Here is a 63449-nt window from a genome sequence, read left to right on the forward strand (position 1 = left end):
AACAGATAATCCACACTCATAAATCCTAAAACAGTAATGCGAGGAGCGGCGGCCTGTTTAGAGATAAACCCCTGTCAGAAAAATTCATCCAGGCTGTGCAATCCACACTGAACTGGCTGAATATTTCAGTATTGAAACCAAATGACTGTTCATGTTTAAACTACAATCTTAAAGCCAATTAAAGGTTCCTCCTTAGATTGCACGATTGTGTGGGTAACCCTTCTCCTTCCCCCTCCAACACAAATACAGACTTTAGTGAGGCTTTTGAAGCAGAAGTTTAACAGCTCTCACTGAACCGTTCATAGCTGACAGTTTAGTTTCTTTAGAAGCTTTCACAGGATGAGACGCAAACGTCAATGATGTTGTAGGGCAGAGTTTCAGAAGAAATTAGATTTGGGGAACTATTCTTTCTGGCATCTTCCCTGTGCGGATTTTACAGGTGATCAACACAGATGCATGTGAAATACACCTTGGAGACAGACAATGTGGCCCAATCTAATTGGAATGAGGCAGACTTTGGGCTAATCTCAGTTTGGAAAAGTCTCCCTTAACTCAGAAGTTTTCTTAATATAGCTGTTGTTACCAACCATATTCAGGATGGATGTGTGACCGCCAAAGGTATCAAAAAGGAAAGAAAAGCCCAGTTTTGAGGTTTCCATAGCTTGGCCTCAGACTTTAACAGCCGGCATCCTCAAAAGGAAAAGGGATCTCTGCACTCCTCAAAATAACTGGTTGCAAAACTTTTTAACAGAAAATTTACCCACTGCATCATGCATCCATCACCATTCTTAAAAACAAATGTGGACGTTTCATGACAGATGTCACCTCTTGTTTGCAAATAAATAAAACCTGAACTTAGCATAATACATCTGTCAAAACAATAAATATGCCTTTTGGGGCCTTGCAGTGAAAATGAGCACGTGAGACAGGGTGGGGGAGAGCAAGCGACGGAGGGAGTGGGGAATGGAGTGAGTGCGGGGGGGGCCTCAGGAAGGGGTGGGGCAGGGGCAAGGCCTCAGGAAAGAGGCAGGGCAGTGGGCGGGGCAAGGGTGTTCGGTTTTCTGGTATTAGAAAGTTGGCAACCCTAAATTTGGAGTGTGCTGTTGTTCATCATTTCAGACTGGAGATTTAAAAACACTGCAGTTTCCTTGGTAGCATGCCCAATAACTTGGAGTATTCTCTCCTGTTGACTGAACTGCACTTGAACTTTCTCGATGGCCTCGTGGATGCGCCAGGAAAGAAGCAAAAATAAACTAAGAAATAAAATCTCTACGTCCCCTGTAGATCTGAACTACATTTTGTCAAACAAAGTTACGTGACCAAATGGCCTTCAGGAAAGAGAGAAAACCGCATCTCAAAGAGGTAAACGACACTTTCAGTTTCATAGAAAGTCACATTCCAGAGCAGGTTAAATGGGATGACTCTGAATAAGGACAAGATTCTCCCACTGCGGTCACCTCTGACCTATTCAAACCTGTTTCACTCAGCACTGTCTCATTATTATGGAGTTGTGTTATTTACGAAAATTTTATCATCATCATAATGGGAAAAAACCAGCCAGCCTTTTCTTCGGCAAATAATCCCAACTCAGCAGGAAAATGACCAGAAGTGGCTTTGGAAATAGATCCGAACTGGGATTTAAATTTCTAATGCTCATGTCATGTTTGGGATTGAATTCCCCTTTCCGGTTGGTGACTCTTTCATCTGCAGCCCAAATGAATCTGATTTCAGATCACAGAAATTAATGTATGATTCCCAAGCACAGATAGCTGAGGACACTTTATCCATAGGCGCCGGCTTGCAATTGTCCCGGGGGGTGCACAACCCCCACTCAACCCCAGACGCCGCCCTCCACTCCACCCCTTCCCCAAATGCCTCACCCCCACCCCGCCTCTTCCCCACCTCTTTCCGCTTCCTCCCCTGAGCGTGCCCCGTCCCCACTCCTCCCCCCCCTCCCAGTGCCTCCTGAATGCTGCAGAACAGCTGATCCATGGTGGGCGAGAGGCGCTGGGAGGGAGGGGGAGGCGTTGATTGGTGGTGCCGTTGGCAGGCGAGACGCGCTGGGAGGGAGGGGGAGGCGTTGATTGGTGGTGCCGTTGGCAGGCGAGACGCGCTGGGAGGGAGGTGGAGGAGTTGATTGGTGGTGCCGTCGGCAGGCGAGAGGCGCTGGGAGGGAGGGGGAGGAGTTGATTGGTGGTGCTGTTGGCAGGCGAGAGGCGCTGGGAGAAGGTGGGGAGCTGGCTGCTGGTGTGTCCTAAGCACCCGTTACTTTTTTTCCATGGGTACTCCAGCCCTGGCGCACCCACGGAGTCGGCACCTATGACTGTATCATACGACGGTTGGGAGGTGGAGGGTAGGATGTGAAGAAAATAAACTCCATATGGCTTCAACAGAAGGTAACACTGCTGTGGTGATGGGGAAGGTGGGGATCTCCTTCAGGTGTCACAGAGACTGAAACTACACTTTTCTTCCTGCCCCTGTTCCTGCTCTTTGTTATATTTAAAAATATTTTAAATGATAAAAAGGGTATACGAAAGAATGGCTGTTCAGCTCCAGGCAGTGCAAGTGGGAATGAGACAACCCTGTCCCAAGAGGGGAACTTGGTGACTCTAAAGCAATGGGAGGAACAGTAGAAATGAGATACGATGGGTTTCTTTAGACTAGGAAAATGATGGAGGTTAGGTCAGGTCATGAGGAAACATGCTAAGTAACCCCAGCCACTATAAATGGGCCATGCCTTTATTGCAGGAAGTTTTGGGTTTTTACAACGGGATATTTAACTCAAACCAACTACAGCCGTGGAAAATCCTTGTGGAGACCCATGTAGTTAGTTGAGGTCATCCTTATCTCTCCCACCTGTGGCTGATGGACATTCCTGGTAGGACTCATAGGACAAAGGAGTTGATAGAAAGGACCATGGGATTCACCCCAAAGAAGGGCAAGCTGCAAAAGGCAACAAGGATCAGGGATAGCCGTGTTAGTCTGAATCCACAAAAACAACAAGGAGTCCGGTGGCACTTTAAAGACTTATTTGGGCATAAGCTTTCATGGGCTACAGCCCACTTCATCGGATGCATAGAATGGAACATATAGTAAGGAGATATATATACACATACAGAGAACATGAAAAGGTGGGAGTTGCTCTACAAACTCTAAGAGGCTAATTAATTAAGACGAGCAATGATCAGCAGGAGAAAAAAAAAACGTTTGTAGTGATAATGACAAGAAGGTGTGAAAACAACAAGGAGTCCGGAGGCACCTTAAAGACTAACAAACACCTACAAGATCTTTATCAAGCATTCTTAAAACTACAATACCCACCTGGGGAAGTGAGGAAACAGATTGACAGAGTGAGACAGGTATCAGAAATCACCTACTACAGGACAGGCCCAACAAGGAAAATAATAGAACACCACTGCGCATCACGTACAGCCCCCAGCTAAAACCTCTTCAGCGCATTATCAATGATCTACAACCTATCCTGGAAAATGATCCCTCACTCTCACAGACTTGGGAGGCAGGCCAGTCCTCGCTTACAGACAACCCTCCAACCTGAAGCAAATACTCATCAGCAACTACACATCACACCACAGAAACATTAACCCAGGAACCAATCCCTGTAGCAAACCTCGTTGCCTACTCTGTCCCCATATCTACTCTAGTGACACCATCAGAGGATCCAACCACATCAGCCATACCATCAAGGGCTCATTCACCTGCATGTTTACTAATGTTATATATGCCATCATGTGCCAGCAATGCCCCTTTGCCATGTACATTGGCCAAACTGGACCATCCCTACGTAAAAGAATAAATGGACACAAATCGGACATCAGGAATGGTAACATACAAAAGCCAGTAGGTGAACACTTCAATCTCCCTGGACATTCTATAACAGATTTGAAAGTCACTATTCTTGAACAAAAAAAACTTCAGAAACAGACTTCAAAGAGAAACAGCAGAACTAAAATTCATTTGCAAATTTAACACCATTAATCTGGGCTTGAACAGGGACTGGGAGTGGCTGGCTCATTACAGAAGCAGCTTTGCCTCTCCTGGAATTGACACCTCCTCATCTATTATTGGGAGTGGACTACATCCACCCTGATTGAATTGGCCCTGTCAACACTGGTTCTCCACTTGTGAGGTAACTCCCTGCTCTCCATGTGTCAGTATATAATGCCTGCATCTGTAACTTTCACTCCATGCATCTGAAGAAGTGAGGTTTTTTACCCCCAAAAGTTTATGCCCAAATAAATTTGTTTGTCTTTAAGGTGCCACCAGACTCCTTGTTGTTTTTACATCTTCTTGTCATTATCACTATAAAAGTTTTTTTTCTCCTGCTGATAATTGCTCATCTTAATTAATTAGCCTCTTAGAGATGGTAGGGCAACTCCCACCTTTTCATGTTCTCTGTATGTGTATATATATCTCCTTACTATATGTTCCATTCTATGCATCCGATGGAGTGGGCTGTAGCCCATGAAAGCTTATGCCCAAATAAATCTGTTAGTCTTTAAGGTGCCAAAAGGCAACAGTGGGAAACTTATCTGGGGGACCCGCGAGTGACACAAATGGTGCAAACAGCCTTAAAGGTCACTATGTGGCACTTAAGAAAAACAATCTTTTGTCAGCTCTAGACAAGGTTTTGGGGGGTTTCTCTTCCTGGTGGATTCTCTGCTGACAAAGGGCTGAGCTCTCATGGAAGCTTTTCCCCACACTAGAAGCACCTACATGTTCTCCGTCCTGTGTGGCTCTTCTGATATGCGATAAAGAGTAAGCGCAGAGGGAAGGTTTCACTGCACTCCCAGCATTCATAGGGGCTCTATTCCTTGTGGATTTTCTGATGTGTACAAAGGTTTGCACTCGGACTGAAGGTTGTACTACACTCCCAGCATTCATAGGGGCTCTCTCCTGTGTGGAGTCTCTCCTGTTTAATAAGGCCACTGTGGCGACCGAAGTTTTTCCCACACTCAAGGCATGTGTTGTTTGTCTGTCCTCTGGGGATTCTCTGCTGGGCTCTGCTTTCCTTGAGGTCCTTTTGAGTTCCCTGACAATTACTGGATTTATCCACTTTCTCCCTTGCTTGGTTTCCCAGCTGTCTTCCTGGCCTGTGCTGACTTTCCCAGGTTTTTCCCTGCTCGTGACTCCTGGACACATTCCCTTTCGATCTTTGTGATAATGTTCTGTGCAGTTCCGCTTGCTCAGCATCTTCCTGCTCAGAATTCTGTTCTGCATCCTCACTCACCATCCCATCGCCTGCGGGGAAACAGAGAGAGAGAAAAGCCTCAGCAGCAGGGATGGAAAAGGGGAGAACAAACCAAAATAAGAGCTCGAGAGCTGAGGAAATAAATCAGGAACTGATCTGAGAGCAGGAGGAAGACCCAGGAAAAAAACAATAACAGGAAATGTGGACATGGCGGAAGTGCTAAATGCCTTTTTTGTTTCAGTTTTCACGAAAAAGTGTAGTAGCGATCGAATGTCTAACACAGTGAGCACCAGTGAAAATGAGGTCGGATCTGAGGCTACAATAAGGAAAGAACAAGTTAAAAATTACGTAGACAAGTTAGGTGTCTTCAAGTCACCAGGGCTGGATGAAATCCATCCTAGAATACTCAAGGAGCTGACTGAAGAGATATCTGAGCCATTAGCAATTGTGTTTGAAACCTCATGGAAGACAGGAGAGATTCCAGAGGACTGGAAGAGGGCAAATATACGGCAGGTCCATAATTAAAATGCTGCACTGGCACAGCTGTGCCGCTGTAGCGCTTTAATGAAGATGCTCTAAGTCAACAGGAGAGACCTTTCCCAGTAGTTAATCCCCTTCCCCAAGAGGCACTAGCTATGTCAACTGGAGGAGTCCTGTTGACATAACACTGTCTACATGAAGAGTTAGGTTGGTATAACTGTGTCACTCAAGGGTGTGGTATTTCACACTCCTGAGCAATGTAGTTATACTGATAACTGTAGTGTAGACCAGACCAGAGTGCCAATCTATAGAAACAAGAATAAGGACAATCCGGGGAATTACAGCCCAATCAGTTTAACTTCAGTACCTGGAAAGATAATGGAGCAAATAATCAAGCAATCAATTTGCGAACACCTAGACGATAATAAGATGATAAGTAACAGTCAACACAGATTTGGCAAGAACAAATCATGTCAAACCAACTTAATAGCTTTCCTTGACAGGGTAACAGGCCTTGTGGATGCGGGGAAAGCGGTAGCTGTGGTATATCTTGACTTTAATAAGACTTCTGATATTGTTTTGCATGACCGTCTCATAAAAAAACTAGGCAAATATAGCCTAGATGGAACTACTATGAGGTGGGTGCATAACTGGTTGGAAAACTTTTCCCAGAGAGCAATTATCAGGGGTTCACAGTCAAGCCAGAAGGGCATATCTAGTGGGGTCCTGCAGGGATCGGTCCTGGGTCTGGTTCACTATCTTCTTTAATGATTTAGATAATGGCATAGAGAGGACACTTATAAAGTTTGTGGGCAATACCAAGCTGGGAGGGGTTGCATGTGCTTTGGAGGAGAGGATTAAAATTAAAAATGATCTGGACAAACTGGAGAAATGGTCTGAAGTAAATAGGATGAAATTCAATAAGGACAAATGCAAAGTGCTCCATTTAGGAAGGAACAATCAGTTGCACACACACAAAATGGGAAATGACTGCCTAGGAAGGAGTACTGTGGAAAGGGATCTGGGGGTCATAGTGGACCACAAGCTAAATATGAGTCAACAGTGTGATGCTACTGCAAAAAAAAGTATTAGCAGGAGTGTTGTAAGCAAGACACGAGAAGTAATTCTTCTGCCTACTCCATGCTGATTAGTCCTCAGCTGGAGTATTATGCCCAGTTCTGGGTGCCACATTTCAGAAAAGATATGGACAAATTGGAGAGTCCAGAGAAGAGCGACAAAAATTATTAAAGGTCTAGAAAACATAACTTATGAGGGAAGGTTGAAAAAAATTGGGTTTGTTTAGTCTGGAGAAGAGAAGACTGAGGGGGACATGATATCAGTTTTCAAGAACATAAAAAGTTGTTACAAGGAGGAGGGTGAAAAAATGTTCTCCTGAATCTCTGAGGCTAGGACAAGAAGCAACGGGCTTAAATTGCAGCAAGGTGGTGTGACACTACGCCCCATATTCTTCATAGAGATATTGTTGTGATATGAATATGGCATTACTAAGTTGTATTTCATGCAAGATGGGGCATGTGCTGTATCATTGAAACGGTTATGATTTACTGAATGTGATTATCCTATTTGTATGCATTTATCATTTCTGTATCTGAAGTTAGGAATATTGACTATGTAACAATTACAAGTGGTTTTTCATCTGGGGAATGCCCACCAGACAAAATGCAATCAGTCTGACTGGTTAGACAATGGACCATTAGGAAGAACAATAGGACTTTGAAGATGCTAATCTCCCACTTTTGTGAGGTGCTTCCTGGGATGCTGCTTTGACACGGCAGGGTCATGTGATCATGTCACCTGGTACTGGACCCCATCTTGGACTGCTAGTATTTTTGCATTAGTGGGGGGCGGGGGGGGGGATCAAACTGGGAAACAAAGGATTCCTGCCATATGTAAATCCTATTTAAGGATGGGCAGTGAGTTAATCAGAGTCAGTTCTTCACTGAATCCCCACCCAAGATGACTGCTGAAAACACCTAAGACTGATCTGGAGAAGAAAGGACTGGACCCAGGCTAGAAGGTGTCTGGCCTGTGAAAGGAATATCTGGAGTTTTAAGCTGCAAGCAAGATCAGTTTGTCTACACGAAACTCTGCAACCTGCTTAAAACAACATTTAAGGTGAGACATTACTACTTGTAGCCAGTTTCTTTAGTGTGTTAAGCTTAGTTTGCGTGTTTGCTCAGTAATCTACTTTGATCCGTTATAATCACTTAAACTCTATCCTTTGTAGTTAATAAATGTGGTTTTGTTTTTATAAACCAGTTTGTGGACTTCATAACGGGGGGTGGGGGAGGGGAGGGAAGCTGTGCAGGTCTTTCTCCACATTGTGGGAGGGAGCGAATTTAATGAGCTTACGTTGTACAGTTTTCTGTGCAGTAGAAGACAATATAATTTTAGGTTTACACTCCAGAGGGGGTGTGCACTTGAGGTGTGCTGGGAAATTCCTGAGCTGAGTCTTCCCATGCAGAGCTGATCTCAGTGTCTGTGGGTTGCTGCAGCTGGGGTGTCCCTACCTGTGTGTGTGCTTGAGGAGGCTTGAGGGCCTGGCGCAGCTGGGCAGCGTAAGGGAATCCAGGCTGGTGGAACCAGCGGGCTCAGGGGTACCCCAGTACATCAGGTGGCACCCTGGGGTGGGGGGAACAACCTGTCATAGGGGGGTTTAGGTTGGACATTAGGAAAATCTTCCTAACTCTCAGGGCAGTTAAGCACTGGAACAAATTACCTAGGCAGGTTGTGGAATCCCTGTCATTGGAGGTGTTTAAGAGCAGGCCAGACAAACACCTGTCAGGGTTGGTCCAGATAATACTTAGTCCTGCCATGAGTGCAGGGGACTGGACGAGATGACTGATCGAGGGCCCTTCCAGTCCTACACTTCTATGATTCCCTCAAAGTCTTCCAACTAAGGGAGAGAGGAGGGGAGCAATTTTCCCTCCACATCCCATGCAAACACTCCCATGAAGGGAGGTGAGGGAGGGAGCTACTGACATAAGTCAGTCGGGGTGGGTAGGAACCCATGAGCCATCTCTGCCCGGAAGATATGACACCTGCTGGGGACATGCTTAAACTCAGACTGCTCACAAGGTCTTTGTAGGGAATCCCAGCTGTTTCCGTCAGGTACTGACAGTTTCTGAGTTGGTTGAATGATTCCTCTCCTGTGCGGCTGCCTCTCAGGATCTCTCTTTCTCCTGAGCCCTGGAGATCTGGGACCCATGGCTCCTCCTCCCATTCCAGCTGGGAGATCACATCAGGTTTGGAAACTGGAAACCCTGCCCAGGGGAAAGAAAACAAGGGAGCTCAAGTGAACTCTTGAGACATTTGTCACAAAAATGTTCCATTGTTTTAACCCCAGTCCATTGTAAAGCCATAAAATCCCAGGGACAGATGCCCAGGTGCTCAAAGGTGCAAAGCTCTCTGCTTATGAGGGATTTAACTATCCTCATCTGTGCTGGGAACACACACAGCCAGACACTCACTCTGAAAGAGGCTCCTAAGACACAGAGAAGATAACTCTATGTGCCAGATGGTGAGGACTCTAGGAAGAGGGACATCGCCCTGGAACTGCTTCGGACTGAGATGGAAAAAGGCCAAGAGACAACGGGTGAGGCATAGGTAAGGGTACGGCTCTGTCACGGAGGTTACAGAATCCATGACTTTCACGGGACCTCTGTGACATCTTCCGTGGAGGCAGGGCTGGAGCGGCTGGCAGCCCCAGAGCAGCGGCCCCAGGGCTGAAGCAGCAGCTGGGATTGGGTCAGCCCTGCTGGAGCTGGTGCAGTGGTGGGGCTGGAGCAGCTGCTAGCAGTCAGCCCCAGGGCCACCGCAGCAGAGACCCTTCAGCCTCTGGAGCAGCTGGCCAGCAGTTAGCCCCGGGGCCACCCGAGAGGCTGGCTGGTGGGCTGACCGCTGGAGCAGCAGCCACAGGGTTGAAGCAGCAGCCGGAGTTGGCTCAGCCCCTGCTGCAGGAGCAGCGGCAGGGTTGGAGCAGCTGCCGGAGGTCAGCCCTCAGCAGTGCTCCAACTGTTAGTCCCCGCCCCCAGGGTATTTTTAGTAAAAGTCAGGGACAGGTCACGGGCTTCCGTGAATGTTAGTTTATTACCCACGACTTGTCCCTGACTTTTACTAAAACTACCCAGGACAGAATTTGAACCTTAGTCCCATGGAAGCACATGAAAAGATGGGAGTTGCCTTACCAAAGGGGGGGGGGGTCAGTGCTAACGAGGCCAATTCAATTAGGGTGGATGTGGCAACTGTTGGGGATGGGCTACATCCACCCTAATTGAATTGGCCTCATTAGCACTCACCTCCCACTTGGGAGTTGCCTTACCATCTTTTCATGTGCTGTATATTTATACCTGCCTACTTTTTTTCACTCCATGCATCTGATGAAGTGGGTTATGAAGTGGGTTATAGCCCACGAAAGCTTATGCCCAAATACATTTGTTAGTCTCTAAGGTGCCACAAGGACTCCTCGTTGTTTTAACCGTGGTATGTAACCTATCACTTAAACTAGCCTTTGTATCAGATGACTGGAAGATAGCTAAATAATGCTGATTTTTCAAAAAGGCTCCAGAGGCGATCCTGGCAATTACCAGCTGCTAAGTCTAACTTCAGCACCAGGCAAATTGGTTGAAACTATAGTAAAGAACAGAAATATCAGACACATAGAAGAACATGATATATTGGGGAAGAGTCAACACAGCTCTTGTAAAGGGAAATCATACCTCACCAATCTATTAGGATTATCTGAGGTTGTCAGCAAGCATGTGGACAAGGCTGATATAATGTACCTGGACTTTCACAAAGCCTTTGACAAGCTCCCACTCCAAGCTAGCCGGACTATTGGTCTGACCCAACATGGCCATTCTTATGTTCTTATGAAGAAAACTGTCACAGTACATCACTGATCCCAGACTCCCAAAGGTGTCTGCACTCAGCAAAGTGAATAGTCATGGAATAAGACGGAATGTCCACTCTTGGCTCAGAAACTGGATCGGAAACAAAGGGTAGGAATAAATCGTCAGTTTTTAGAGTGGAGAGAGGTAAACTCTGGGTTCCCCCAAGGATCTGTACTAGGACCTTCTGTTCAACATATTCATTAATGATCTCAAAAAAGGGGGTGAACAGTGAGATGGCAAAATTTGCAGATAATACAAAATTACTCAAGATAGTTAAGTCCAAAGCGGGCTGTGAAGAGTTACAAAGGGACCTCACAAAACTGGGGGACTGGGTGACAAATTGGCAGATGAAATTCAATATTGATAAGTGCAAAATAATGCAGACTGGAAAAAATAATCCCAGTGATTCAACAAGATGAAGTGGATCTAAATTAATTGTTACCTGTCCAAGAAAGAGATCTTGGCGTCATTGTGGATAGTTCTCTGAAAACATCTGCTCAATGTGCAGCGGCAGTCAAAAAAGCGAACAGAATGTTAGGAACAATCAGAAAAGGGAAGATAAAATAGAAATATCATAAAGGCACCATATGAATCCATGGTACACCCACACTCTGAATACTGCATACAGTTCTAGTCATCCCATTTCAAAAAAGATATATTGGAATCAGAAAAGGTACGCAGAAGGGGAATGAAAATGATTAGGGATATAGAACAGCTTCTGTAGGAGGAAAAATTAAAAAGACTGGGACTGTTCAGCTTAGAAAAGACATGACCATGGGAGGGATCTGACAGAGGTCTTTACAATCATGAATGGTGTGGAAACGTGACTAGGGAAGTGTTATTTACCTTCACATAACACAAGAACCAGGGGTCACCCCATGAAATTAATAGGCAGCAGGTTTAAAATAAACATAAGGAAGTACTTCACAAAGCACACAGCCAACCTGTGGAACTCATTGCCAGAGGATGTTGTGAAGGTCAAAAGAATACCTAGGTTCAAAAATGAATTAGATAAGTTCATGGAGGACAAGTCCATCAATACCTATTTGCCAAGATGGAACCAAGGCTGTGGGCTTCCCTAAACCTCCAACTACCAGAAGTTGGGGGTGGACAACAGGGGACGGATCACGCAGTAATTGCCCTGTTTTGTTCATCCCCTCTGAAGCATCTGGCACTGGCCACTCTCAGAAGACGGGATACTGGGTTAGCCGGACCATTGGTCTGACCCAACATGGCCATTCTTACGTTCTTATGATGAAGGCGGTCACTGTACACCACTGATCCAGACTCCCAAAGGTGTTTGCACTCAGCCTGACCTGCTGGCTAAGCACGGTTGATATACAGGGTATTGTACCTGGGGCCTGGTCTAGGATCTGGAAAATTATGTAATTCCACTCCAGGAGATGGAAAGACCAGAGGCCTAACACCTGAGGGGGGCGCTCGGAGAGAACAGGAAGGGGATAGAGATACAGTTAGCCCTGTCACTCACTCTGACACCCATTTCCCTTCCTCCCACTGCTATCAGCTCTCCCCAGCTCCTGGGACTCCAGGAACACCCACTTCTTGTGGTCTCTCCTCCACTCCTATTGCTTCTCTCTACCAGTTCCCTCAAATTTCCAGCTCCCCAACCACTTTCCAACCCTTTCCACTGTCCCAAGTGTTCCTTGCTCCTGAGTCCCAGGAGGTCCTCCCCAAAAAAGTGTCCCTTCCCTGCCTCCCCTTGCTAGCACCTTCTTTCCTGGAGCAGCTGCCACCCTCTCTTTACTCTCACTATCACCAACCCTCCCAGCTCCTTGAGGTCCTGGTCCAGCACTGTGTCCCATTGCGCCCAGGCCCTCACTGCACCCCAACTCTTTACAGCACCTACTCTATGGAATCCCCCCTTCCCACTGTCCCCAGATCTCTTGGCTCACTGGTGCTGTTTGCCCCAAGTCTCCCCATACCCCATCCTGCCACCCTCCAGCCCCTCCCCTAATTGGGGGAGGGTTAGCTCAGTGGTTTGAGTATTGGCCTGCTAAACCCAGGGTTGTGAGTTCTCAAGGAGTCCCTCCTTGAGGGAGACATTTAGGGAGCAGGGCACACATGCGTGCACACCCACAAAAAACTGTCAGGGACAGTACTTGGTCTTGCTGGTGAAGGCAGGGGACTGGACTCAATGACTTTTCAAGGTTCCTTCCAGTTTTAGGAGATAGGTATATCATCTAGTAGCCTGAGTAATGGACCAGCATCCCCTTGTGCTGGACATTCTACAAACACAACAGGCCCTGTCCCAGAGCACTGGCAATTTAAGAATAAGATGAGAGACAGATGGACACAGATAGATGCGGGCGGGGAAGGAAATGACGAGACGTGTTGGTGACTCTGATAGGCAGTGATCTTAGTACACCAGCATCCTAGCCATTGTTACATTTGGTAGGCCCCATGGAAAAGGTGAGTTGTGGGGAGGGATGGGAAGGAGGAAGCTTGGGGGATACTTTTGAGGAGCTCCTCCCAAGCATGAGGAGCAGCGGCGAAGGCACAAAGGGGCTTGTTTGAAATGTTAACAAGTGGGTGATGGAATATGGCACCGTGGTCCGGTGAGAGGTCAAAGTCAGCATCTCGACATTTGGCCTTAAAAGGGAAGATTAGCAGCTTATGTTTGATTCAATAGCGGCAGGGGAGCCAGTGGAAAGACTCAAAGAAAGGCCTTTGTCATGAATTGTCAGTGTCTTATATGCCCCATCCTTTAGACAGTCTCTCTTGGGAGCACCTCTCCACTGCATCAGGGGCCAAGCTTCCCATGTCCACAGACTTGTTGGTCTGGGGGAGCATGGGCTCCTAAGCCCACCCACCCCGACCTCGGCTTGAGAGCCTGAGCTCCAGGCCAAGCCCAGCCCTGAGCTCCAGACCCGTAGTGTGTAGGTGTAGCTTTCTCTGGGGACATCCCCCACAGCTTTACTATTCAGAGACCAGGCCTCCTGGTGGCCACACCCATTTTTCTCGTTGTGGCTCTCCAGGGAGTCCAAATGATTTCAAATTCCTGCTAGACACTCTCTCTCTGCAGGAGGAGATGTAAGCAGTAGGTATTGGCAGCATCGCAAGAAGAACCTGGCCTTTATTAAACAACTGGACTACAGAACGGAAGGGTCAATAGGTTAGTCTGATGAAACAAAACAAATCACAATTTATGTTGGCAGACTCATTTGCCCAGCTTTTCCAAATCCTCCTCAATTTCAGCTCTCTCTCTCCTTCCCTCTCCCCTGTTTCAGTCTCTGTGCCCTCCTGGGCAGCAGCAAACTCCTGTTCACACCCAGTCCCTTTGTCCCAGGTTGCACGTCCTTTGTGTTCCCATGTTCTGCTTCCCTTGTCTCCTAGTCATTACGTATTAGTGTCCAGTTGTTGGTATTACAGTTCACGGTGACTGCACCTATATTCCCTGTCTGTGATCCACCAAGGGCACCCACGCTCAGGCTTCGAGCTCCCCAGCTGTCACCTCTCTTGGGCAGTGACACACATCTCACTGCCTCCTGACAAGGGTATTTCCAGGCTGCACTATCCCCTGCCTAGGCTCTGAATTCCCCAGCAAGACATACTATCCTAGCAGGCCTGCCTTGCCTTGCCTTGCCTTGCCTTGCCTTCAGAGATGGTAAACAGTGTAATTGCCCACAGGTTAGACACAGCTCTGTCTAAGCAAGTGCATTAATTCTTAAGGAGAAAGCAATACAGAGAAAATATTTATTCAAACGGTAAAAGAACTGACATGCCTGCTAATAAGCTCACCAGAGATCAATCGCTGCAACTCCAACAAGCTCTGTGGCTGGTAAGCATTTCTTCATGCACACCAAGGGTTTATTCTGAGGGGGGGGAAACTACAGCCCATGGGCCGCATCCGGCCCACCAGCCGTTTTAATCCAGCCCTCAAGCTCCCATTCTGGTGCTCCAGCTGGGGAGCAGGGTTGGGGGCTGCTCTGTGCAGCTCCCGAAAGCAGCAGCATGTCCCCACTCGGGCTCCTACACGTAGGGGCAGCCAGGGGGTGCTGCTCCACACACTGTTGCCACCCCAAGTGTCACCCCCATTGACCAGGAACCGTGGCCAATCGGAGCTGCAGGGGCGGTGCTTGTGGACTGGGCAGTGTGCACCAGAGCCGCCTGGCTGTGCCTCCATGTAGGAGCTGGAGGGGGGCATGCCGCTGCTTCTGGGAGCTGCTTGAGGTAAGCGCCGCCCCGAGCCTGCACCCCTGAGCCACCCCCCTACACCCCAACCCCCTGCCCCAGCCCTGATCCCCTCCCGCCCTCCAAACCCCTTGGTCCCAGCCCAGAGCACCCTCCTACACCCCAAACTCCTCACCCCCAGCCCCACCCCAGAGCCTGCACCCCCAGCTGGAGCCCTCACCCCCTACCTCCTGCACTCCATCCCTCCCGCCCCAGCCCGGATCCTCCTCCCGCACCCTGAACTCCTCATTTCTGGCTCCACGCCAGAGCCCTCACCCCCAGCCAGAGCCCTCACCCACTCCCAGCCCCAATTTCGTGAGCATTCATGGCCCGCCATACGATTTCTTTACCCAGATGTGGTCCTCGGGCCAAAAGTTTGCCCATCCGTGGTTTATCCTGTGGTTACAAACTCAGAAGACGCCCACTCGGTTTTATGGGGCCATAGGTGCTGGAACTAAGGGTGCTGGAGGTGCTGCTGCACCTCCTGGCTTGCAGTGGTTCCCATCATACACAGGGTTCACAGTTTGGTTTGATGACTCTCAGCATCCCCACTACATAAATTGTTCCAGTGCCCCTATATACGGGGCCTCAGTAGACCAAAGTCCCTCCCACCCTTCCTTAAAGATTGGGCCCCTCTTGGCCCAGAGTTCCTGTGTGCGTGATGAGAAAGAAGGGCCCGAGTCAGTTTCAATTCAGGCTATTGATCCCAAAATCCTTTCTGCATCTGTTTCTGGAGAACCCAGTTTGCATTGGTATAGGCGAGCCTCTGCACATGGTGGTGCTTTTCTGGCGGTGTTACAACATGAATAAATTTGCCTAAGCAATGCTCACTGCTCTCGGTTCCTGGAGGAACTACCCTTCCTCATAGCAATACATGCAGTCCCTGTTCCGTGTGGATACATAAACGATTCATACAATGGACGCCAAAGACATTGAATTTCATTCCATAAGGTGTGACCTTATGGTCACAGGGGGCTGTGTTGGTGAGTATCTGAGTGCCTGCTGCTGGGACAGTTGGTCAGTTTGAGCGTGTGCTTGATTGCTTGCTTGTTTGTTTGAAAAGTGTGAATTGGGAGTGCTTTGTTCCAGGTGGGCCTTGAGTGGGCCTGACTGGTATATAAGGGCAGTCAGCAGCGGCTAACAGCGGGAGTTTGCCTGGGAGCTGTCCAAGAGGAGGTACGCTGGAGCGGCAAACCGTGGCCAGTGGGAGCCGCGATCGGCCAAACCTGCGGACGCGGCAGGTAAACAAACTGGCCTGGCCCGCCAGGGGCTTTCCCTGAACAAGCGGCAGCCCTAGTTTGAGAACCACTGATCTAGTCCATCCCCTACAGCCTTGAGGCAAGACCAAGTATAGCTAGAAGATCCTTGAGAGGTGTTTGTCTAACCTGTCCTTAAAAATCTCCATTGATGAGGATTCCACTGTTTCTTGGTAACCTTCTGCAGTGCATATCTATCCTTATAGTTAGAAAGCTTTTCCTAATATCCAACCTAAACCTCCCCTGCTACAGATCAAGCCACTTACTTTATGTGATATCCTGGTGGACATGATAAAAAATTGGTCACCATCCTCTGTATAACAGGCCGTGCCATATTTGAAGACTGTTATCAGTCCCCCATAAACTAAATATGCCCATTTCTTCCAACCTTTCCTCATAGATCATGTGTGAGGATAAGGAGATAGCTTTGTGGTTGCACTTCTGAATGGCTATTTGTAGCAAATGAAAGATGTTACCATCACCTGGATGTGAGTGTGACGCTGGCAGACCAGGTGCCAGCTCCCTCCAAGGCCCCTAAGACTCAGCTGAACACTGCCAACCCCATCCCTGGAACCAGTCTGGGTCACCTGTGTGTTAGTGTTGTTAAGATAGGTATTAGAGTTATAAAAATGTGTTTAGAGTTCAGACTTACGCAACACTTGGAGGAAGCTGCATGTATTAATCTCACTTATAACATCTGTACCCTGTGTTGTAGAGAGATATTAAGCATTTGCACTGTAATCCTCTGTAACTACGTCATCAAACTGGGAAGAAGCACTGATTAATGTAAAATGCTGGCTTCCGGCAGAAGGTGTTCGGTCCTGCCCACCAAGAAGGCCCAATGAAACCAAATGAGCCCTTACGAAACATCAAAGAACAAAGATCTTGTTAATTGCATTCCTCCCCTCCCTGCATAAAGAGGAGACACGCATGTGAACTCATCCCATCAGCTTGAATTTGTGCGGGGGATGGTATAAAAATTCCTAACAAGAAGATACTGGATTTTTACGCTGCTTGGACTTTGGGAGGGCAAGATTTCTAAGCATAAGCAAGGGATCTGCAGCTGCTTAGACTGGGTTAGGCCTAAAGGACATATAGAGCTTGCACATTATCTTCTATCACCTTTTGGAACTTAAGACTATCACTTATTTGTGTGTACGTTTACCTGCTTTAACCTTTGTTATTTCTTATGCTTAGTTAATACATTTGTAAATAGTTTATTACAGGATTGGCTACAAGACTTGTCTTTGGGGTCAGATCTAAAGTGCCATTGACCTGGGATGAGTGACTGGTCCTTTGGCACTGAGAGTAACCTGAATATTATTGTGATTTTTGGTGTAATGGACCATCTATCAGAAAGGCAAGCTTGCCTGGATGGCACAATAGACCGGAGTTTCCAGGGGGACTGTCTGTCACTCCATGGTTAGGCTGTTATAGTGCCTGTACTTGGTTGGTGAAATCTAAGCATAGAACTCACAGTCAGTTTGGGGCGTGGGCCCTGCTTCTTAATAGTCTGCCCTGAGCCAGGAACTCATGCTCTTGGGCCACTCCAGACAGCTTGACCATCACAACCTAGAGAGAGGGCCATGCTGAAGATATTGCTCAGCCTGTGGGCCTGAGTGGCTGTGGTGCTGTCTGCAGTGACTGAGAAAGGTGGTGATGGGATGGCTCGGGGGAATAGTAAGAGGCTGTTTTAGCCATTTTAGCCATTGAGCTTGAGCTGATGGCCAGACATCCCCAAGGAAATGTCAGAGAGACAGTCTGAGATTTTAGTTTGCCCAGAAGGAGACAGGTCTGGAGTAGAGAGGTAGACCTGTGAGTCATCAGCCTAGAGATGGTAGCTGAATTTGTGTTTGTGGATGGGATTCCCCAGAGGTAAGTGATAGAGGAAGAAGAGAAGGGGACCAAGGACAGAGTGGGAATGTGGAGGATCCTCCTAAGGACATGCTGAAGGAGAGAATAGAGAAGTAGCAGGAGAATCGGGGAGGAAAAGGGAAGGCAAGATTTCATGAAGAAGAGTATAGTTCATTGTATCAAAGGCTGCTGACAGGTCAAGGAGGATGAATGTTCCTCATACCCGGGTAACCCGGATCTCCAACTCAATCCTTCCCCACCAACAGCACCACTGCTGAGCCCTCCACCTGCTTTTCCCCATAAGAACGGACCTACTGGGGCAGACCAAAGGTCCATCCAGCCCAGTGTCCTGTCTTCCGACAGTGGCCAAGGCCAGGTGCCCCAGAGGGAATGACCAGAACAGGTCATCATCAAGTGATCCATCCCCTGTTGCCCATTCCCAGCTTCTGGGAAACAGAGGCTAGGGACACGTCCCTGCCCATCCCGGCTAATAGCCACAGTGGTTCTAATTGTCTCCTTGATGGATCTCAGTTACTTGGCATCCATCACACCCACTGCCTTTTTGGGGAAGCTAAAAACCACAGAGATTGGAACTTCAGGTGATCATGAGCCAAACTGATGAGTCCAACAGACTGAAATGCACATGTCCAGCAAATCTAAGGCTCTGTTAACCCCCGAAGAGTTTCCAGCAATCAGCTCTCAAAGCAATTCATTGACTGAAGAGGACACGCTGTGACCACTGAACCTGAGCTACACCCAGGCATTTTAGCCTGAGCCCAACTTGGGACAGCTTTCAGACATCCTATATGCATCCGAAGAAGTGGGCTGTAGTCCACGAAAGCTTATGCTCTAATAAATTTGTTAGTCTCTAAGGTGCCACAAGTACTCCTGTTCTTCTTCTTTCAGACAAAGTCTGTGATGCGTTTTTCTTGGCATTCTACAAGAATTCGTCTTGGAGGTTTTGCACTGATACCAGAATTTCTGGGTTAACAGCAATATTTGAAAGTGCTCTCAAATCCACATGCAAATTCTGGCTCTGCCCCACCCCCTGAGCTGGGAGCTGGCAATAGCAACTTGGAATAGGTCAATGGAAAGGGAAGGGGCAGATTCTCCACCTCTTGAAGTCTTCATGCCAAGACTGGATGTCTTCCTGGAAGATAATTTAGTCAAGCACAAGCTATTCAGATCAATGGTCAGAACCATGGGCCTTGAAGCCGGGGCCACAGGAGCGGCCACACGTCAACCTTCCACTTGGCAGCCTGCTAACAACGGCTGACCAGCACCCCGGACGCCGAGACCCAGTTTGAAGCTCCGCCCCTGACATCCCATTGGCAGAAGCTCCGCCCCTGACATCCCATTGGCAGAGTCACAGAGCTGCCAATTGGCCTGCTGACCCTACTTAAACCAGCAACAGGAACTGGAAGTTGTCTGAATAACTGGGATCCACCCTGCTCTGGATTGTGTATCTTGTGGCTCTCAGACCCACTCCCCTGGCTTGACTTCCGAGGCCCCTGACCTGGCTTGGCTTCTGGCATCTGAGCCGTGGTTCTTTCTGATTTGTCGCCTGCCTTTGACCCCCTGGTATCCTGACTTCGACTGACGCTGGTTACCAACTTGTGGTTCTGAACTCTGATTTATCTCCTGCCTCTAACCTCCCAGGATCCTGACCCAGGCTCTTGGCTCCTGACTGTGGACCTCAGCTCTGACCACTAGATCTGGTTGTCCATGACCCAGCCCTGACATCAGTACAGCAATAACCGGATGAAGTTCTATAGCCTGTGCTATACAGGTCAGACTAGATAACCTAACGGTCCCTCCTGGCCTTAAAATCTGTAAATCTAGACTAGATATTGGAATACCAGCATTTCTCCAGCTGTGTGCACCGTGTCAGGGGCAACGATAAGTGAATGGTGGAGGGATGAGCGGAGCAGCTTGGCAGAGTTGTGACTGTGATAAAAGACAGGGGTATGTCAACCCTGAGGGAACGGGTGTGCCTCATTTAAGTGCTGATTGTTGTAGGTTGTGTCAGTAAAGGTGCACAGGGATTGTCAGCAGTTTGGTGGCATAGACGCCAGGGTGAAGGGGCGGCACCATTTTGCCAGTCTGAGCTGGTTTGCGTGGATTGGGCTCACTGGTTCAGGGCAGGCCAGATGTAGGAAACTTCCATTCACGACACCAGACCCAAACCCAAGTTTGACCTTTGCAAAGAGGAGGGGTTAGATTGTGCCATGCTGCTCCTGTGTTCTGTTCCCAGAGTGCTCTGTGGCGTGGAGGGCAGAGTGCTTGTATATGTGTCATTGGTACGTGGGGATGTTGCTGAAACAGGGCAGGGCTGGAGTTGCACGGTGGGGGTGGTGTGAACCTTAACTCGTCATTTCTCCTTCTAAGAACCGAGGGGACAGGAATCCTTACCCAGCGAGGTCACATTCTCATAGTTCTCCTGCATGACGTCTCTGTAGAGGGCTCTCTGAGCGGGGTCCAGCAGAGCCCACTCTTCCCTGGTGAAATACACAGCCACCTCCTTGAAGGTCACCGGTCGCTGAAAGACAAGGGTCCCCCACTCAGTGCCTGCTGCCCAGTGACAACCCCCCATCACAGGAGAAAAGGGCCAATCGCATGGAAGCTCTGGGAGGTGGGCCGTCAGCAGAGTGCCACTCCTACCCCACTCACAGCAGCCAGGAGACAGAGTGGGGAGAGACCCCTTCCCCTCCCCCCTCCCAGAAGACAGAGGGGGTGGGGGTCTTTGCATTCATCACACACCTACTAGCCAGAGGCAGATCAGAGGCGCCAACTTTCTAATTTCCCCGGGGGAGGAGGGCTCGATCCCTGCTTCACCCCAGGCCCTGCCCCCACTTCACCTCTTCCCCCAAAGCCCCACCACCGCCTCATCTCTTCCCACCCTGCCTCTTCCTGGGCCTGCTCCACCTGCCCCGTTCCACCCCCTCCCCCAAGCATGCCCTGCCCTTGCTCTGCCTCTTCCTGCCCCCGGTCCTCCCCCTCCACTGACCAGCTGATCCTCGGCGGGTAGGAGGTGCTGGGAGGGATGGGGAGGAGCTGATCGGGGGGCTGCTGGTGGGTGCTGAGCACCCATTATTTTTTTCCTGTGGGTGCTCCAGTCCCAGAGCACCCACGAAGTCGGCACCTATGAGGCAGATACAGGAAATCGAGCTGCTAGCCTGGAGCAGGGACAGCTCCCTGGTAGGAATCCCAACACCCTTCCCATTGCCATCAGCTGGATGTGAGGGGATGGGTTATCTCCCCTACACCTCACTGGTGGGGGTCCCCTTCATATCTCACACCAGCCCCTGGTTAGTAGATTCACATGCCAGCACTTAGAGGCTGGGGAGTTTTCCGAGTGCAGTCCAGGGGGTTGTTTCCTGTTCCATAGTTCAGGGCTTCTGTACCCCCAAACAGGGGCACTGGGACAATTTTTATAGTGGGGGGGCTGAGAGCCATTGAACCAAACTGTAAACTCTGTATATGATGGAAACTACTTCAAGCCAGGGGGCACTACCACACCCCCAAGTTCCAGCACCTATGCCCCCAAACCTCATGGATCTGTTCCTAGGACCCAGCCCCCAGGTCAAACCAATCCCAGCGGGTTTGTCACACCCTGTCCCCTCACTTTCTCCACCTCTCCCACCTCCAGGCCACACTGCCCAGCAGATCCTGTCTGCTCTGTATTCTCCTCTCTCTCACACAGGAGCCCCCCAGCAACGCCCTGGTCATCCCTACCTGAACTGGCTCCACAGCGGCCATTTCCCTTCCCTGTCGCCCGGGAAGAGGGGATGAGCAGGAGCGAAACATGGACGTTATTCTGCAGCCTGTCAGGACAAAAAGGGCAAGTGGGCAGATTGCAGAAAAGGCTTTATTTCAATTTACCTCACGATTCCCCACAGGCTCTTTCCCTGCAGAGCTGTTCTCGACTCTGCCATGCAGGGCAAATGCTTGGTCGCTTTATCACAGTGCAGACATGGCCCCTCTCACCAGCACTAAACCCACTGAGACATTTTTAAACCCTCCCAGGAACAAAGTCGCTGAACCAAATGCTAACCAAATGCTGATCTCATTTGTCCCTATGTTAATCTGGAGTCACTCCTCCAATGACTCTGGATTAACACTAGTTTCAGTGAAACAAGGCTTTGGAGCGATGAGGACAGAATCCTTTTAAACAGGTCACATCTGGGATAAGGACTCAGGGCAACACTTTTCCCTCCAAAATGTGAAGTTCCTGCAGTACTGAAGGCGGCAATGCAGCAAAAGTTGTGGTGATTGTGACAGACCTGGTAATTTCCTTGGTAAGTGTTACTGAATGAAGTAAGCATCTTTGGAGACCATTGTATGAAATGCAGAAGTTCTGTATTATTGTGGGCCAGGTAGATCAAAGGACTATATTGAACAAGGTGGCTGACAAGAATGGTCTTTGGCGACAAGATGTGTGAACTGGATTTCCTGGGATATATCTTGAATGTAAATCTCCCACCCCAGTTTATGCAAAATCCCAGCCTTCTAAAGCTATGCCCTGAGGAGTGGGCCTTTGTCTGCTGGCCACCTGTTAGTTGAGGCCAAGTTGTATAGAGGCAAGACTGAACTATTTATGGTTGTTCTGGTTCTAGTTAAGGCTGTTATGAACTTGTAACAACAGAAAAAAAGCTTAGTGGAGTTTGAGGGCCTGGCTCCTACCAGAGCCCTTGCTGGAGCTGGGGGTGGGGGCTGATTTCTGGTAAGTTTATGAGCATGCATGTAGGTTTTTATTGTTTTTAAACTGCTGATAGCCTCTGGAGACAATGCAAAGTGCAGACACTGGCCTGTGTAGGCAGTGTGGCTTGCTGGGGATATCACAATGTAGGCAGGGAGCTGTGCGGGCAGAAAACACTCTGGACAGGAGGAAGAGAAACATGGGACACTGCATTAGAGAGGTGATGGCTGGGAGCCAGATGCCTAAAAGTGGGTGCCCTTGGTGGACTGTGCAGTGGAGATACATGTGCAGTTGCCCTGAACTGTGAAAGTGATTTCATATCCGTATTTGCTAAAAGGATAAAACATTAGCTCACCACCTGCTGGCCACTCACACAGGGAGCACTGGGTGATGCTTTTTTAACAGGAGAATGGAGGGTGTGAAATTTCCATGCTGTCACTGGCTAATAATGGCCACTGATCCACCCCAGAGGTGGCTGCATCTCAGCGCTGGGGAAAGCAAACCCTCATGGAGACCATTTGTCATAAGGTTTTGGGGATACTTCTGGTTAGTCATAGTGTTTAAGGCCAGAAGGGATCAGCAGATCATCTGGCCTGACACCCTGTATATCACGCAGCACCATCACACTAACCCAGAGACTGAAATCAGACCCCAGCATAACAGCCCATGGGGAAATTAACTATTATGTTCCAGGGAGAGACTAGGAGGGAGTGAGGACCGCTGATGTCTGAGCCCTCTACAATGGCAGGGAGATGATTCAATGAGATACACAAAGACAATCCTGGTGATTGACCAGCACCCAACACTGCAGAGGAAGGTGAAACCCCCAGGGTCACTGCCAGTCTGTCCTGGGGGAAATTCCTTCCTGACCCCACCCACTGAGAGCCTGAGCAGGTGAACTAGAACCAGCCAGCCAAGCACTTGAGAGCGAGAATGCTCAGTGCCACCTCAGAGGCCTGGGCCTCCCATCCAGTGTCCCATCTCCAAACATGGCTATCTCTTACAAAAATCAAATCCCACAGAAGAAAACAGAACGAAACATTAACTGTGGCAAGTCACGGGAAGTAAAATTAGGCAGGGAGGCCGAAAACGAATCTGAAGAACAATTAGCAAAAGAGACACAAACTAAGAGCAATTGTTTTTAATGTACATCAGAAGCAGAAAGCGGCCAGTCAATGGGGCCACTGGACTATCAAGGTGCTACAGGAACACTCAAGAAAGACAAGCCTGTTGTGGAGGAGCTAAATGAATGATTTGCATAGGACTTCACTGCAGAGAATGTGAGGGAGATTTTCATGCGTGAGCCATTCTTTTTAGGTGACAAATCTGAGGAACTGCCCTAGACTGAGGTGTCAATAGGAGGTTTTGGAAGAAACTGATAAACTAAACAGTAATAAACCACCAGGGCCAGATGATATTCAATCAGGAGTTTTGAAGGAACTCAAATAAGAAATTTCAAAACTACTAACTGTGGTATGTTACTTACTGCTTAAATCAGCCTCTGTACCAGATGAGTGGAGGATAGCTAATGTAATGCCGATTTTTAAAAAAGGCCCCAGAGAGGATCCTGGCAATTACAGGCCACTAAACCTAACTTTAGTACCAGATAAATTGGTTGAAACTATAGTAAAGAACAGAATGATCAGACACATAAAAGAATGTGTTAGGAAAGAGTCAACATGGCTTTTGTAAAGGAAAATCATACCTCTCTAATCTATTAGAATTCTTTGAGGGGGTCAACAAACATGTGGACAGGGTGATCCAGTGGATATAGTGTACTTGGACTTTCAGAAAGCATTTGACAAGGTCCCTCACCAAAGGGTCTTAAGCAAAGTAGGCAGTTCCGGGACAAGCGGGAAAGTCCTCTCCTGGATCAGTAATTGGTTAAAAGATGGAGGGGGGAGGAGGTAGGAATAAATGTTCAGTTTTCAAAGAGGAGTAAGGTAAATAGTGGGGTCCACCAATTATATGTACTGGGCCCTGTGCTGTTCAACATATTAATAAGTGATCTGGAAAAAGAGGTAAAGAGTGAGGTGGCAAAGTTTGCAGATGATACAAAATTACTCAAGATGGTTAAATCCAAAGTTGACTGTGAAGAGACACAAAAGTATCTCACAAAAGTGGATGAATGGGCAACACAATGGCAGATGAAATTCAATGTTGATAAATTCAAAGTAAGGCACATTGGAAAACATAATTCCAACTATACATATAAAATGCTGGGGTCTAAATTAGCTGTTACCACTCAAGAAAGAGATCTTGGAGTCACTGTGGATAGTTCTCTGAAAACCTCCACTCAGTGTGCAGCAGCAGTCAAAAAAGAGAACAGAATGTTAGGAATTATTAGAAAAGGAATAGATAAGACAGTAAATATCATAATGCCTCTATATAAATCTATGGTACGCCCACATCTTGAATACTGTGTGTACTTCTGGTCACCCCATCTCAAAAAAAGATATATTAGAATTGGAAAAGTATAGAGAAAGACAACAAAAATGATTAGGGGTATCGAACAGCTTCTACATGAGGAGAGAATAAAAAGACAGGGACTGTTCATCTTAGAAAAGTGATGATGAAGGGGAGATATGATGAAGATATATAAATTATGACTGGTGTGGAGAAAGTGAATAAGGAAGTGTTATATACCCCTTCACATAACATAAGAACCAGGGGCACCCAACAAAATTAATAGACAGCAGGTTTAAAACAAACATATGGAAGTACGTCTTCAGAAAGCATACATTCAACCCGTGAAACATATTGCCAGAGGGTTTTGTGAAGGCCAGAAGTATGAATGGGTTAAAAAAAGGAACTAGGTAACTTCCTGGAGGATAGGTCCATCAATGGCTATTAGCCAAGATGGTCAGGGACCCAACCCCATGCTGTGAGTGTCCCTAAACCTCTGACTGCCAGAACTTGGGACTGGAGAACAGGGGATGGATCAGTCAAAAAATTGTCCTGTTCTGTTCATTCTCTTAAAGCATCTGACCCTGGCCACTGTCAGAAGACCAGACACTGGGTTAGATGGACCATTGGTCTGACCCAGTACGGTCATTCTTATGTTAAAGGAAGGAGACCCCCTCCCCCCCCAAAAAAAAAGACTATACTGGGGGGGGGATCCCTTCCTGACCCCTGCAGGTGATTGGCTGAAGCCCTGAAGCATGAGATGTTTAGGAACATAAGACATAAACTGGATTGGAGCCCCAGGACTGCTAAGCCCTACCCCCTTTCATCAGAAGCAACCTGATATACAATCCCACTCATAAATTTGTCAAGCTCTCTCTTAAAACTAATTAAGTCCACCACCTGCCCCCGAGGAGAGTGAATCAAGGTTGGTCATGGGGAATTGAATCCCCCAGCAAATTCCAGTGGCGAGAATGACTCAGGTTCCATTGAAAACATGAGGCGTTGCTGTAATTAAAAGGCACTGGGAATACCTCCAACATGGAGAGGATTTTTTACCTGATATTTGATAATTATACAGAAAATGGCAAAATCTGAGGTTTTGTATGAATGTTCAGTAATTAAAGAAAGAATTGTGGAAATGGAGGTATTTTGAATCAATTTTCACAAATAAGAGAGGAAAGTGGGAATATGAGAGGAATTGTATGTTAATAGTTCATAACAGGAATAGAAGCAAAATTTGAATGAATTTCTTATCAGTATTTTATCAATAGAGAGAAAAAAACCCCAACATTTGATACGCAATCCTTGAAATATTCAAGATTTGAGGAAAGGGCAAAATCTGAGGAGATTTTAATGTTAACATTTTATGATGAGAGAGATATAGAAATATCACAGGGGATATTAAATGAGTAATAGATAACTAGAGAGAAAATGGGGCAAGACTTTAGGGTATTTTATATCAATCTTGGGGAGTTTTATATCAGAATTGGGGAGAAGTGGGTCAAAAACTAAATATTTGATAATAGGGAGAAACATTAAGATCTGAGGGCATTTTACATCCATATTCAATAATGAGAGCGAAAAGTGGGAACACTTGAAAGGATTTTATATGGCTGTTTGTAACCAAACACCCCTCCCCCCCCGCCACACACACATTCACATGATGAGCAGGGAGTCCTTTGAATAGCTGCTTTAAGAGGACAAGGCAGGGGAATATGGAGAAGGACGGCTCCCTGGCAGCATGGAAGGGGCAGCATCAGGGGACGGGCAGGTGACTGGTGGGAGCTGCATTAGGCAGTTGTATGTGGGGGGGGGGGGGAGGCAGTAGCTGGGACTGGGTAAACTGAGGCTGGGTGGGCAGTCTCCACTGGGGACTCTAGTTCCTCCCTTCTCCTCCTGTGCATCTTCCATGCCCGATGGCTGTCAGACAATGGCCACCCAATCCCACCCCACAGGCAGCCTGGTCTCAAGGCTCTCCCAAGCAGCGCCCACTAACCCTCTTCCCATCTGGGGAGTGACACAGGACAATAATTTCCTGCCTAAACAAGGACAATCTGCTGCAGAGAAAACCGGCAGGGAAATATCCAAAATCTGAGGAGATTTGAAATCGACACTGGAGAATTAGAGAGAAAATCGGGCAAAATCTGAGGAGAATAGAAAAGGGGTCAATAATTTGAGAAAAAAAGTGTGTGGGGGAAATCTACATGGATTTTACCTCCATATTCGATAATTCGAGAGAAATGGGGGAGCACTGGAGAGAATTTTCATCAGTATTTGGGAGGGAAATGGCCAATTCTGAGGTGATTTCATCCTCCCTTGTCCCTGCTATTCTATGTTCTCTTCTCCTCTCGCTGTAATTTCCTGACTACACAGAGATAGTTAAATTTGCATGTCTCTCTCCCCTCTCCCTTTAATCTCTGTTTTATTTTGTCTCTCTTCCCTTCCTCACAACTCCACCCCCAAACACAAAGGGGAAAACCCACTGGAGACAGGTCTCCTTGCTCCCCCCTCCACAATCCCAGTTTTGCTCCTGGAGCAGATCCTGGCAAGAGCTGAGAGCAACAGCGTCACTGTTGTTAACACAGCTCCAATGACTCCCGCAGGAGCATTAGCAACAAGGGAGCAGGTTCCGAGGCCGTGAGATGTGACATTCCAGGAGCATTTGTGCCTGTCCAGTCCCCAGCACTTTCACTGAGGTTTCACTCCATCACCTGGTGTCCCCGGCTCAGGGGTTGAAGTCAGCAGAGCCGGGAGCTGCCCTAGGGGGCTGGTTCCAGCCAGGGAAAGTCCCCACCTACTGCTGGGCTGAGGGTACGTTGATGGGGCATCATGCCGTGGTGTGGGAGAGGTAGCAGGGGCTTGTGCTCTTGCAGCCATTATAGACAGGAGTTGCTGGAACAGTTCTCTCTGTTGGGCTCTGTCCTCCTCCCTTAGCTGCCGTTCCTGTTCCAGGAACTGTTTTGCAAGTGCCTGCTCCCTGGCTGAAACGCTTGCCTCCAGCTGGATGGCGAGTCTCAGCCGCTCCACCTGCCTCTCAGCACGCCGTTGCTCCAGTCTTTCATCCCTCTGCTTCTGGTACTGCATCTGCTGCTCTACCCTCTGAAGAACATGGACCATGACTTCGTCACGGAAACGCTTTCTTTTGGAACGGTCCGCGAGGGTACGCTGGGCCAGGGATGGAGTTCCTGAAGAACAGCAGGCTGTGTAGCTTGAGGGTCCTGAAACAGGACAAGGAAGAGAGGGTTAGTGTCTAAACTAGCTCAGCAGAGACCGAATCAATAACTGAGGAATCCCAAGGACATAAAATGTAGCAGTTCTGAAGTGAACCTACCCATATGGTGAAGGGGACGCTTCAGTCCTCACACTATCTCTTGACACAGCCTGGTTAATCACAGTGACAGATGTGTAGAAGCAATAGTAAGGTTAAAATTAAAACCTTGACTCTGCTTCAGAAAAACTTTGTCACTTATTGCCATATGGGGGAGAGGTGCATAGCGCCCTCGCTGCAAAAGGCTTTTTCTGTCGTTTCCTATTTCAGAAGGCATAATAGCTCTTCTGGTGCCCTAGTGGCAGAGAGAGAGATTTCAGAGTAACAGCCGTGTTAGTCTGTATCCGCAAAAAGAAGAACAGGAGGACTTGTGGCACCTTAGAGACTAACAAATTTATTAGAGCATAAGCTTTCGTGGACTACAGCCCACTTCTTCGGATGCATATAGAATGGAACATATATTGAGGAGATATATATACACACATACAGAGAGCATAAACAGGTGGGAGTTGTCTTACCAACTCTGAGAGGCCAATTAATTAAGAGAAAAAAAACTTTTGAAGTGATAATCAAGCTAGCCGAGTACAGACAGTTTGATAATAAGTGTGAGAGTACTTACAAGGGGAGATAGTCAATGTCTGTAATGGCTCAGCCATTCCCAGTCCTTATTCAAACCAGAGTTGATTGTGTCTAGTTTGCATATCAATTCTAGCTCACCAGTCTCTCTTTGGAGTCTGTTTTTGAAGTTTTTCTGTTGTAATATAGCCACCCGCAGGTCTGTCACTGAATGACCAGACAGGTTAAAGTGTTCTCCCACTGGTTTTTGAGTATTTTGATTCCTGATGTCAGATTTGTGTCCATTAATTCTTTTGCGTAGAGACTGTCCGGTTTGGCCAATGTACATGGATCTTGGGTAGCAAATAGAATACCCCTGGTCGGGGTTCTAGGCATGTGTCTGTACGGATTTGTTCCTGTGCTTTGTCAGGGAGTTTTTTTAGCAGATGGTGTAGTTTCTTTAGGTAATCCTCAGTGGGATTCTATATGCATCCGAAGAAGTGGGCTGTAGTCCACGAAAGCTTATGCTCTAATAAATTTGTTAGAGAGAGAGATGTTATTCTAAGCTGCTGGAGGTAAACCCACAAAGTAAGCAGCAGAAGTATTCAAATTTATAGTGGGGGGGCGCCCTGGAAAATTCGCTCTTCCATGCAGTGTGACAAACTATCTAGAGTTCCTGCTTCAGGAGAAGTTTGCAGCTATGAGCAGCTAGGATTGGGTCAGAATCCATGAGGGAATTAACATGATGCTGTGTGAGCTCACACATGGCTTATCCCGTTATTACTGGTTTCAGAGTAGCAGCCGTGTTAGTCTGTATCCGCAAAAAGAACAGGAGTACTTGTGGCACCTTAGAGACTAACCAATTTATTAGAGCATAAGCTTTCGTGGGCTACAGCCCACTTCTTCGGATGCATATGCTCTAATAAATTTGTTAGTCTCTAAGGTGCCACAAGTACTCCTGTTATTACTGTATGCAAAATTTTCTGAAATCTGCAACTTTACTCCGCCCTTGCATGGATTATCTCTAACGGAAATGGACTAGATTTGGACATATAGAATATTGTTTCCCAAATACACACACTCAGTTCATTGTTTGTTTACAGGCAGCTGCATAAACGGACTGCAAATATCTGTCACGCTTCCCACCTTTCACGGGCCCACTCCTCCAGCATCCGGCCAGCCCCGCTTTAAAAAAAAAGATTGCGGAGTGGCCAATTTCTAATTACTGAAAGGAAAACAAGAATGACCATGGCAAATCGCTGTGACTGAATACTTAAAATAACCATTACAGCTGTTGTATGGAAGTTCGAAATTCCAAGTCACCACTGTGAACTCCACGTGATGGCGGATGCCTAGGGACTGTGCTACAATCTGCCATTAGCAACAGAGGGTCCTGTGGCACCTTTAAGACTAACAGAAGTACTGGGAGCATAAGCTTTCGTGGGTAAGAACCTCACTTCTTCAGATGCAACAAGTGAGGTTCTCACCCACGAAAGCTTATGCTCCCAATCCTTCTGTTCGTCTTAAAGGTGCCACAGGACCCTCTGTTGCTTTTTACAGATTCAGACTAACACGGCTACCCTTCTGATACCATCTGCCATTACTAGCCAAACGCTGGTAGCCGGGGGTAGCTTACTGGTTTTGCATTGCTTCTTAGAGCAGAAATCGCTCCCGTTACTGTAGTAATCCCCTTTTAATTGGAATCAGACACTTACCGGCGGGTTCTAGGGCCGCTTCTGTCTCCACCGGGTTCTCAGAGGGCTGTTCTCCAGAGGCAGGCGGATCAAACAGCTCTTCTGAGTAGGGACTGAGCATTTGCTCCTGATCCACTTTCTGCTCTGGAACTGGTTGCATTAAAAAAGTCACTTCGTGATCCTGGCTGGGAGCCCGCTGCTGCCTGCAATCGGTCCCCAGGCTGGATTCGGGGGCCAGCAGGGCACCCTCCCGGCTCACCAGGTCGTCATGAAACGCGGTTGGCTCTAGGCTGGGCGCCGAGCTCAGGACTCGGTCAAAGTCCTCATAAAATGGGCATGTCATTGGTGAGTTGCCCGAGGAGCGATTCTTATCCCTGGTCTTCCTGTACTCTCTCTTTAGCCTTTTAATTCGCTCCCTGCACTGATCACTTGTCCGGAAAATCTGCACCGCGGCCAGCTTTTGAGAGATCTGCTGGTACAGGTGGTCATTCCTGGTGCTTTTGCTGAAATCCACCGTTTTACTGGCCTCACACCACAGATTCACCAACATCTGGCTGTGCTCAAGTGACCAGGAAGCAGCTCGCTTGACAAAAGGCTTGAATGGATCCGTTTCCATGGCACACCCTGGAGGATTTCGGTTCGTGCGCTGGCAGATCAGGGCGCAGAAGACAATGGGTTAACGCTGACTTGCTGCCATTCGCAAAGGGGGGCTTCCGTTTGCACTAGAGTGTTTTGCAGATTGCTGCATAGAGAGGACTAAGGAAGTTGTCCCAATGAACTCTGGGATACATCCGGCAGACTCCCAGGACCTGAATCAAGCCAGGGGCATGTCTACACTGCAAAGCAATAGGGCTCAGACTTCCAACCCTTCAGGGTCCTGGGATCCTGCTCAGGGATAGCCCAATTGCAGTGTGGAAGCAAGTGGGGTTTGCATCGAGCCTGAGGTTTATATTGCAGTGTAGAGACAGCCTTGGTCATTTTCCTGTTCCCAGGGCACTCACTGTCCCCTAGCTGGATTAGCTCCTACAAGGGCTAACAAGAGCAAAAGCCTCGGTGGGTGTGTGAGTAACCCAGCAGCTCTGGGACTCACAGATGCAGGAGGAGGAGCAGAGAGGGGGGCTAGTTCCCTCTGGAGAAAGTCCCTGTCCCAATGTGTGTGTGCAGCCCAGGTTGGTATTGAAGGAGACAGGAGGAGGCTGGGACAATTGGGAGCAGGGGGTGCTGGCAGGGAGGAAGCAGAAAGAACAAGACACTGGGCAGCTCCTGGCTGTGGGTGCTCTGTGAAACACAAGATGCTGCTACCTCCAGTGTAACCAGGGAGCCCTGGCTAAACAGCTTTCCCAGCCAGGTCTGTGGTGGGGAGAGACTTTCATTAAAGTTCTTCCTGTGCCCAGCTGAAGTGGGGACTTTCTCCAGCTGGAAACCCCCCCTCCCCTCCACTGGGCAGCCCCAGGCTCTGCTAGCCCCAATCCCTGAGCCGGAGACACCAGCTAATTGAGAGAAACTTGGGGATGGGCAGGAAAGTGACTTTCAGAGCTCACAGCCCCTGGGAATCTGCTCCCTTATTACTGTTCCTGGATTGTAGATGCCTTAAAACCAATGAAATTGCCCTCAGTCTGCGTCCAGCTGCAGTCAGGATATGCCCAGGGGGATTCAGGTGGGGAAAGAAAATGGGCCCTGTGGAGGTGTCAGGCTGGGGTGGCATGAAAAATAAGGTAAATATGGAGAGAGGGGAAAGACACTATGAAATGGGGGGGGGGATTGAATAGTGTAATTAAATGATGGATGTTAGCTGCATAGATCTATAAGAAACACATTTTGGCAGCCAAATCGTACACATTTTTCAGATTGGCTCGGGGCTCTGTTCACTGAAGGGTTTATACAAATAGTGATGATACATTCAAAGGATTAAGTTGGAGGGAGGTTTCTAGTGTGCTGTGGTGAGGATTTGAGAGAGTAAATGTCACCTCCATGAAATTAATGAGTGGTCCTCAAGTTTGTGAGACTCTGCCACCCTCAGAAATGTTAAAAAGTATGTACCACAGGAGATAAGAATATTTATCAGCTGGAAGAGAAGGAGATACAGCAGAGAGCAAAATGGCAGCAATTGAGGGGCAGCAGCTAATTGGGTGACCAAATAGCAACTATGAAAAAACAGGACAGGGGGTGGGTGGATAATAGGCACCTCTATAAGAAAAAGTCCCAAAAAATGGGACTGTCCCTTTAAAAATGGAACATCTGCTCACCCTCCTCAAAAGGTATCTGGGGAAAAGGCCCTAGAAAAGTGCAGCCCCACTCTGTGGAGATTTGGTAAAATCCAGGCATTCCCAGTGGAACTGGTGTTTCTGTGTCACAGTCTATGGACCTGACCCCAAAGCCCATTGCTGGCAAAGGAAAGACTCCCACAGACAAGTGGAACTAAATGGCGGAATAAATGGCCACACTGGGGTACTGCCATTCACTGCAAAATTAGAGAGTTGGAAAAAATTAGAAAGTTTTAAGTGTAATTTGAACAATATTTATGGTGGTGGCAGCACCCGGTTGTTTCTTCACAGCAGGGAAAGATTCCAGGTGGTCAATGAATTCGAAAAAGTGCCGCAGAAGTTCCCAGGCCTGCTATTGGCTCTGCCAGATACACCTCTGCATTCCTATTCGCTGAGCAAAGAATAGGCAAGGGAGGGGATGCAGGAGGGGAGGAGTAAGCAACAGTTACTCCTGGCTGCTGTGGGGAGGGGGAAGGAGTAAGCAACATTGCTCCCAGCTGGTGGTACGAAACTTGCCCCTCTTCCCCTAAATGGCGCCCCTGATGACAGCAAGGAAGAGGGAGACATGCAGAAGGGAGCTCCAGGAGTTGGAAGACTCAGACCAGATTGCCCAGTTTTTGTGCCTGAACCATTTCCAGGGGCTGAGGGGTGGCTGGAGCACCTAAACCGAGCTAAATCAAATTAACTCCACTTAAATTCTGAATAAGAGCATCCACACGGGGGTTTAATGCGGTTTAACTAATCCACTTTAAAAGTTAATTGGGATTGATTTTCCTGAGCGTCTCCATGTAGAACATCTGTAGGTTCATGTTTTCTAGCTTCTTTTTACAGCCATAAGGGTGAGGAACTTGCTTTTATTTAAAAAGGAAAACTGAGGGTCTCATTTAATCCCATAACTCCGGGAGCTGGAGTGTTAAGAAAAACATCAAATATTGCAACACTCATGGTAAAATTCCACAAGCTGGCAACACTGTGTAGTCCTGCTGCTGTGTGTTATAAACCTGCTGCTATGTGCTCCTAGCTATTGAAGGGTTATTGCGACTAAGGATTCATGTTTGGGACCATTATTGTTAGCTCGTGGGGCCCAGTTGGGCAGTTTGTACCTTGGGGATTTATTTCTAACTAGCCAGTTCCGCCAGCATGGGGCTGGATCGGAGCCTGAGACCCCTATAAGGAAAAAGCCCTGTAGCCCAGTGCCCTGAGCCCCCCCACCACCACACTGAAGTTTCATTTCTGGCTGACACTGGAGGGTTGAAGCCCTGGCTCTCTGGTCTCTGTTTTTAGGTGAGGCTGGCATGAGATTCCCTGCTGGGTGGAGGTGGAGGTGTCAAGGTGTTGTCAGGATATAGAGGAACAGAACCAGAGTGGGAGGAAAACGTTTTCCTGTTGAGAAACCAGTCCTTTCCTTATGCTGACTTTCAGAACAATCTGTTGTGGGGGTGGTCACAGGGGTATTAAGTGGGTGCTAATAGCAGGGGATCAGGGCTGGATTAACTTTTTGTGGGCCCGGCACCAAACATATTTGTGGTCCCCCATTGGGGAAATAGGGCATGTGATGGGAGGCGGTCCGCAGAGCAAGGGGCTGGTTGGGGGCAATGAGGTGCAGCGCAGCGGGAGTGGCCCCACTCAGCCCAGCACAAGAGCACTGTTTACAAACCCACAACTGCTAGACACACACTGGCCCGCCCAGCCCTGCGCTGCCACGTGCCCCTTCCACACTGCCCCCTGCCCAGTGCCCTGCCCTTATGCCTAGCACCCCCTCACCCAGAAACTTCCCCACAGATCCCTATGCCCAATACCCCCAGACCCGCTATGTCCAGCACCCCCTGCCCAGAGACCCCTCCCGCTGACCTCCCACAACTGCACAGCACCCTGCACCATACTCCCTTCCCAGCCCCCCACCCACAGATCCCCTACTGTCCAACACCCTCTTCACAGTCCCACCATCACAGCTGTACAGCGCCCCATATTCCTGAGGGAATTCTGCATCAAATTCTGTGCATAATAAATAAATGTAGAAGCTCGATCATGGCAGTGAGGAGCACAGGCCCCTGGCTGCATGGAGGTGGGAGATCACCCTGCAGCCTCCCCCGCCCCCTGGGACAGGGACTTGGCAGTGAGACTGAACCTGACCCTGACACAGCACAAGGGCCAGGCCTGTCACAGAAACACCCTGGGGCCCTGCCCCTTTTGTGCCAGGCTCACCAAATGTGGGCAGGGAGGCTCAACCCGGCAGCAGGCTCCAAGTGCAGAGGGACTTAGTGTGGGGGGATCCAGATGGGGTAAGAGGGTTCTGTGGGGGGGGGGGGGTAAGAGGGTTCTGTGTGGGGCAGTCTGGGTGCAGGAAGCTCAGTGGGTGATCTGGATGTACAGGAAGGTTCCAGGTGCAGGGGCAATGGGAGTTTGCAGGGGGGACCACGTGAAAGTGGTTGGAGCTCAGCGGGGGTGGGTGTGTCTGGGTGCAGGGGAGGTGGGGTTCATTTGGGTGGGGGTCCAGGTGCAGGTGGTTGGGGCTTAGTGGGGAGGGTGTCTGGGGGGGCTCATTGGGTGTTACAGATGCAGGGGAGGTTGGGCTTGTCAGGGTGAGGGTTTGATGGGCCTGCTTAACAGGGGAGCCCCTGCTGCTGCTAAGGGGATCCACATGCTGGGCCCCGCTTCCCCTATCCCCTTCTCTTCCCCATTCCACCCCCTTCCTTCCCCACTGCCTCTTTCCCCGCCCCCGCTTCCCCATCCCCTTTTCTTCCCCATCCCATGCGCCTTTCCCACTGCTCCATCTAATCCCCAGGCTTGGGGGGCAGGGGAGAAACCGCCCCCCAGCACGAGCCAGCAGAGTGGGCTGGGGGCAGGTCACTCCACTTCCTGCCGCCTGGTGAGTGCAGGGTGCGTCCGACCCCTGCTGGAGTCCCCTGGTACGTGTAGCTCAGGGGAGAGGGCTTGGGGGGGAAGAAGCGGAGTAGGGGCGGAGCAGGGATGGGGGCAATTTTCCTGGCCGGCTCAGCCAGCAGGGGATCGGGCTGGCCGGGGCCCCTTCTGACTCTAGGCCCGGTGCCATGGTAAACCCGGTACTGCAGGGAAGGTGTCTGTGAGACAGTCTGTCTGCTACAGTCAGTTCCACAGGATGAAGTTCATGAAACCCTCCCTGATGTGGAGTCAAAAAACAAGACAAATTTGCACAGTTGCATTTATAGCTTTGGCCAGTAGATGGCGGCATTAATGTGTGTCTGGAAAAAATAGAGAGCCAAGGTGGGGGAGGTAATATCGTTTATTGGACAAGCATCTGTTGGTGGGAGAGAAGCTTATGAGCTTGCACAGAGCTCTTCTTCAGGTCTGGGCACTGAAACACATGGAAACCATAGGTAAGGTGGAGTTTTGCAATGGGATTGTTGCAAAGCCCCATCTAGTGGGTAGGTAGGTACCTTCACCTGGAAAAGGCTGAAGAGGTCAGAGATGAAACATTACCAGGGGTTTCTTCTTATCTCTGCTCCCCTATTTTAAGAATTGCACATTGTCTGTAAACCCCACAATGGACCCTGATGCCACCATCTACGTTCCCAGATGTGAAAGTGTGTATCGCTGAAGGCCCTGTATAGACATGAGACATCCCAGGGGGGCATGCGTCCTTCCAGTGGTGGGAAAGGCCGCTGCACCCTACACAGGTTAGCCCTGACTGCATTTTGCCGTTATTATTTATATAAAAGGACCCTTCAGAGACCACAGCCAAGGTCAGGGCCCCTTTGCTCTGGGTGCTGCACAGACACTCAGGTCTGGTCTGAATGGGGAAAATTGACCAGGAGAACCACATTGGTCTACCTAGCCCACGAGAGCTATCCCTGGATAACTCCCCGTGGGGACATCTTTATTCCAGTGTATGAGGGGCTTTGTCCAGTTTAGCTTATGTCACTTTGAAAATGGTGTAAACGAACCCTGACCAGGGCTCTCTGATTCCGGAATAAGAATGTCCCCATGGAGCGTTATCCCGGAATAACTGCAGTGATTTTATGACACCAGTGTAGTTCTTCTGGTCCATTTCCCTGTGCAGATGAACCCTTAGTGAGAGACAGCCCCTGGCCGGAGGAGTTCCCAAACTAAGGGGGAGATATTCAAAAGCACCTGAGGGAGCACCAGGCAGTGGGCACAGAGCACAGTCACACACTTGTGCTCCTAAATCCCTTAGGGGCTTTGAAAATTCTCCCCTTAGGCAAGGCAGAATTATTGTCCCCATTTCAAAGATGAGGAGCTGAGGCCCAGAGAGAGGCAGTGACAGGTCCAAGGACTCTGTCGCAGAGCATCTCCCAGAAGTTCCACCTTGGTGCCTTAACAACTAGCCCATTCTCCTTTTCTAAACTTACAGCCTCTCTGCAGGGATTATTTGTACAGAAGGAAGGAGCCGGGCTGGGCTGTCTGTCTGGGACAGTTCTTGGTTGGGTAAGAACTTGGCCTGGCCCTGGGAGTGAGCAGAGGGCTGCAGGCTGCAGGGCAGAGTGACTGACAGCATCCCAACTGGGGAAGGGAGGGGGGACTGAAGGAGGCTGCAGGAGTTACCTGGGCAAAGACAGTTACCGCAGGGGCCTATTGTGCAGCACTGACCAATGGTGTCTCCCCAACACCCTCTCAGAGCTGGGCACTGGTATCTTCCCAGGCCTCTCCCCACCCCACCTCCTGCTCACAGCTGGTCAATGGGGTTCTCCCATTCCCAGGCCTTTCATTCCCATGATGCTGCTGCTTCCCGAGGAGTCTCCTCCAGCCCTGCAGGCTCGGACAGGCCCCGTTTCTCCAGTATGAAGGTGATGACGGGAGCAGACACCAGGAGGAGCAGGACCAGAGCGCAGCGGGCGGCCCAGATGGTGAGGGACGTGACTGGCCCTGCAACGTGGAAAGGGACATGGTGATAGCCGTGTGCAAAGCGGCATTTGGACTGCAGTGCCAGCACTAGTCACAGAGCAGCTGCTGTGTAGCAGGGACCCCGTGTAAGCTCCCGGAGGTCTAGATCTAAGGGGGATCAGGCTGCAGAGGGCCATGTTCCCCCGACGGGAGGCCTAAGGGATGGAGGCTGTTGGGGAGCCCCCTCCCTTTGCCCAGCACAGCCCTGAGGGGCTGGAGGAGCAGGGAACGGCCCAGGTTTGCTCAGGCTGCACTGGGACACAGTGCAAAGGCCTCACAGGAGCCAGCGACAAACACAGCAGTCCAGACCCTATTGCTCCTCTCCAGTGTGACTGGCAGGTCACCGCGTGGGCTACCCCGCCCTGGGCAGAGGAGCAGCACAAGGTCTTGGCACCAGCTGTATTTTCAGACAAGGGTGAAAGTGGGATGTAAGTGATGCCAGGGGGCATGGGTGGTGGGTATAAGAGGCCAGGGGAGGCTAAGCCTTCCCAGATAGCCAGCCTGCCACCTTTGGATAGAGTTGCCAACTTTCTAATTGCACAACCAAACACCCTTGCCCCGCCCCCTTCCCTGCCCCTTCCCTTAGGCCCCACCCCTGCCCCAGCCCTTCTCTGAGGCCCGACCCTACTCATTCCATCCCCCCTCCCTCTGTCGCTCTCCCCCACCCTCACTTTCACTGGGCTGGGGCATGGGGTTAAGATGCGGGAGGGGATTAGGGCTCCAGCTGTGGGCTCTGGGGTGTGGCGGGGATCAGGGGTTTGGGGTGCAGGAGTGCTCTGGACTAGGGCCAACGGGTTTGGAGTGTGGGAACGGGCTCTGGGCTGGGGGTTGGAGTGCAGGAGGCGGTGCAGGGTGCAGGCTCTGGGAGGGAGCTTAGAGCTGTGGCAGGGGGTTGGGGTGCAGGCTCTGGGAGGGGGTTCTGACTTTGGGCTGGGGGTTGGGGTGTGGGTTTGGGCTCCAGCCAGGCAGCGTTTACCTCAGGTGGCTCCCGGTCGGTGGTGCAGTGGGGCTAAGGCAGGCTCCCTACCTGTCCTGGCTCCTCATGGCTCCCGGAAGCGGCCAGCAAGTCCACCTCCTAGGCACAGGGGTGGCCAGGCAGCTCTGCATGGTGCGCACTGCCCGCGCCCGCAGGTGCCACCCTTGCAGCTCCCATTAGTCATGGTTCCTGTCCAATGGGAGCTGTGGAGCTGGCGCTCGGGGCGGGGGCAGCACGTGGAGCCTTTCTGATCGCACCTGTGCCTAGGGGCCGCAGGGACATGCTGGCAGCTTCCAGGAGCCGCGCGGAGCCAGGAGAGGCAGGAAGACTGCCTTAGCCCCGCTGCGCCATTGACCAGACTTTTAATGGCCCAGCCACCAGTGCTGCCCGGAGCTGCCAGGGTCCCTTTTCGACTGGGTGTTCCAGTCGAAAACCGGACACCTGGCAACCCTACCTTTGGAGTGTGCTGTTGCCAAAAGGATGCCCAGGCCCTGGCCCTGGCCTGCCAGCGATCCTCCCAGTTACCACTCGTCCTCTTCCCCCCGAGGCCCTGGCCTCGCTCCGTCTCTTCCTGTCCTCACTCTGCCCACCTGGAGGCCTTGGGGGAGAGGGGAAAGAGGCACAAGTGGCGGGTCGGGGAGCCTTGGGGGAAAGGCATGAGCAGTGGGCAGGAAAGCCTCAGGGGAAGAGGGGTGAGAGGTGGGTGGGGGAAGAGGGGCAGGTGGGGGTTAGGTTTGCCAACCCTTCCGGTTTCGCCAGGAGTCTCCCGGAATCGGGCTTTATCTTCCAGAGGCTACGGAAGCCAAACCGGCAGATTGTAGGCCGGCAGCACAGTGGGGCTAAGGCAGGCTCCCTGTCGCCCTGCGGCCCCTAGGGGGGCAGGGCGTCTCTGCGCGCTGCCCCCACCCTGAGCACTGACTCCGCAGCTCCAATTGGCCAGGAACTGCGGCCAATGGGAGCTGCACGGCCGGTGCCTGCAGGCAGGGGCAGCGCGTGGAGCCCCCTACTACCCCCAGGGGCTACAGGGATGTGCCGGCCACTTCTGGGAGCAACGCGGGGCCAGGGCAGGCAGGGACCCTGCCTTAGTCCTGCTGCGCTGCTGACCGGGAGCCACCCAAGGTAAGCGCCAACCGGTCAGAGCTCGCACCCCGAACCCTCCACTGCAGCCCGTCTCTGCCCCAGCCCTAAGCCCCCTCCCAGAGCCAGCGCCCCAAGCCCTCTCCTGCACCCCAAGCCCCTGCCCCAGCTCTGAGTCCCCTCCCACTCCCAAACTCCCTCCCTGAGCCAACACCCCTCACCCCCTCCCACACCCCAACCCCCTGCCCCAGCCCAGTGAAAGTGAGGGTGGAGGAGAGTGAGCGAGGGAGGATGGGGGGATGGAGTGAGCAGGGCAGGGCCTTGGCGAAGGGGCGGTGTGGGAGTGGGGCCTTGGGGAAGAGTTGGGGCACGGGGCAGGGCAAAGGTGTTTGGGTTTGTGTGATTAGACAGTTTGGCAACCCTAGTGGGGCGGGGGCTTTGGGGGAAGAGGCATGAGAGGTGGATGGGGGTGGGGGCAGAGCGGGGGTGGAGTGTGGGCGGGGCTTTCGGGGGAGGTAGCTGAGTGGGGACAGGCCTGGGACTGGGGCCACAGGCCAGGTGTGCCCAGCGTCTCCAAATGAATGAGTCACGCACCGCCCATGCTGTGGGGCTGTGCTGCCCCTCTGCCCGGGGGAATTGCACCGGCAGAGCCCAGCCCATTGGGGGTGACTGCGCTGCAGGCCGAGGAGTTACCTGCCCCGGGGTGAGTTTGGCCCAGACTTTATGCCTAAGGTCAGAGCTGGGGGCACAGAGCCAGGCTCTGATAATCAGGGGGTAACAGAGCAAGAGCCCGTTACCTGTGCGGGTCGGCTCCTGCCCTCCTCCGCTGCTGCTCGCGCTGTCTGTGGGACAAGGGCAAAGAGAATCGCACCGTGCGGGAGAGACGCCTGCAGCCTCACGGGGCCAGATCCCCAGCGGGTGTAAATCAGCATCACCCTACCGGATGATCCCCAGCGGGTGTGAACTGGCGTCCCTCCATTGGAATCCAGAGGGCTCTGCCAGTTTGCACCCGCCGAGGAGCCGGTCCCTGGACTCTCTCTCTTGCTCTGAGTGTCACACTGAGTTTCCCCACTGCAGACTCAGTGAGGACGTCACTGTCCTTTTAACAAACCAACATTTCATTGATCCTGGCACCTGGCACTGAGGTCAAAGCTCCGCAGGGGTGAAAATGCCCTGGGAAGCCCTGAGCCAGGATTTCCCGGCCCCCAAATCAGATGCTGTTTTCTGCGGAGCACCCTCGGGGACCTGAATGTGCGGGAGACCCCTGCACCCTTCAGACAGCCTGGGGCTCGCCTGGTGGGCGGAGCGGGTTGTGTGATAGGCTGTGTGCACGGGCGACATTCCCCAGCCACCCCTGTGCCTGGGGCAGCACCAGGCCTAGGCCCTGCTCACGCCCAGTGCTGAGGGTTCAGGGGAGTTAAGTGCTACCTGGCCCTGGGGCTGCCCCTCTGCACAGGCTGGGTTTCACCACAGAGAGCCCCTGCCCCTAAAGCAATCCAGCCCCCCCCCGCCATACCAGCCCCTTAGCCCCCAGACTCCTCCCCTAATACCAGCCAGGCCCCTCCCCTAATACCAGCCCCTCAGCTCAGCCCCCAGGCTCCTCTCCTAATACCAGCCAGGCCCCTCCTATAATACCAGCCCCTCAGCCCAGCCCTCAGCCCCCCTCCCCAATACCAGCCACTTAGCCCCCAGGCCCCTCCCCTAATACCAGTCCCTCAGCTCAGCCCCCAGGCTCCTCCCCTAATACCAGCCAGGCCCCTCCCCTAATAACAGCCCCTCAGCCCAGCCCTCAGGCCCCACCCCTAATACCAGCCCACTAGCCCAGTGCCCAGGTCGTTGGCAGCACCAGCTCTGGGCAGAGTTTGGGAAGGGCCCAGCAGAGGCCACCAGTGACTCCCACGGCTCTGTGTTGCTGAGTGCTGTGGGGAACAGGGAGCAGGGACAGGGGCTCCTGGCTCTCATTGGGTCCCCCAGGTTCACCAGACCCCTGTGTCCCGATATCTGGGTCCTGCAGGTCCGACCCGCTGCCTGCCCACAGCCCTCCCTGCCCCTCAGCCCCCCTCCCTGCCTGGCAGTGCCCACTGTGGGTCTGGGCTCTGGCCGGGGAGCTCACACTGACCCCCAGTGAGAGAGCCAGGCTGGGCAGGCAGGGCCCAGGCTGCCCCCGGAGGAGTCGTCTCTGCCCCCAACCTGCACAGAACGAGCCAATTGCCTCCAGGGGAAGAGGCAGCAGCCGCCCGCCCTCCGGGTCTCTGGCACAGCTGATCCTCCCACACAGCAGCATCCCTCTGCCACCCCCAGCCTCGCCCAGCCATCCCACAGGCCCAGGTCCCCATGCCCCCATCCTGTCAGCCAGCACGTCTGCCCCTAGGGGCAGCAGCCTGCCTGGTTCATGGGCACCTGGCTAAATACCAGCCTGCCCCTTCCTGCCTCATCCTCTCCTGCCCTGCCCCATATCCACCCCAGTCACAGTGGCTCAGGCCCCGCTGCATAGCCGCCCCGAACCGGCTCCATGCCCACGTACAGCTCAGAGTGCTCCGGGCTGCAGCTTTTCTGCCATCCCAGCTGAGTCTGTCCCAGTGCATTCTGGGAGAACGGGGGCAGCTCCGATCCCAGATGGGGGGCACACATGCACACAGAGTGGCACCAGCAGCACCTGCTGGGCAGTGAGCCTGGGCCTCCTGTCAGCCCTGAGAGCTGGCAGGGGGAGGGCCAGGCAAAGAGGCTGTGCCAGCCTAGGCTGACGGCAGGGACAATGCACCAAGCCTGAGTCGTGCCCGAGCCGGCACAGGGACTGCAGGGAAAGGGGCTGCCCCTCGGCCAGATGGGGCTTCTGGCCCCGGAGCCTGCTAGAGCCTGGGGGTGACTCCCGCTGGGACTAGTGGGTTTGCTGCTGCAACCCAGTGAGGAGAGAGTGTCCAGGTCCCCTCTGTGCCGAGCCGCAGGGCACAGGAGCTGTTACAGCCCCACACGCAGAGCACGGGCTCAGCTCACGCCGGCGCACCGGTCAGGCCTGGGGGCAAGGTCCGTGGGGCTCAGCAGCAGCTGGCACAGAGCCTCGGGCCCTGCTTGTGAAAGAACCCAGCCAGTCCAGGCAGTCACTGCTCAGCCAGGCTTTCGGGCAGCATGGGACGCTCTGGGGAACCCTGGGCTGTTCTGGGCTGTGTCGGCCAGGCCAGCTCCCTTAGACACAGCAGTGGCGGGTGGCAGAGAGTCCCTGCCCTGCAGGAAGGGTGTGATGGGGGCTCCTGCCCAGACACTCCAGCTGCCCCGGAGCCCTCTGAGCTTGGCACAGCGACTGGTTCCTGTCCCAGCAGCAGGGTCAGGGTTGTCTCTGCCCGGCCGCTCTGGGTGGGGCAGGCCAGGGGCTCAGGGCCTCACCTGTCACACGCAGGGTCTTGGGGGTGCTCAGGTTGGAATTAACTAGCTCGTTATTGTCACCCTTGTACTGGTACCAGCAGGAGAAATCCCTGGTGTCCCCCAGGCTGGAGACGCGACGGGTGAAGTCGTAAGAGAATCGCCCGGGGGTGATCACTTGACTTGCAGCTTCCTGTCCGTCCTCGCAGAAGATAACGTGGGTCATGCGGGACTCTCCTGGGACCAGACACCGAAAGGTAACTGTGTCCCCAACATGAGCCAGGGACACGTTCAGAGAGAGCTGGGGAGCCGGCAGGGACCCTGGGGGGAGAAGCAGGATTGAGAGCCTGGCCAGGGAGCTACAGAGAAACCAGAGTCAGACTAGTATCTCGGGTGCAGCTGGTGTAGACGTACCCGGCCTAGCTAGCTCCCATAGCATAGAGTGCACATCCAGACAGGCGAGCCTGGGGCGCACTTACCAGGGACCGGGGACCCGAGCTAGCTGGCTCAAGTACGTCTACATGAGCGGCAATCACTGCGCACAACTGCAGAATAGACAGACCCAAAGCAGGCTGTCGGGAAGGGGGCAGATCCTTGGGTGGAGGGGCATAAACCACATGGGGGGGCAAGTGGGGAGACCCTGAATGTGGGGGAGAGGCAGAAACCACATAGGGAGCCTCCCCATCACAACACCAGTGAGTGTCTGGCTAGTTCTGAAGCCAATCGCAGGATTTTGGGGCCTCTCTCCTGCCCTGTGAGTGCCGCGGGGCTGGCAACAAGGCGTATGCTGATAGGGGGGTGCCCTGGTGGGGACCACCAGGTAGATCCCCTGGCAGGGGGTGGGGGACCCCACACAGCATAGGATCCAGGGGATTGCCCAGCAGGGCAGAGCATTTGAGCCAGACATCAATTCCCAGATGGGGGGAGGTTCCCTCTCTGGAGTGAAGTGCAGGGTCCCTGGGGGGGATATCGGGGTCACCTGTGCTTGGCAGGGTCAACGATGATCATGAACCCGCCTAAGTCTAGCAGTGTTTGGGGTTCCCTTGCAGCCCCAGCTCCTGGAGCCCTGGGATCTGGGCTCTCCCTGCTTTTGGTTAAACAAAGTCAGGTCCCAGCCCTGGGGTTTGGGAAGAGAAGCTGGAAACAGGGGTCCCAGGATGCACCGGTGCCGGGAGAGTGGAGGGATCCCATCCTGCTTCTCACTGGCCACGGGCCCTGGGGCTCCCGGGCTTGGCGTCCTGCCGAGATCGGTTGGCTTTTCTGTGGGCTGCTGGGGCACTCACCCTCCGGGCGGCAGGACTCCTGGCTGGTGACCTGCAGAGCTGGGGCTGGAAGAGAGAGCAGACAGCAATGACGGGTACAGGGCACAGTGAGACAGTGAGAGCTACCATGCAGCCAACTTACTGCATCTGAGTGCCAGGCAAGTGGTCCCTGTATAAACAGCCCCTGTGTCCCACCCCAGAGGCAGCTGCATCTCGGCACGAGTCAAGGAGTCCCTGTATAACCAACAGATGTGGCCAAATCTCAGTGCTGGGTGAGGGGTCCCTGTGCCTCACCCCAGCAGCAGTTGCTTCTTGGTGCCAGTTGAGGGGGTCCCTGTATAACCATCCCCCACGCCCCACCCCAGAGGCAGCTGCATCTCAGCACCAAACAAGGGGCCCCTGTATAAACAGACTCCACCACAGAGGAGCCGGTCCTGAATCGGGCCCAGAATCCCAGCAGTTAATTAGAGCTGCGTGTCAAGTGGGGATTTTGGCCAAGTCCCACAGGCGACGGTGCGATTCCCCCAGACTAGAGCCAGGTGTGTGCGCCGCGCAGCTCCGCTAGGCCTGGCTACACTGGTCATAGTCATGCCCCATCCCCCCCAGCAGCCCTGAGCTCCCAGCCAGACTTGGGGTGCTCAGCCCAGCTCTGTCTGGTTTCTCGCTGCACAGCGGCTGGTTTCAGCCTCTTGCGTTTTTAGCACGGTTCTGGGAGAGATAACCATGGCTCTGTAGCTGCTTCCCCATTCCCTGGTGCTTGGTGTCTCCACAGCACTGCTAGGTATTAATACATGATGTGTGGCTGTCACGGGCGTCTACACCGCAAGGGAGCCGCTCTCGGTTCCTGCACACATCATCACACACTGTGTAATAGCCATGGAGGGGAGAGCGGCGCGGCCAGAGACTGCCCACTTCTCCAACGCCCCAGCTCCAGCACACAGTCATTGCATTACTCTAGCTATCCGAGTGACAAGATGGGGGAGGTTGTATCTTGTATTGGACCAACTTCTGCTGGGGAGACAGACAAGCTTTCGGGCCACACAGAGCTCGTCTGCAGGGCTGGGAAAGGAACTGAGTGTCGCAGCTAAACGCAAGGTGCAGCCGATTGTGTCACCGAAGGAGATACACAGACTGTAAGGGACCATGCGGGGTGAAGTGGCCTGTTAACACCCTGCAGCCATTGGACAAAAGGCAGGTTATGGGTTACAGATCGTTGGAATAAGCCATAAATCCAGTGTCTTTATGAAGACCATGATTTCTGGAGCCTAGCAAAGTCGGCTTCAGAACTTTTGGTTCTATGACTGGAGGGGTGTTAATGGGCCAAGTAACCTTGAATGGTCCCTGGCAATCTGGGTTAACTCTTTATGGTAAACAATCTGCGCCACCTTTATTTAGCTGTGACGCTGGGAGTACATTTCCCAGCCCTGAAGGAGAGCTCTGTGTAAGTGCCAATCCTTGTCTCTCTCACCAATAGACGCTGGTCCGATCAAAGACATTACCTCACCCACCTCATCTCGCTAATATCCTGGGATCCATATGGCTACAACGACACTGCAAATATCTATCTATCTATCTATCTATCTATCTATCTATCTATCTATCTATCTATCTATCTATCTATCTATCTATCCCCAGACACCTCCTCTATTTATCTCACCCCATACACTCCCCCTTTTGCTCTCTCTCCCCAGGCAGAGTAGGGTTCTGTCATGCCACATGGATCTTTCCCATCACTCCAACACCCCCAGGTTCTCCCACACATACATGTAGAACTCACACACACAGACATGCAAGGACACGCAGGGATTCACAGACGCTCACTTGCACATGCAAACACACACACAGGGACACGCAAACACACGCTGGGACACACAAACATGCACGTGCACACATACAGTGTGCACACACACACGGGGGACACAAACATGCACACATGGGCCTGCACACACAGTGTGCACACACACACACAGAGGGACACACAAACGTGCCCACATGGACATGCACACAGACACAGGGACACACACAGGGACACGCATACGCACATACATGTAGGAACACAAGCACACACACACATGGACATGCACACACACAGAGTGTACACACATACACACACGGACAGAAACACACACAGGGACACATGGACACACACAGGGACACGCACACCCACACACATACACAGGGACACAAACATACACACATACACACACACAAGGACATGCACGCACACACAGTATACACACACACATACACAAACATGCAGGGACACAAGCATACACACACACACACACACACACACGGACATGCATACACACATGCAGGAACGCATGCATGCACACACACACACACACACACACACATGGACATGCATGCACTTCGTATAAACACAGTACACGTAGACAAACACACGCAGGGACACACACACACACAGCTTCCTTGAACACTGTGAAGGTGTGCATTGGCCGCACACTCACCGAGCACAGACAGCCAGAGCCAGAGCGCCATCGAGGGATCCTGTGTGGTGTCTGTGCCGGGGGCTGAGGCAGAAGTGAAGCTCCCGTGTCTGTGCATGACAGGGACTTCTCCTTTCCGCACCAGGGGTGGGAGCATCCTGTCCTGTCCTCCCCCCGCCCCCCGCTCTCTGCCATGACGCCCGGGCCAGCAGGGGATAGTGTGAAACCCCCAGTCCCTCCCGCGCTGCGCTCCTGCCCCCACCTGCGTTGCTGCTCTCCGGACAGGACAGGCTGTATTCCGGAGAGCAGGGGGCAGCCAGGGGCCGAGGGGTTCCCCATGTGGGTGCACAGCTGGGCTGGATCAGCAGGGCCAGGGAAGGGGGGATCACCTCTATGTCTGGCGTTAGTGAGACCAGTAATGGCCCAGCTCAGGTGTCCTCACTGCAAACAGGACAGGGACTAGCGGGGAGGGGTCAAAGAGCTACAAGAAGGATTTGGGGGGTGGGAACCTGCTGGGCAGGGAGAGGCTGAAGGAGCTCAGTGGACTCAGTGTCTCCACCCAGAAGAGGGTCAGAGGAGCCGCGATCCCGGCCTCTGAGTACCCACCTGGGAAGGAGATTTCAGAGAGCAGGGGGCTCTGTGCTCTCCCGGCAAAGGCAGAGCTGGACCCACTGGCTGGAGCTGACCCCAGACAGGCTGGGAAGAAGGGACAGATGTTTAGGGGACATGGAACATCTGGCCTGGGGGTGGGGGATTCTCCATCCTGGGGAGTCGGCACAGCACCATGGACGTCTCTGACAGCTCCGCTCTAGCTGGGCCAGGAGAGGCGGGCCAGGGGCAGGGAGCACTAGGGGGGTTCTTGGGCCTGGATGGACCCAACAATCCCTGCTGGCCTTGGGCTCTACGACACTGAGCTCCTCAGGGACGCGGTGCAGCCAGAGCCCCCTGCGAAAGCAGATTGGAGGCCACTGAAGACTGGGGGGCAAACAACCCCTGTGCCCCACCCCAGAGGCAGCTGCATCACAGCAATCCCACAGCTTTTCTACAGGGTGCAATCCCTGTAGAAGCAGCAGAGTATGGAGAGTCCCCTCTGGCCTGGAGCACCTTTGTGTGACCCTTGTAAGGCCACCTACACCTGTGACCCCTCCTGTTGCTGTGAGGCAGCTGCCCTCCCTCCCCCGCCCAATCTGGCAGCTTCTTTCTCCATGGGAACCTGAGCAGCCAACGTCCCCCCGGCTCCACTCTCTGCAGAGCCCCCCATAGACTAAGCTGGTGACCCCAGAGCCCCCAGACCCCAGCCAGAGCGTCCTCCCTCCCCCCAGAACATGAGCCAGTGAATCTCAGGGAACCAAGCCAGAGCTCCTGGGCCAGTGACCCCGGAGCATCCAGCCCCTCGTGGAATGTAGCAGCCCACTGCCTTGAGCCCCCCGGCCTGCGCTGACAGACTTGGGCTCAGTGGGGCTCACCCTATGGCATTCAAATAGCTGTGGAGCCAGAGCTTTGACACTGTGGGTCGGTCTGGAGCTCGTGCTCTGAAACCCCCCCACCCCCTCTCCCTCCCTCTCCCTAGGCTCCAGAGTCTGCGCTCCAGCCCCAGCTCCAATGTCGACACCGTTATTTCTTGCGCAGAGCGTGAGTCCTACATGCAGGTAGGCCTGGCCTGACCTGAGTGTTTAAACACATGTGGGGAGGCCTCGTTCCTTGGAAGACAGGATTAGGGAGGTCAACAAGTCATCAGGCTGAAAACAGGATGTTTGTGCTACATAAGGTAAGTCAATAGGTCAGGAGGCTAAAAGACAGAATGTGTGAGCCAGCTAAGATAAGAGGGAGAACACCCCGGGAACCATTTACTACAAATGAGGCAGGGGAGGTCGTATCTTGTATTGGACCAACTTCTGCTGGGGAGAGAAACAAGCTTTCGGGCCCCATAGAGCTCGTCTGCAGGGCTGGGAAAGGTACTGAGTGTTGCAGCTAAACGCAAGGTGCAGCCGATTGTGTCACAGAAGGAGATACACAGACTGTAAGGGACCATGTGGGGTGAAATGGCCTGTTAACACCCTGCAGTCATAGGGAAAAAAGGGAGGTTAGTGGGTTACAGATTGTTGTAAAAAGCCATAAATCCAGTGTCTTTATTAAGACCACAATTTTTTGTGTCCAGCAAAGTTATGAATTGAAGCTCCCACGCTTGTTTTTTTGAAAGTGTTGTGCAGGTTTCCTTTGAGGATGAGGACTGAGAGGTCAGTGATAGAGTGATTGCTTTGTGAAAAGTGTTCACCCACAGGTGACAAGGTATTTTTGTCTTTTATCATTTTCCTGAGTAAGTGCACATGAAACCGTGATGCTTGTCTGGTTTCACCCACCTAGTTGTTATTGGCAGGGGCGGCAGCTTTGTAGAAATTTTGGTGGTGCCCAGAACGCTCAGAGCCCGCCCCCCCGAACTCCGCCCCCCACCTGCCTAAGGCTCTGTGAGGGAGTTTGGGTGGGGGGAGGAGGTCTGGGATACAGGCCCTGGGTTGGAGCAGGGAATTGGGGTGTAGGTCAGTTGAGAGGTTGGGCTCTGGGATGGAGTCTGTGGTGCAGGCTCTGGGATGGAGTTTGGGTACTGGGTGCAGGCTCTGGGCTGGGGCACAGAGTGGGGGTGCAGGCTCTGGGAGGGAGTTTGGGGATGGGAGGGGCTGTGGAGGGAGGGGTGCAGGCTCTGGACCGGAGTTTGGTTGTAGGCTCTGGGCTGGGGTAAGGGGTGTGGGTGTAGGAGGGAGTTTGGGTACAGGCTCTGGGAGGGAGTTTGGGTGCAGGAGGGGGTGTGTGGGAAGGGAGTGAGGGTGCAGGCTCTGGGACGGAGTTTGGGTGCTGGGTGCAGGCTCTGCGCTGGGGCACGGGGTGGGGTGCAGGATGGGTGGATGGGTGCAGGCTCTGGGACGGAGTGCGAAGGGCTGGGTGCAGGCTCTGGGACGGAGTTTGGGTGCTGGGTGCAGGCTCTGCACTGAGGCACGGGGTGGGGTGCAGGATGGGTGGATGGGTGCAGGCTCTGGGACGGAGTGCGAAGGGCTGGGTGCAGGCTCTGGGATGGAGTTTGGGTGCTGGGTGCAGGCTCTGGGCAGGGGCTGGGGATGTAGGTGGGGGTGGGGGTGCAGGCTCTGGGACAGAGTTTGGGTGCAGGCTCTAGGGTGGGGGTGCAGGTTCTGGGAGGGAGTTTAGGGGCTGGAGAGGGGGTGTGGGCTCTGGGAGGGGGTGGTGGGTGCTGGGGGGAGGGGACTGCCATCACGTGTGGCTTCCTTCCTCCCCTGCTGCCCCTCGCCATAGCCTCACTCGGGGTGGGGGTTGGGGTTGCCCCTTGCCCAGTGTTTGCAGGAGAGGTGGCTGGGGGGGGGATGTGGATCACAGGGACAAACACTCACCGAAGCCCCAGCAGCTGCTCAGGTGAGTCACAGAGATCCACTCCAGATGTCTCCCGCCGGAAGCCCCCTAAGCATCTGGTGCCATGGGAGGGGAGGGCTGCCAAGCACGTGTGTGCCCCCTCCCCCTCCTGACGTGCAGTAGCCTAGCACAACATGAGCTGTAACCTCACCCAGTGCACTAAATGCCCCGATAACCAGGGGCGGCGAGTTATATTCTCTTGTGGTGCCCGGGCTCCAGCAATATTCAGGGCTGGGGGCCCTGCTTCACCAATGTTTGGAGCTGCTCCCCCCCGGCGCTCCAGGACCGGGAGCGGGGGCGGGGTAGGGTGACCAGATGTCCCGATTTTATAGGGACAGTCCCGATGTTTGGGTCTTTTTCTTATATAGGCTCCTATTACCCCCCAGCCCATGTCCTGATTTTTCACACTTGCTGTCTGGTCACCCTACGGGGGGGGGGGGGGGTGCTCCAGGCAGGGCCGAGGGAGAGCAGCTCCAAACATTGGTGAAGCAGGGCCCCTAGCCCTGAATATTGCTGGAGCCCGGGCACCACAAGAGAATATAACTCGCCGCCCCTGGTTATTGGGGCATTTAGTGCACTGGGTGAGGTTACAGCTCATGTTGTGCTAGGCATGTGTAGGACCCATGGCTCTTGAAAGGTGTGTTGTGTGGGAGTGTGGATCATGGTAGCAGTGGAGATATGGCTGCAGGGTTTGCATCTGTTGTTCTGGCAAGGTCTGGTTCTGCTTTGAGTTGCTAGGTCCTGGTCTGTGGGGAGCTTGCTTCTGATGATGAGGTTGGAGGGTTGTTTGAAGGCCAGAGGAGGGGGTTCAGGAAAGATTGCTTTCAGAATGGGGTCCCCATTGAGTATGGGGTGTCATTGTTTGATTATACCCCATATGAGAGCCTGTGTGTGGTCGGAGGGAGCTTTATTTCCATTTTGAACCAGGTTCTCGCAAGATATTTCTGTGGCTCATTCCATGAGGCGAGTTGGGTGTCGTCTGACGTCACCGGTGTGGTGCTCTGCTCTGTTCAATGTCGATAACACTCAGCTGCGTGCGTGTGTTCCCTCTGTGTGCTGCCCCGGCTCTGCACAGATCGCTGACGCAGCAGACCCCGAGAGAACCTCCAATGACCACAGACTCCGATAAGGTACGAAGGCACCCAGCCAGGTTTATTGCCAAACAAAACACAGTCTCTAGCTCCCCAGATCAGATGTCTATGGTTCTGCTAGTACATATGTGCTCCCTGACAATGGACGCAGCTCAGTCAGTGGTGGGACTCTCCACTGCCCCCTAGGCTGGACAAAGACACCTCCTCAGGTGTGCATTCTTATACACAGGTACAAACAAATTACACATCACTCCTGACATATTGAGGTACAACCCCTCTGCGTGTTGGGGTGCTGCCTCTCTGCTGGTACATGTTGGTTCGAACAAACAAGTCTATCCATCACAGGGGTAGGCAACCTATGGCACGTGTGCCGAAGGCGGCACGTGAGCTGATTTTCATAGATTCATAGATTCTAGGACTGGAAGGGACCTCGAGAGGTCATCGAGTCCAGTCCCCTGCCCGCATTTCAGTGGCACTCACACTGCTCGGGTCCTGGCCACCAATCTGGTGGCTCTGTATTTTAATTTAATTTTAAATGAAGCTTCTTAAACATTTTAAAAACCTTATTTACTTTACATACAACAATAGTTGAGTTATATATTATAGACTTATAGAAAGAGAACTTCTAAAAAAATGTATTACTGGCACACAAAACCTTAAATTAGAGTGATTAAATGAAGACTCGGCACACCACTTCTGAAAGGTTTCAGAGTAGCAGCCGTGTTAGTCTGTATCCGCAAAAAGAACAGGAGTACTTGTGGCACCTTAGAGACTAACAAATTTATTAGAGCATAAGCTTTTGTGGGCTACAGCCCATTTCTTCGGCTGCATAGAATGGAACATATATTGAGGAGATATATACACACACATACAGAGAGCATGAACAGGTGGGAATTGTCTTACCAACTCTGAGAGGCCAATTAAGTAAGAGAAAAAAACGTTTGAAGTGATAATCAAGCTAGCCCAGTACAGACAGTTTGATAAGAAGTGTGAGAATATTTACAAGGGGAGATAGATTCAATGTTTGTAATGGCTCAGCCATTCCCAGTCCTTATTCAATCCTAAATTGATTGTATCTAGTTTGCATATCAATTCCAGCTCAGCAGTCTCTCGTTGGAGTCCGTTTTTGAAGCTTTTCTGTTGTAAGATAGCCACCCGCAGGTCTGTCATTGAATGGCCAGACAGGTTAAAGTGTTCTCCCACCGGTTTTGGAGTATTATGATTCCTGATGTCAGACTTGTGTCCATTAATTCTTTTGCGTAGAGACTGTCCGGTTTGGCCAATGTACATGGTAGAGGGGCATTGCTGGCACATGATGGCATATATCACATTCTGAAAGGTTGCCGACCCCTGATCCATCATATTATCCTTTTGACCCTGTCTTTTAGGATGGGTCAGCCTGTTTCTCATTATCTTTGTGGAATGTGTTCGTACCTGACTGTTCTGGTGCCATCCTGGCCCATGGTTAGCCTATTAGTGCTTGATACCCTTTAGATATGTGTATACGGCCAATTAGCAGCCTTCTTCTTGCCAACTTTTGTGAGCAGGGCCCGCCTCTGGCTCACAGCTTAACTCTGCTTTATGTTAGCAAAGTCTTGACCATTACTTTAGTTCAGGCCTTAGGCCTCATACCGGGCCTCTGATATAAGGGTTTATGTTTCAGGGCCTCATCTTACTACATTGGATACCATGGACACTGGATCCCTGAGGCTAGCTGAGGGAGTGGGGATATCTGGGTACCACCACCACCTTGGCAAACCTGAGGCTGGCGAGGGTGGTGGTGGGTGGAGTCACCCCGTTGCGGCTGCCACTTGATCCCTGACGGAGGGGCAGGCCTGGTGTCACTAACACCGGATCACTCAGGCCAGCGCGGGGCTGGGGGGCAGCCAGATGAAGCCACCAATGGATCCATGGTGCTGGCTGGTGGATGGCCAGGTGCTGACGCTGCCTACAATGGATCCCTGAGGCCAGCGAGGGGGCAGAGGAGAGCTGGGTACTGCCCCCACAGGATTTCTGAATTTGTTCAGAGGGGGCAGAGGTGGGTTGTGGCTGGGTGTTGCTGCCACTACATGCGTGTGTGAATCCCTGGATGAAGGGTGCTCAGATTCTGCTCCCATTAGATCTCTGAGGCTGGCGGGGGGGGGGGGGTGTCACCATGATGGGATCCCTGAGTATGTCAGGGAGGGTAGGAGTCATCTGGTGGTTGCCTCCACCACTTGGATCCCTGTGGCCATGTGGGTGAGCCATATTCAGGTGACTCCCACTCCCAAAGGACCAGTCACTCGCCATAGGTCAATTGCACCTTAGATCTCACACGAAAGACAACACTTGTAGCCAATCCTGTAATAAACTAGGTAAAGATTGATTCCTAGGAAAAGGAATCAAGCGGATGATTTACAAGGTTAAAGCAGGTAAACACCCCCCCCACGCACACAAACGAGTTCCACTCTTAAATTTCCAAAAGCAATAGAAGCTTCCATGACAAGCAAGGTCTACGTGTCTTCAGGGCTAACCCAGGCCAAGCACTGAGGGCCTCTTGCTTGTTCCCAGGGGAGCCCTGTGGTTCCGTGGATACCGATCTCTATCTGCGGATATCTGCATCCACAGGTAGAAATTTGTATCTGTGCAGGGCTCTACTGAGGGAGGAGGTCAGGCTGAGCGACACAGGGACAGAGCTTTGAGCTCTGGCTACCTAGAATGGGCTCTGCTGTAACTGTCATTTCTCTGGGCTCACCAAGGGCTTCCTGCACTGGGCGCCAGTCGACTAATAAACCCGCCCGTGCGACAGCGCTGGCTGTGTGTCCCTGCACACGCTGGTGGAGGGGTGTGTTGCTTCCTACGATTGTACAATTCTCCCACAGGGGTCTGTCTCAGTGGGACTCCCTGAACGGAGCTCACGGGGTGGTGCAGGGGGGCTGGCGGACCAGAGGTCCGGCCTAAGGAGGCGGTGAGGCCATGTGGCTCACTCTGGAGAACGAGTGAAAGCCCTAGGGGGTCTGGCACACTGATGGGACTGTTACAAAGCTGGGGCCATAGCCCCGATCCTGTGGATCTGTGACAAAGGTTTAGAAAGCAGAGTCAGGAGAATCCCCCAACCCTGCAGGAAGCTGCTCCAGGCATTAGTTCTCCTCATTCCAATATCTGCACCTTATTCCCAGCCTGCATCAGTCTGGCTTCAGCAGTGGGTCTGGCTCTGCCTTTGCCCCCGGGGGAGCACAGAGCCCCCTGCTCTCTGAAATCTCCTCCCTGGGCAGGTATCCAGAGGCCGGGATTGCAGCTCCTCGGACCCTCCTCTGGGCGGAGACACTGAATCCACTGAGCTCGGCAGGTTCCCACCCCCCAAATCCTTCTTGTAGCTCTTCTCCAACCCCTCCCCGTTTGTCCCAGTGAGGACACCCGAGCTGGGCCCAGGGCCGAGGAATGGTCCCACTTACCCTCCCCGACCATGCTGGGTACCCCTTGCTGATCCAGCCCAGCCGTGCGCTCGCCCCCTTAGCCACAGCCCGGTGCTGGGAGCCCCTGGCCAATGGGTCACCTTGACCTCAGAGTGCCCCCCATGGCCGGGCTCATCGCCCATGACTTGCTGTAGATGCAGACCGTGACTCCTTTGCCCACCCAGCAGGGGCTGGCGCTGTCGGAGGGGAACAGGCTCCTTGAGCCCAGCCCTTGGGCCTATCTGGCTGTGGCAAGCGCAGCTCCGGCAGGGAGCCCCGGGCTGCCCCTTCATCTCGGGCTCCTCAGCAGGAACTGATCGGGATGGGGGCCAAGGAGACAGAGGGGTGGCAGGGGATGGAAGCTATGGCAGGGGGTGCTGGCTCCCCTCCCCCTCCGCTCCTGCCAGTGCCTCCTCCCTTTCCCTCTGCTCCTTCCTCCCCTCCCCCCACCTCCTTCCCCAATTCGGACTGGGGCCTGCCCCCCCCAGGCTGGGCAGAGGTCTCGGTGGGGGGGCCTGTGCCGCAGGCAGCGCCTGGGCTGCGTCGGGGCTGTTCCTGACCGTGCTGCTCTCCGGCCAGGCTCTGGCTGTGCCCCTGGCCCCTCAGTCCCCCGGCACCGTCCAGCTCCCGGAGGCTGCTCGCCAGCCAGACCAGGGGCAGGTACTTGTGCACCTCGATGGCGGGGCTGCGGCGGTTGGGGTCGAGGGTCAGCAGCCGCCGGAACATCTCCTGGGCGGCGGGGCCGAAAGCCCTCCAGGGCGCCGGCGCCTCCCCTGGCACCGTGCTGTTCTGCCAGGCGCCGAACGCCTCAAACTGGGGGTCGGGGCTGACAGCCACGTCCCAGGGGAAGCAGCCGGTGCCGAGGCAGAAGAGCAGCACCCCGAAGGCCCACACGTCCAGGCTGGCGTCCAGTTCCAGCGTCTCTGAGGCCTCGAGCAGGCAGAGCTCGGGCGGTGCGTAGGGCAGAGTGCCCGACATGGCGCAGACGGGCGTGCCCTCCAGCCGCGTCAGCCCGAAGTCGCCCAGCTTCACCCGCCGGCACTCGCAGTCGAAGAGCAGCACGTTGTCCAGCTTGATGTCCCGGTGCACCAGGGCTTTGCCGTGCATGAAGTCCAGGGCCTCAGCCAGCTGTGCCGCGCAGCGCTTCACCTGGGCCTCTGGGAGACCCTCCTGTGGGGGCACGGGGGTTACACACGGGCAGCATAGTGCCCCAGCGCCCCCTCTGGAGACCTCCCCCATACAGCGCCCCCTCTGGGGACCTCCCCTGCATAGCGCCCCAGCGCCCCCTCTGGAGACCTCCCCTGCATTGCGCCCCAGCGCCCCCTCTGGGGACCTCCCCACGCGGCACCACACCAGGGACCTCCCCCATACAGTGCCCCAGTGCCCCCTCTGGGGACCTCCCCTGCATAGCGCCCCACCGCCCCCTCTGGGGACCTCCCCACACGGCACCACACCAGGGACCTCCCCCATACAGCGCCCCCTCTGGGGACCTCCCCTGCATAGCGCCCCAGCGCCCCCTCTGGAGACCTCCCCTGCATAGTGCCCCAGCGCCCCTTCTGGGGACCTCCCCACACGGCACCACACCAGGGACCTCCCCCATACAGCGCCCCAGCGCCCCCTCTGGAGACCTCCCCTGCATTGCGCCCCAGCGCCCCCTCTGGGGACCTCCCCACGCGGCACCACACCAGGGACCTCCCCCATACAGCGCCCCAGTGCCCCCTCTGGGGACCTCCCCACACAGCACCACACCAGGAACCTCCCCCATACAGTGCCCCAGCGCCCCCTCTGGAGACCTCCCCTGCATTGTGCCCCAGCGCCCCCTCTGGGGACCTCCCCTGCATAGCGCCCCAGCATCCCCTCCGGAAACTTCCCCCGCACAGCGCACAGCATCCCCTCCAGGGACCTCCTCCACACAATGCCCCAGTGCCCCGCCAGGGACTTCCCCACATAGCATCCCAGCACCCCTCTGGGATTTCCCCACACAGTGCCCCAGCACCCCAGCGCCCCACGAGGGACCTCCCCCGCACAGTGCCCCAGAACCCCCTCCAGGGATCTCCCCTGTACCCCAGCACCCCCTCTTGGGACCTCCCCACACAGCGCCCCCACTGGAGACCTCCCCGTCACAGTGCCCCTTCCCCTCACAGCACCCTATGCTCTCTCCGGCCCCACCCACTCAGCACCCTACAGTGCCCTGTACTGTAATTCCCCATAGCACACCAATGTCCCTCCAGCATCTCCCATGCTGCACCCCAGGTCCCAAGGCCTCCTGTTGAGAACCCATCCCGCATCCCTTGCTCCCCTGCCCCGAGACCCCAGCCTACTAGCTCCTATTCCCAGGAACCCTGAGACCCTGTACCCCAGCAACCCTCTCCGCTGAGCCTCCAGCCACACACTCCCGAGACCCCCAGCACTGATCCCCCATCCTCCACTCCCCAGCTCCCTGCTTCACAGGCCCCCACTGAGACCCAGTGCCCCATGCCCCTGCTCCCCATCCCATCCCCTGCTCAACAGCCCCGCTGACATCTGATGCCCCATTCCCTGATCGCCACTCCCCAGAACCCCCCTACCACCTCGCCTCATGCCAGCATACCCCATCATGCACGATGGCACACAGGTCCCCAGCGGGCGCTAGTTCCTGGGCAAAGGCAAAGTGGGTGGGGCTCTCGAAGACTATGGGCAGAGTGCGCAGGAAACCGGCGTGGGCAGACAGGCAGAGCGCAATGCAGTACTCCCGCAGGAATGCCCGCCGCTCCGTCCTCTCCTTCGGCATCAGCTTCAACGCCAGGGCCGTGCCTGGGTACAAAGGGAGGGTCAGTGTGTCCCAGCAGTGGGCAGGACGTGGGTACAAAGTGGGGTCAGTGTGTCCCAGCAGTGGGCAGGACGTGGGTACAAAGTGGGGTCAGTGTGCCCCAGCAGGGGGCGGGACCTGGGCACAAAGCGGGGGGGGGGGTCATTGTGTTCCAGCATCGGGCAGAGCCTGGGTACAAAGTGGGGGTCGGTGTGTCTCAGCTGGGGATGGGGGCTCGATAAAAGGGGGGTGGTGAGTGTGTCCCAGCAGAGGAGGGACTGGTTGAAAAGGAGGGGGTTGGTGTGCCCCAGCAGCGGATGGGGCCTGGGTACAAAGGAGGGGGTTGGTGTGCCCCAGCAACGGATGGGGCCTGGGTATAGAGGAGGGGGTCGGTGTGCCCCAGCAGGGGGTGGGGCCCAGCAGAGGGTGGGGCCTGGGTACAAAGGGGAGTCGGTGTGCCCCAGCAGGAGGTGGGCCTGGTTACAAAGGAGGGGGTTGGTCTGTCCCAGCAGGGGCAGAGTGGTACCTGGGCGCAAAGGTGGTCAGTGTGTCCCTGCAGGGGGCAGGGACTGGGTACAAAGCGGGGGTTGGTGTGTTCCAGTAGGGGCAGGGCCTGGTGCAAAGGGGGGGGGGTCAGTGTGTCCCTGCAGGAGGCGGAGCCTGGGTACAAAGGTGGGGGTCGGTGTGTCTCAGCAGGGGCAGTGTTTGAGCACAAACAGAGGGGGTGGAGGGGCCCCGTGTGGGTGGGCTCAGAGAGTCCCATTGTGTCAGTAGGTTTTGGGTGTCGAGGGCCCTGAGTGGGATCACTCCCTTCTGTGGCTGCCCCCTCACCTCACTGACTGCTTCCCGGGCCCCTGGGAGTTGGCAGTGGGTGCCCGAGTGGCTGGCATGGCAGTAGCAATGGATCACCTGCTGGGTGGCATGGGGCCATTGGTGCCTGTGCCGGGAGCAGTGAGCAAAAGGGAGCTGGCTACTTTGAAGTAAGTGGTGTCAGCGAGCAACTGGGCGAATCCCTGAATTCCTGCCCCACTCCCTGCAGCACAGCGCCCCCTAGCACCTCCTGGGGCCAGCACTGACTGCTGGGGAGAGCGCCCCCTACTGAGCCCCCACCCTGCTCCCTGCAGCACAGCGCCTCGTAGTGCCCCACTGGGGCCGGCACTGACTGCTGGGGAGAGCGCCCCCTACTGAGCCCCCACCCCGCTCCCTGCAGCACAGTGCCTCGTAGTGCCCCACTGGGGCCGGCACTGACTGCTGGGGAGAGCGCCCCCTACTGAGCCCCCACCCTGCTCCCTGCAGCACAGCGCCTCGTAGTGCCCCACTGGGGCCGGCACTGACTGCTGGGGAGAGCGCCCCCCACTGAGCCCCCACCCCGCTCCCTGCGGCACAGCGCCTCGTAGTGCCCCACTGGGGCCGGCACTGACTGCTGGGGAGAGCGCCCCCCACTGAGCCCCCACCCCGCTCCCTGCGGCACAGTGCCTCGTAGTGCCCCACTGGGGCCGGCACTGACTGCTGGGGAGAGCGCCCCCTACTGAGCCCCCACCCTGCTCCCTGCAGCATAGCGCCTCGTAGTGCCCCACTGGGGCCGGCACTGACTGTGAGGGGACAGAGCCCTCTGCCGAGTCCCCACCCTGCTCCCTGCAGGGCCCCAATGCAGGCGGCGGCTACTCAGGCCTGGCCCACCCAGGAGCAGCTGGCGCTGCCCTCACCTCGCTCCCGGTGCTCTGCCAGCAGCACGTTGCCGTAGGTGCCGCTGCCCAGCTCCTTGATGATGGTGTATTGCTCCTGCAGCTCCAGCTGGGGCAGGCTGCGCGAGGTCACCTCCATCAGCCGCTCCAGGAACTCCGCGTTGTCCTCCACCTCAGGGAGCTCCATGCCACGCGCTGCCCGTGCCTGAGTGGAGAAGGCAGCGCCTGTCAAAGGAGAGCTATTCCCCCTCCCCCCATGGGACACCCACCACACCTGTCGCCTTGAGCCAAGGGAGGGCAGTGGGGGCTACTGGGTTAGAGTGGGGGGTGGGGGAAGGGCTGGGACACCTGGGTTCTATCACAGCTCTAGGAGGGAGTGGGGTCTGGTGGTTAGGGGAGTGTGGGAGCCAGGACTCCTGGGTTCTATTTCTGGCTCTGTCCCAGCTGAGCTGGGTGAATTCCCTTCAGCTCTCAATTTCCCTGCTCTGGGAAGTGCTCAGATATTTGCAGGCCTGAGCTGAGAGGTGAGAGATAAACCCAGTGACAGGTCAGTTCCTTCTCATTGCTGTTGAGGCCTGGCCCCTCCGGAGCAGGGCTCGGCTTCTGGCTGTCCCCACGGGGGCCTCCTGCTATTGATTAGCAATACAACTATCTGAGAGGGGAGCCCTGGCCAGGCTGCGTGGTGTGGGCCTGCCCCACTCGCTGCCACCCCTTGCTGCTGAGGGATGCGTGTCTGCACATGGAGTGCTGCTGGCTCAGACATATGGGTCCAGAATCCCACCCAGCTAGCTCAAGCGCTGGGCAGCCGGGGGAGGGGGGCACTGAGGGGGCAGGGCTGGGTGGTTCTAGTGGGGGGGGCACTGAGAGGGGAAGGGGCTGGTTGGTTCTAGCATAGGGGGGCACTGAGAGGGGAAGGGGCTGGGTGGGTCTAGCGTGGGGGGGCACTGAGAGGGGAAGGGGTGGTTGGTTCTAGCGTGGGGGGGGGGCACCGAGAGGGGAAGGGGCTGGTTGGTTCTAGCGTGGGGGGGCACTGAGAGGGGCAGGGGCTGGGTGGTTCTAGCGTGGGGGGGCACTGAGAGGGGCAGGGGCTGGGTGGTTCTAGTGTGGGGGGGCACTGACAGGGGCAGGGGTGGTTGGTTCTAGTGTGGGGGGCACCGAGAGGGGAAGGGGTGGTTGGTTCTAGCGTGGGGGGGGCACTGAGAGGGGAAGGGGCTGGTTGGTTCTAGCGTGGGGGGGCACTGAGAGGGGCAGGGGCTGGTTGGTTCTAGCAGGGGGGGCGGCACTGAGCGGGGAAGGGGCTGCGTGACTTGCTCCCCAACTCATGGGATGTGGAAACTGCAGAGTGCTGCTGTTGAGAGGCAGAGGCTGGGGTGCCCTGGACGACATCCAGGACCAGGCCTGTGCCTGTCAAAGTACTTTCTCCGTGCCCCTCTGTCGGGGCCAATTCCCCCCCTCCATGGCAGGCCCCTTATCCCCTCAGCATGTGGGGCCCATCCCTACCCTCCTGGTGCCCCCTGGACACCCTGGGGTGTCGGTGTGGGTATCATCAGTCCCGCCGTCTGAGAGGAAGACTGGGGTCTAGATGTTAGAGCAGGGAGGGTTGGGAGGCAGGACTCCTGACTGCTAAGTTCCCTCTAAGCTGCGCGGCCACCAAGGACCACGCAGGCGCACAGTGGACAGAGGCGCCTCTCCCCTGGTCACGGCCTCAGCTACCACAACGGGAAGAGGAGCTCTCCCCCAGCCCTGGGCTGCTGAGGCGAGAGAGGGCGGGGGGGGGGGGTCCTCTCTCCCCGCTGCAGCCTGGGCAGCCTGCACCCCAAACCTCTCATCCCCAGCCCCACCTCAGAGCCCACACCCTCAGCCCCCCGCACCCCAACTCCCTTCCCCAGCCCTGAGCCCCCTCCCACTCTCCGAACCCCTCAGCCCCACCCCCGCCACAGATCACTCCATAGTGGTGCACAGAGCACAATTCATTCCGCACATGGACGTGAAAAATTAGAGGGAACATTGCTGGCTGTGGGAGGGGATTGGGGTCTAGTGGGTCCTAACTAGGGGTTGGGGCTGGGAACCAGTAATCTTGGGCTCTTTCCACAGCTCTGGGAAGCAGGGGTGATGTCTAATGGTTAGAGCAGGGGGCTGGGCCCTGTCCCTGGTAGCCGAGCCCCCCGTGCTGTTGCTGCCCCACACAGGGCTGATGGGAGGGAGTCATGCCCACAGGGGAACTGCAGTTATGGGGTGGGGGTAGGGGGGAAGGCTGGTGCCTCTTTGTGCACAAGCCCTGCTGCCCGCCCAGCAAAGGTCACTTGTGAGTTTGGGGTAGGTGCTTCCTGCTGATCTGGCCCTGGCCCTGATCCCATCAACCATGCACCCCTATCCCACAGGGGAGACTGTCCCCCACCGTGGGTCTGAGCCCAGGCCCCCCAAACCAGGGCAATCGCCTCCCCAGGTCTGGGACTGTCCCCACTGCTGCTGGATTTTCCTGTCTGTTACTTAGTGCTCGGTAGTGCTCATTGTGACTGGCCTGTGTCCCCAGGGCCTCCTGCTGGAGCTGGCATCCCTGAGCGTGACTCGTGTGGGCAGACCCTGGGGCCTCTCTAAACCCGCAGGGGTTACAGAGCAGGAGTTGCGCCTGCCTGCGGGCCTGGCCCCAGTCCCCTCCCCCGTCCACCTGTCTGTCTGTCTGTCTCACCACTGCAAAACAAGGGCTTCCCAAAGCAGAAAAGCAAATCCGACCCGAGCGACCAGGGCTGGATGCACAAAGGGCTCAGCGGTGCAGTGCCTGGCGCCTCGCCTCCAGTGGATTGCACAGACCAGAGCGCCTTGGCCCTTTCCCTCTGAGGCAGTGTGGTGCCCAGCTCAGCTGGGCTTTGTCAGCCGGGACCCCTGTCCTGGAGCTGGGTGCCTGAGCCAGGTCAGCCCTGTCTCCTGAAAACCCCCAAGGAAAGCCCCCTGATTACAGCCCCTAGCCCAGTGAGCAGTGCCCTCGGCTAGGAGAGGGGAGCGCTAGGTTCAAATCCCCCCTCTACCTGCTGCAGTGCAGATCTGTGTCCTAGTAAGTGCCCCGGCCGCAGAGTCAAACTCCCTGGCTCTGTAATTATTTAAGTCTTTATACACTATGGAACAGCTTCAACAGTAGAGACTAAGGGCAAGGCTATGCTACAAAATGAAGTCGACCTAAGTTACATCAATGTAGACGCACCGCAGTAATTCAATTGTTTTTGCATGTCCACACTATGCTCCTTGTATCGGCGGTGCACGTCCTCACCAGGAGCGCTTGCACCGATTTAACTGTCAGCGTGGGGCATTGTGGGACGGCTTCGGAAAGGTAGCAACAGGCGATGTCAGTAATACAGTGTCTACACTGACACTGCGTCGACGTAACTACATTGACCCAAACGCTACGCCTCTCGCGGTGGAGGAGTTATTAAGTCAGTGTAGTAGGCCAGTGGCTCTCAACCTTTCCAGACGACTGTACCCCTTTCAGGAGTCTGATTTGTCTTGCCTACCCCCAAGTTTCACCTCACTTAAAAGCTACTTGCTTACAAAATGAGAGAGAAAAATGCAAGTGTCCCAGCACACTAGTACTGAAAAATGGCTGGTTTTCTCATTTTACCATATCATTATAAAATGAATCAATCGGAATATAAACATTGTACTTACATTTCAGTGTATAGTACATAGAGCAGTATAAACAAGCCATTGATGGAATGAAATTTTGGTTTGTACTGACTTCGCTAGTGCTTTTTCGGGAGCCTGTTGTGAAACGAGGCAAATATCTAAATGAGTTGATGTACCCCCTGGAAGACCTCTGCGTACCCCCCAGGGGTACATGGATCTCTGGCTGAGAACCACGGTAGTGGGGCACTTACATCAGTGGGTGCTACATTAGTTAGTGCCGACGCTTACAGGGTTAGGTCGACATAAGTTGCCTCACTTTGACCTAACGGTGTAGCCCAGGCCTAAGGGCTTGTCTACACTGACAGCCGTGCAGCTGTGCCGCTGTAGCGCTTAGTGAAGATGTGAAGCGCTTCTCCCATCAGCGTAGGGATTCCACCTCCCGCAGAGGCGGTAGCTACATGGACAGGAGAAGCCCTCCCATCGACACAGCGCTGTCTCCGTGGGGGGTTAGGTCAGTATAACTGGTAGTGCAGACCGAGGCTAAGGTTATGTCTACAGCGGCACCGCTATAGCGCTTCAGTGCAGAGACTCACTACAGCGATGGGAGGGGTTCTCTTGTCAGCG

General features: G+C 53.6%; 2 protein-coding genes across 5 annotated transcripts in view; both read right to left on the reverse strand.

Annotated features, from left to right (window-relative positions):
• Positions 1 to 2718: 2718 nt before the first annotated feature.
• LOC103307042 (uncharacterized) lies at positions 2719 to 31280 on the reverse strand. 2 transcript variants are annotated; one of them, XM_065570731.1, is made up of 6 exons: positions 30547 to 31280; positions 27720 to 28226; positions 21639 to 21727; positions 20316 to 20442; positions 8786 to 8973; positions 2719 to 5259 (listed from the first exon to the last, which is right to left on the reverse strand). In XM_065570731.1, exons 1-6 carry the CDS (start codon positions 31139 to 31141, stop codon positions 5245 to 5247), a joined length of 1521 nt encoding a protein of 506 aa, XP_065426803.1. In that variant the 5' UTR covers positions 31142 to 31280; the 3' UTR covers positions 2719 to 5244. The 2 variants fall into 2 exon arrangements, with proteins under 2 accessions (XP_065426803.1, XP_065426804.1); XM_065570732.1 differs by lacking the exons at positions 2719 to 5259; positions 8786 to 8973 and adding an exon at positions 15075 to 19053 and having other exon boundaries at positions 30547 to 31278.
• A 20055-nt stretch (positions 31281 to 51335) lies between these two features.
• LOC101937430 (uncharacterized serine/threonine-protein kinase SBK3) overlaps positions 51336 to 63449 on the reverse strand; it is a 16884-nt gene continuing 4770 nt past the window's right edge. The window contains exons 1-4 of one of the 3 annotated variants that reach the window (XM_065570817.1): positions 62868 to 63449; positions 59229 to 59412; positions 57325 to 57527; positions 51336 to 55904 (exon numbers count right to left, since the gene is read on the reverse strand). The exon at positions 62868 to 63449 is cut by the window's right edge and continues 602 nt beyond it. In XM_065570817.1, the coding sequence (XP_065426889.1) occupies positions 55038 to 55904; positions 57325 to 57527; positions 59229 to 59394 (1236 nt within the window). In that variant the 5' untranslated portion in view covers positions 59395 to 59412; positions 62868 to 63449 and the 3' untranslated portion in view covers positions 51336 to 55037. Of the gene's footprint in view, positions 55905 to 57324; positions 57528 to 59228; positions 60056 to 62867 lie in introns of those variants that run through there. The other 2 variants (XM_042844484.2, XM_065570816.1) reach the window with 2 other exon arrangements.

The sequence above is a fragment of the Chrysemys picta genome, chromosome 17, assembly GCF_011386835.1.
Source record: "Chrysemys picta bellii isolate R12L10 chromosome 17, ASM1138683v2, whole genome shotgun sequence".
NCBI lineage: Eukaryota > Metazoa > Chordata > Testudines > Emydidae > Chrysemys > Chrysemys picta.

What these genes read in the sequence shown, in the direction of transcription:
- LOC103307042 (XM_065570731.1), bottom strand. Translation starts at nt 31,141, where the DNA reads ATGGAAACGGATCCATTCAAGCCTTTTGTCAAGCGAGCTGCTTCCTGG. An exon ending in CCCTGAGCCGGGGACACCAG is followed by an intron (nt 21,728 to 27,719) that starts GTGATGGAGTGA and finishes TTGTCCTGACAG; the next exon opens with GCTGCAGAATAACGTCCATG. An exon ending in CCGCTGTGGAGCCAGTTCAG is followed by an intron (nt 20,443 to 21,638) that starts GTAGGGATGACC and finishes CTTGTCTTTCAG; the next exon opens with CGACCGGTGACCTTCAAGGA.